This window comes from Xyrauchen texanus, chromosome 9, assembly GCF_025860055.1.
Source record: "Xyrauchen texanus isolate HMW12.3.18 chromosome 9, RBS_HiC_50CHRs, whole genome shotgun sequence".
In the NCBI taxonomy this organism is placed as follows: domain Eukaryota; kingdom Metazoa; phylum Chordata; class Actinopteri; order Cypriniformes; family Catostomidae; genus Xyrauchen; species Xyrauchen texanus.
The window spans coordinates 34940682-35002845 of record NC_068284.1 but is presented as its reverse complement, the minus strand read 5'-3'; the positions used below and the strand labels follow the sequence as shown (position 1 = coordinate 35002845).

Here is a 62164-nt window from a genome sequence, read left to right as displayed (position 1 = left end):
TTTGGGCTAACTGAATTTAAAAGAATATTTTGGATTCAATACAAGTTAAGCTCTATTGACAGCATTTGTGGCATAATGTTGATTACCACAAATATAATTCGACACAACCCTCCTTTTCTTTCAAAAAAATTATGGTTAAAGTGAGGCATTGCAGAAATGCGAAGCTCATAATTTTATAAAAGCACTTATTCATTTTGTTAACTTATGTATTACATGAGATGTAAAGTTGATTAAATGGCCATTTGTAGGATTTGTTTACATTACATCATTATGGAAAAAAATAAGTTGTTAAATAGTGCATAACACAGAAAATGTTAGTAAGCTATTTTATCACACTTGAATCATGTTAACGCTTATGTCTTGTGGCTATACTTTTGAAACGGTGAGTTTTGTAACGTTTACGGATTGGCCCATGTTGTATTGTAAATGCCTTTTTCTTTTTTAAGAAAAGGACGGGCAAGTCAAAATGAGTTTTTATGGTAATCGGTATCATGCCACAAATGCTGTTGATTGAGCTTAACTTGTACTGAACCCTGGCTATTCCATAAATGCATAGCATGACATTTTATAAGGGTGAAATATGTATTTTGTTAACGGAGTATAAAGTGCAGAATAAGGCAAAATAAATGGATGAAATTTACATTTTTTTTGTTGTCATAAAATCAGTAAGAAACTATTGATTGAAACTTGGTTTGATCTGTTTTGAGTGCAGCTTGTTTGATGAAGGGTAGTGAGATTTATTTTATGCATCATAGTTATTCAAAAATAAGACAATTTGATCATACAGTATATTAAGTGTAGATAAAAGTACACTTGCGAAGCTGAATCAGTTTAATTGAATGTCCTTAAGAATAATAATTTTTGTTCTGTAGGTGGCACTGCTAAACAGGACTTGAAGGGTTCAAATTTGATTTAAGCAAAAATCTAATTTGCTGTTTGGTTTCCCTCCTGGTTCAAAGTATTTAAAACATAGTTCATTTGAAGGTTAGCGATTATAGGCAGGGGGAAACAATCAGTGAGGTTTTTGTTTTCAGTTTACTCATGAACACACTCATTAGGAGAGCACAGCCTGTGAACAAAGTAGGTTTCTCCAAGTGTGTTTGCCAAGACATCTTAAACCTATTTGCTGGAATCAAACTGGGAATATTCACAAATAGTCTCACAAGGAAAATTTATTGTGTAGCTCCATTTCTTGCCTGGGTGAGAATCACTGGCTTCAGACAGCTATATTTTTTATTATTTATGCACTTTGCTAAAGACTCTTTCAGAAGCATTAATTTCTTAAGAATTATAGACTTTCCATTGCACATTTCCAAAAGTATAAATATCCTGGAGCTTTACATAGCATTTAATTTTCCACGCCATTGCATCATTGTTTTTGCTATGTGATTTAGTCATTAACCTGCTGGAAAATTATTCTTTGTCCCAAACATTGATCTCCAGCTAACAGCAACGCTTTGCTATCTGGCCAAGAGGCCATTTTTAATGAAAAGATTGTTGTCTTGCCATTTTCTTTCATTTAAACATAGAGCTACCATTCTGCCTGTAGCTGACTTGCTTTTTGAATTTACAAATGATATGGTTGGGGCTGGGCAATATGGCAAAAAATAAAATCTCTCTCTCTCTATATATATATATAATTTAAACTATTAATGATTTTCAATTAGATTTTCCGACATTTAAATGCATTTTTTTTTTTTTTAAAGTAAACCCAACATGATTCAGATAACATCAATCTGGATTTTTTTTTTTATAGAAAACAAAGGTGTGTAACAGAAATGCACAAAAAAGGAGCAACACACAGAAAGTTGCAAGAAGCAAAATGCTCAGTTTAAAATAATGGCGCCAGTCAGTGCTTTGAGCACGCGCCGCCATCTAGCGGTACACGCTGAGCAGAGCAGCAAAATGAAATGATATCGCCACCACAAGTCAATGGTGCCTCTTCAAATGCTGGATGAATTAGACACTCTTATGAGGCATTATCGAATTACTGTAACACTCCGTTGCACAGAGCCTACTGCTGAAAGTTATGGAAGATGTTGTCTATGACAGTCATTAGTTTAGACATTATTATTTCTGCCACAACATCCAGAGGGTCCAGGTCTATCACAATGACGTTACTGATTTTGTATCAAAAATATAAATCTTCACACAAAATTACAAAAATTTAAACTAGGGGTATTATTTGGTTACCATGAACAAGAACAATAATCTTCCAAGTGAAATAAAATGGATTAGGTTATATTAGCAAATATTTGTGCAGGATGGGAACTGTTTCTTCTTCCGTTCATTTTAACGTGCATACTGAAAGACACGTGCAGACAAGCGCTTGCACCGTCACAAGGCTCGTTCAAACAAGAGGGATCCGTGCATTGTAGAGGTAGGCCTAATGAAAATCAGAGAAACAGTTTTGGAGGATATTCTCGCTAAAATAACAACATATCTAAAGGTGACATTTATGTGTTTGTGGGTAATTGGTGTTAATAAATAAATAATTAAAACAGTTAACCATGGTTTTACTAAAGTAATATTGTAGTAGTAGCCATGGTTAATTTTGTATGGGTAAACAAAACAGAAATCTAATAATTTTCTGTTTAGGCTTAAAAATGTAAAAAATAATAATAATAATAATAATAATTACTTGAAATATGACTAAAAAATAATATTTTAAATTACCCGTTTTATCCCAAGAAATCACATAAAAATCTGTTTAATAGAAGTAGTGGTATCGATATCGGCGATATTGGACTTTAAATTATTGGATATGATGTTTAAGCCCCACCCTTTTAGGCGCGAAGCTGTCCAGAATAAATGCGGGCGCGCAAACAGAGTTTCTCAAAATCTTCTTCTTTAAAGACCACAGTTCATCTTTCGTGTAGAAGCCCTCTACTACTTTGCCATTGACATACATGAGTCAGCGGACGGGATCTTCACAAGAAGTTACAGGTATTCAAACTAACACAGAAGACTACAAATTTACAACTCAATCCACAGTGTATAACCGTGCAAAACTAACTTATAAACACCATATTCAGCTGTCATACTGCTTAGCTGCTACACAGAAAGAGACTGGTTAAGCATGTCATTTAGATGTCTAAAACAGCTGCCCGAACAGTCTTTTCAACCACAGGATATGTTTATTGTATTCAAATAAACATAAGTATTAGAATACAAGTTCCCTTTCGAGAGGTCTCTCCTATTGCGTAAGTAGCTTACGCTATGGTAAAACTCCGTTTCTCGAGAAATATTGAAGTCTTTATGTAAAACGCATTGCAGCTGCACAGCAGACAGCAATGAGCGAGGCAGCTTGGTCATTGGCTGTGCTGCGGCAACTTGCTCGAACCAATGACGGGGCAACTCTGAACGCAGCGACCAATGAGCGCCGGATTATTGGAGTCTTTTCGCCCGCCGTCGACAAGCCTACAGCAGGACTGCTACGAGGACGCCTTCAGCCGCCTTCAAAGCCTTCTGCTACGCCATCCGGTGCGCATCACCTTGATATCCTTTTACTAAAAGCTAACTTTGTAAGTGTTCGCCTCTGCGACGCTTTTTGTCCTTTAGTGAAAGAGCAAATTCGAGGCGTTGTTTCAAATGCCTTCGACCTGCGCCTCGTGCAGAGGCCCTCTTCCTGACAGGGACCGTCACATTATCTGCGCTCGCTGCCTGGGACCTGACCACGCAGAAGCTGCTCTCACTCGAGGCGGATGCTCCGAATATGACTCCCTGGGCCTCACCGAGCTGCGCGCTTGCTTTGCCGCCTTCGCCGTGAACGAGCCTGCTACCACCGTGCTGCCATCCCCTCTGTTCGAGCCGCGCAAGAAAGCGCCGCTCACGGAGGCCGCCAGAGGACTCCCTGCCGCCAGTTCAATTCACGCAGACAGACCAGCACCCCTCCAGAGCGGTGGGTCTCGTCTCGTTCGGCGCGTCAGGGGACGACAGTGAAAAGGATGACAGCCTTTCCATTGACGCTGCATCCGACGACTGGCCGGGCTCGGCCTTCGACCCCGTGGCGTCGACATTAGTGGACACGAGCAGGGGCACCAGCATGGACTCAGAGATAGTCCGCATCCTGTCTAAAGCCGTGGAAGACCTCGGGCTCGACTGGTCTTCTCCGGAAGAACCCGCCCGCAGCCGGCTGGACGAGTGGTTCCTGCAAGGGCACTGGCAGGCCCCTCGACAGAGACCCTCCCCTTTCTTCCCCGAAGTTCACGACGAACTCACAAAGTCATGGAAAGCCCCGCACTCTGCTCGCCTGAAGCCTTCTTTCTCTTCCGCGCTCTCCTCGGTGGACGGCGTGAGAGAAAGAGGCTCTGAGGAACCCGCCCCTCGAGGAGGCTATGGCCAACCATCTGTGCCCACCCTCCACCGCTGGATGGAAAGCCAAAGCTTCTCATCCCTCGAAGCCCTGCCGATCTACCTCAGCTCTCGCCGGTCGCGCATATGCCGCCGCCGGCCAAGCTGCGTCAGCGCTTCATTCCGTGGCTGTTCTGCAGGTCTATCAGGCCAAACTTCTCCGCACCATGGACGAGTCTGGACCTGAACCTGAGGCTTTCAAGGACCTGCGCAGCGCCACTGATGTAGCCCTGCGAGCCACAAAGGCCACCGCCCAATCCATCGGCCGGGCCATGGCTAACCTGACTGTCCTTGAGCGCCATCTGTGGCTGACGCTAACAGAAATGAAGGACGCGGATAAGGCGCATTCCTCGACGCGCCTATCGCTCCAAGCGGCCTGTTCGGCCCGGCGGTAAGAGAGTTCGCTGAACGCTTCACTGAAGCCCAGAAGAATTCGCGGGCTATGCGTCACTTCCTGCCCAAGCGCTCCAGCTCATCACAGAGCCGCCAGAGACCGCCTCAGCTGCAGCAGCGAGCCAGGGCGGCGCCTCCCGTCTCCCAGCCCAGACCTGAAACGGACGCTCGACGCCGCTCGCGTTCCGCTAACCGAAAGCAACCGCCTGGCGACGGGGACCTCGGCCCAAGATGCGTGCTGAACCGGAGCCTCGTAAGTCTTCCTAGCCATAGGAAGAAAGAGAGAAGTGCGTGTCTCGCAAAAGCTGGACCACTCTCTCCAAAGCGTGTAAAACATTACCCAGTCCCCTTACAAGCGGCTGGAAATGTCTGTACAGCAGTCAATGGGCCAGTCACAGAACTTCGCTCACCTGCAATCAAAGCGCCGTTTTAGCGGCAACACACAGAAATCACAAAAGAGTCATTTTCTGCCTGTGTCACTAAGGAGTCACGTGTCCACACTAAAGTCGCATTCCCACGTATCAATACTGTCCAAACAGTGCGAATACTCCCCCAGCTCAAGCTGGACGCCCCATAAATGTGGATCGTGTGCCTATTGTCATGTATGCACCACTACACACAAGCACTGTTCCCACAGTTATAAACACTTCCCCAGTAAAAGCGGGAAATACTATAAAGGTAGCGCGCGTGCCTGCTGTCATGCATGCACCCCTACACACAAACACTGTATGCATGCCCAAAACCCCCGCCCATGGCGGAGGCTTTATGAAAATGGCGCGTGTGCCTACTACTGTGTATGCACCCCCACCCATAAGCGCTGCCCATACAGTTTCAAACAGTTCTCTGGCTCATGCCGCGAGCATAGAAACTCCCCGCTAAGAACGGGAAGCTTTATGAAAGTGGCGCGTGTGCCTATTACAATGTATGCACCCCCACCCGTAAACACTGTCTATACAGTTTCAAACATTTCTCCAGCTCATGCTGCGAGCATTACGGAGATAGCGTGCGTGCCTGTAATCTCACACGCACCCCCGCACTCGGCACTCAACAAAGCTGCTCAGCGCACTCCCGCGCCTCTGAGAGCTGTAAGCTCAGTGTTAGCACAAGGCAATTCGCCGGCAGGGCCCATACGTCACTGCGACATGCCCCCAGCCAGCATTCAGCCCATATCTGTGCGAGCAAAAGCCTGGGAAAAAATCCCGACATGCCGAAATGGGTTTTGAACATAATAAAACACGGTTACTCGCTTCAATTCAGCTCGCGAGACCACCCTGCTTTTCAGCGGTGGTCGAGACGAAAGTGAGGAAAGATGTTTCACATGTTCTCACGCGCGAGGTGCTCAAACTGATAGAGAAGGGCTATAGAAACTGTTCCTCTCTCTATGAGCTAGGCGGGTTTTTACAGCCGCTACTTTCTCGTCCCAAAAAGGACGGTGGCCTCCGCCCCATCCTAGATCTCAGACATCTGAACAAAGCTTTAATGATTCAGCTCGTTCAGAATGTTAGCGACCAAACATATCCTCGCGCAAGCTCGCCCGGGGATTGGTTTCTATCAGTGGATTTGAAAGGCGCTTACTTTCACATTCGATGGCGCCTCATCACAGGCCATTTCTGAGATTCAGCTTTGAGGGACAGTCATACCAGTACACAGTACTACCATTCGACCTATCATTGGCCCCCGTACATTCACGAAATGTATGGACGCAGCACTTTCCCCTGAGACAGCGGGAGTCGCGAATACTGAATTACCTCGACGATTGGCTAATCCTAGCACAATCAGAGAGTCAGTTAACGACGCACAGATCTTGGATTATCAGCCATCTAGAATGTCTGGGTCTGAGAATCAATTTTGCAAAGAGCGTGCTATCCCCAGCCAGAATATCTCTTTTCTGGGAATAGTGCTAGACTCAGTGCAGATGACGGCGCCTCTCATCAGAGCGCGCACTTCGCTATTCGGCGCTTGCAACATCATTCAGAGCGGTAGCGCTCGTCAAACGATTTCAAAGGATGCTCGGTCTCATGGCCTTGGCATCAGCTGTACTCCAGCTAGGATTGTTGCACATGCGTCCTCTCCAACGCTGGCTCAAGAGCCGTGTCCCCACTCACGCGTGGCGCTCGGGCCACTTTTTAATCAGAGCGAATCACGGCTGTATAAAAGCCCTGACGCCCTGGAAGGCCGTCGACTGGTATCAAACCGGCGTGAGTCTGGGCGTGAACACACGGAGAAAAATGATCACGACAGATGCCTCCAAAATAGGATGGGGAGCCCTTTACGAGGGCAGGTCTGTCTCTGGTTTTTGGTCAAACCCGGAAATGCTGGAAATGAAAGCGGTCGCCTTGGCTCTCAGAGCCCTGCTTCCGTACCTGAAAAACGAACACGTCCTGGTCCGAACGGACAACATGATAGTAGTATCATATATAAATCGCCAGGGTGGACTCAGGTCGAGCTCCCTGCACTCTATGGCCAGGGAGCTCATCTTATGGTCACAGCACAACCTGCGCTCGCTGAGAGCAGCGCATGTACCAGGCGTCCTGAACCAGGGAGCGGACATGCTGTCCAGAGACAAAGTTCTCCCAGGAGAATGGTCTCTCCACCCCCTGACGGTTCAGTGGTTATGGCAAACCTTTGGCGAGGCAGAGGTCGACCTCTTCAGCCTCCAGGGAAAATGCGACTGCCCTCTTTTCTTCTCAAAGAGCACGGACGCTTCGCCCAAGTCTGGCCGAGCAGCCCCTTGTATGCTTTTCCCCGATCGCGATGCTACCTCAGGTCATCAGTCGGATCAGGGAGGTGAAATGTGCAGTGCTCCTGGTAGCCCCACTCTGGAAGAACCAGGCGTGGTTTCCAGAACTGATGCAGATGATGCAATCTGCCCCATGGCCGATTCCGTTGAGGCTGGACCTCCTCAGGCAGGCCAACAGGATGATTCTTCATCCCGCCCGATCTGTGGGCCCTTCATGCATGGCCCCTCAACGGGTTCCAGAGAACCTCCCCAGCGGAGTGTTGAGAACCATCACTGAGGCGCGCGCCTCTACGAGGTGCTTATATGCCCAAAAGTGGAAAGTGTTCAGTGACTGGTGTGATACCAAGAGCTTGAACCCCAAATCGTGCGAGATACCAAGTGTACTCGCCTTTTTGCAAGAGCTGCTGGAGGTGGGCCGCACACCCTCCACGCTCAAAGTCTATGTGGCTGCCATAGCGGCGTCACACAATCCTGATAAAGGACGCTCATTAGGGAAAAACGACCTAATCATTAGTTTCCTAAGAGGCGCTAGGAGGATGAACCCTCCTCGCCCCCCCTCGGTACCGATCTGGGACCTGGCCACAGTCCTGGACACACTCAAGGGTGCCCCGTTCGAATCTCTCCGAACCGTGCACCTTAAACAGCTCTCGCTCAAAACTGCGCTCTTGCTGGCACTCACCTCAGTCAAGAGAGTGGGCGACCTGCACGCGCTGTCATCAAGCGCTACTTGCTTGGAATTTGGACCTAACGACTGCAGAGTTGTCCTTAGGCCAAAGCACGGGTATATTCCTAAAGTGCTCTCCACACCCTTCAGAGTACAGGTGATATCTCTGGCAGCGCTATCGTCTCCAGCAGGCAAAGCGACGCTAATTTACTCTGCCCGGTCAGGGCTCAGAGTATACTTGGAGCGTTCTGCCCCGTTCAGACAGGCGGAACAATTATTCGTATGCTTTGGCGGCCGCACTAGGTCTCGCAGTTTCAAAGCAAAGAATATCGGCTGGATAGTAGATGCTATAAGCTGGCTTATGAAGCCAAGGGCCTTCAATGCCCCTTAGGCATCAGAGCTCACTCTATGAGGAGCATGGCCTCCTCGTGGGCGTGGTCGAGTGGGATACCCATTGAGGATATTTGTCGCGCGGCAGGCTGGGCCTCGCCTTCGACATTTATCAGGTTTTATAACCTACAGGTCCCCTCATTGCATTCCAACATTCTATCAGCCTGACTGTAGAATGGACTGGAGTACGTATATGCTGAGCATTATCTCCTCCCTTATAAGGTCCGTCTCTGACTGACTTAGAGGGTTTTTATGCATATCAGTAAATAGAGAAATCAGTACATAAGATATGTGCTTGTGTTTTTACAATGAGCGCCCACCATGGGCCACCTTGGGGCAAAGGCTCTGTATTATCCCATTATATAGCTTCGCCGTTGGTCGGCTCGTTGAATAATCACTTTGCTTTAAGGCTCAGGCATCTGCCTCTGGCTTTATAGAGCGAAGTCAGCACGCACGGCGTTTTGCATGGTGTTCCCATAGCGTAAGCTACTTACGCAATAGGAGAGACCTCTCGAAAGGGAACGACTCGGTTACTAACGTAACCTCGTTTCCCTGAGAGGAGGGAACGAGTATTGCGTAAGCTGCCGTGCTTGTGCTTGGTCAGTCGCTTCAGTCGATTGAACCTAAAGAACTCTTATGACGGGGCGCCTAATATATAGCCTTAGCCACGCCCATCTTGGCGGGCTCTGAGCGCGCGGGCACGAAGCGCGCTCATTGGTCGCGCATTCAGAGTCGCCCCGTCATTGGTTCGAGCAAGTAGCCGCAGCACAGCCAATGACTGAGCTGCCTCGCTCATTGCTGTCTGCTGTGCAGCTGCAATGCGTTTTACATAAAGACTTCAATATTTCTCGAGAAACTGAGTTTTCCCATAGCGTAAGCTACTTACGCAATACTCGTTCCCTCCTCTCAGGGAACCGAGGTTACGTTAGTAACCGAGTCGTTTCCAGCGCATATCTACACACACGACTAGTCTAGTTTCCATCCACTTTTCGCGCTATTTTGTTATCGAAGTGAACATGCGTGGTGTGCATGGTGTCGTTATGCATAAAAAAAAAAACACACTGTCACATAAAATTTGGTTTATCGCAAAATAAATCTTAAGCCATTTCCATACAGAAATATGTGTGTGTATGGCTAATTCGCCTCCCAGATGTCCTAAATTTATTTCCTTCGAAGTTTTGGTAAAATGGGTAGAGCATTGAAACAATTCATTGAAATTAGCCACCTTATTGTCATTTTTATTTCACAAATAAAAGCAATCAGAAGATGAGTGTAACACAGTTAATGATGGGCAAGGAGGAGGCGAGCCGCCTCCACTTTTCTGGCAGCAAATGGGGACACTCCTCCACCCCTGGTCGCGGCCCTACCGCTCCAGGCGGTCGGGGTATCTAGTCCCCACTTGCCGCGCGGACGGCGGCTGTTCCCCGCATCCGGGCGGTCGGCCTACTCCGTCACCCGGCAGATGGCAGCGGCGCTCCCCTGGGTGGACGGCGGTGTTGAGGACTCTGCAACGGGCATCCCTCCTCCTTTCTGGGTTTTCGGCACCGATGTAACACAGTTAATGATGGGCAAGGAGGAGGCGAGAACCGGCATGTCAACATATATCATAATTTTATGCAAACTTAAACCAAAAACACATATACAAACACACACATGACGGACATGCCCGTAATTCTCTCTCTCTCTTGAACCATCGCCACCGGCCGCCTTTATTCCTTCAGACCCGGCCCCGCCCCCCTCCGCTCCACAATGAGGAACTGCAATCAAAAAGGAACAGTTCCCCTTATAGGACTGTAATATTGGTCCTAATGTTGCGCATTTCGCAGGTTGTCACCGGATCCGGCCCAAAAGGATGTATATCGTCGACATGATTAACACAGGCTAACGATTGGGGTAAGTTATGTCATGTTACACTACATTTTTGCATTAATGGCAATTTTCTCAACAAAAATTCTCCAACAATGTAATGGAAAACATCAACGACCCCCTGCAAAAAAATCTGAAACATATTCACTGCTTTCACCTCATCCTTTCATCACATCTTTGTGCCCCACAGGGATCTGTGAGTTGCTGATGAAATTCAAGGGTAGGCTGGCATTTCGCCAGTTCATACCAACTAAACGTCACCGATTTGGGGTCAAATATTTTGTCTTATGTGATGTACTCACCGGTTACATGCAAGACATAATCATATACACAGGATTGACCACTGACATCCAGCATTATGAAGGCATTGGATTCTCTGGGTCTGTTTTTCATGACATTACTTGCCCCATACTTGGAAAAAGGGTAACATCCTGTTTGTGGACAAATGGTACAGTAGTCCCACACTGATCCAGCTCCTCCTGTCCCTGGACACAGGAGCTTGTGGGACTGCAGGAAGGGAATGCCAACATTCACCTGCAAAATGACAAAGGGCCAGGTTGAATGTAAAGAAAATGAAACACAACTGGCAGTGAAATGGCATGAGAAGAGGGATGTTCATCTTCTTATCATGGTCCATCCAGCCACCAGAATGGTCGATCATATCACCAGAGAAAAAAGATGAAGCCTCTCTGTGTGCTGGAATATAACAAAAAGATGGGGGCAGAGGACAAGGCTGACATGATGAAAAGCTTCCTTGATTGTACCAGAAAAACCACCAAATGGTACAAGAATGTCTTCGTTCACCTCCTTGACACTGCAGTATTGAACAGCCACATTGTCCACCACCAATTTACGGGTGAGGAATTTGCACATCAGACTGAGATCAACATATAATTTACATATAAATAAAGGGTTTGTTTTAATAATTTTAATCAATTTTCATGTAAAGTAAATGAATGCAGTTAAACTAAAAACAACAGTGGCCATGCTAAATAATGGAAAGATTGCACCAACCATGACACAAGCCCGGATCAGTCTGATTCTTAAAAAGGACAAAGATCCAAGCCAGTGTAAAAGTTACCGTTCAATTTCCCTGATCCAGTTAGATGTAAACATGTTGTCAAAAATTCTGGCTAAACGATTATGTAAAGTTATGATATCACTTATACATATAGATCAGGTGGGATTTATTTAAGGCCGTAGCTCTTCTGATAACATTAAGCTTTTCATCGATAGCATGTGGTCAGTAGCAAATGATCAATCTCCGGTCGCTGCCATCTGACTTGATATGAGTATATGGTAGAATGGGATTTTTTTTTTTAAATTTTTTTTTTTTTTTTACGATTTTGGAAATGTATGGGTTCGTGAGTACTTTTTTTGGTTGGATTAAGTTACTTTATAGACACACTTTAGCAGCGGTACTAACAAACTAATTTCAGATTATTTTACTCTGGATAGGGGCACCCGGCAGGGTTGCCCTCTGTCCCCATTATTGTTCTGTCTTGCCCTGGAACCATTAGCAGCCGCAATAAGAAAGCAGGATGATTTTCCAGGGGTGATGGCTGGAGGTGTGGGGCATACATTTTTGCTTTACGCAGATGATATTTTATTATTCGTCTCCAACCCTACTAGATCTATGCCTTGCCTTCACAGAATTATTAATTCCTTTTCCAAGTTCTAAGGCTACAAAGTCAATTGGTCTAAATCCAAAGCTTTGGCATTGACCGCATACTGTCCAGTAACAGCCTTCCAGTGGCCCAAACAGGGCTTTAAGTATTTGGGAATTTTATTCCCAGCAAACTTGTCTGATTTAGTCAGAGTTCATTTTGATCCCTTAATAAAAAGGGTTTTGAATGATGTAGACAGGTGGGCTTCATTACATTTATCGATGATTGGGAAGGTTTATGTTATTAAAATGAATTGCATTCCAAAGTTCAACTACCTGTTACAGTCTCTCCCTGTAGATATCCCCCTCTCTTATTTCAAGCAATTTGATAGCATAGCGAAGTCCTTCATTTGGAATGGTAGCATCCCAGGTTAAATTTCAATAAGTTACATAGGCCGATTGACAAAGGTGGGTTAGGGCTACCCAAGATTTTGTTTTATTATTATGCATTCGGTCTCTGACATTTGGCTTATTAGTCACTTACACCTGAGAGAGCTCTCCCTGGTTTTGTATTGAAAAGGAAGTTATTGCCACTGCAAAGCCTTTCAATCAAACTAATCGGAGAAGTTAAGTCACACCCCAGTTATCTTGAATTTACATGCACTATGGACAAAAGTGTCCAGAGTGTTTAACTTGGATATTTATTTAACGAAGCCTCGAGCATATGGCTGAACCCTAAACCATGTATTAATAAGTCCCCTTTCTCTTGGTCAGATTGGATTGTGAGGGGGTTAATACACTCGGTAACCTTTATGAGAGTGGAGTACTGAGATCTTTTGAAAATCTGGTTCAACATTTTGGCATTCCCAGATCTCAATTTTAAAGTATTTACAGCTGCGCCACCTACTCTGCACTGTTTTTGGGAGTGGCATGCACCCCCCTAGTGCGGCAGATCCTCTGGGAGTGGTGATTGATGCCTCATGACTCTTCCCAAAAGCAGCAGAGTCTGGGGACGAAGCTTTAAATTTCCTCAAAAGATTATGGGAGAAAGATCTAAACTTGACATTGGAGGGAGGGAGTGTGGGCTAGGATCCTGAAAAACATCATGTCTGCATCTAGAGATGCAAAGGTTCACCTTATGCAATAAGATTTTACATCGATTTTATTGGACATCCTCTAGATTGTATAGGCTTGGTCTTAAAGACACACCCACCTGCGCTGTCAATCAGATGATGGTGACATAATCCATGTCTTTTGGGGGGCTGTTAAGATCCAGGAGTTCTGGTCGGAAGGTCGGGGGTTGGGGAGGGACTAGTTCAGGGGGGGGGGGGGTTGGGAATAATACAGATATAAATGATTCCATGTATTTATGTTCTGTTTGTCCTAATTTTGCATTTATTTTTTATATATGGAATCAATAAAAAATATTAATGACCCTGCAATTCAGGATGAACCTGATGAGAGGACTGCTAGAAGAGCACAGCACACCTCGGTGTCCATCCAAAGCAGGCCGCCCTGCCTTGGACACTCCACTGTGTCTGACAGCTAGGCATTTCCCCTCTGAAGTCCCACAGACAGCTTCCAAGGGCAGCAGGACCAGCCGGCATTACAAGGTCTGCCTATCCAGCACTCGCAGGACAAAGCAGGGGTCCCTCACCAAATTCATGTGTGTGGAATGCAATACTCCCTTGTGTGTTGCCCTATGTTTTGAGGAGTAGCACACTGAAGCATTACTGAGAACTGAAATAAATAAAGCAAATTTCAATAAATAGTTGTTATGACATTTGCATTAGTTATATTTCCATTTAAATTTACGGTAAATTGTGTATTTTTTTTTTCTCGTAATTGGTTTATTATCTATTACATTTGTGCATTGTGGGCTTTTGTTTACCACAAATGCAATGTTATAAATGCTATTTAGAATTTGTTATGGTTATGTTTCTTGTATTTATTGAAGTATTTACATTGTTATTCATTATATTGACATTTTTTTATTATCTTTAAACAAATGCATAGATCAAAAGATACAATTAAATAAAATCTAATTTTAAGAATAATGCTAATACTGAACTTGTCTCACACAGAGCAAAGATACGTTATTATATATATATATATATAAATGTGGCTATTTCTCTATATTCCCTATATGCTCTAGTAACACATTTGTGCATTTAATTGTGATAGAGGGAAACGGTGTGACTATACTGTTTTACAAATGTCAAACATAGTAACTATGCCAACACAAAAAATAAAATGTCTTCAAACATTGAGCCAAAACCATTTGCCACAAGACAGATCATAATTCAAGAGAGCCATAATTCGGGTTCCCCCCTCCAGCGACCATCTCCGACAGGCGTCACAGAGCTGCTGGGCAAACGCAAACGGGTGGCCGTCCTTCCCGAAGCTCAAAGAGCGGAAGAGCTGCCGACTCTGCTCCGGGGTCCGACAGACCCGTTGCTGGATGCCTTCCTCAGTTGTTTATAATCCAGAAGGCTGGCGGCGGGGAATTGTTGTGCCACCAGCTGCGCCTCCCCGGAGATAAACGCTGAACTTAATATATGCAATAATTTTTCAACACATGATGTCAAAAATGTTAGACAACGTTACACAACTCACCATGCTCTCCGCCATGCTTGTCTCATTGTCAATAACTCCGCCCCTCACTTCAGGTTCTGGCGCTGGGTTTCTGAAACTGGTGGTGCTGTGGGTCTGCAGCTGGATATATCTCTCAGATCAGCATGAGAGCTGCCTTCACTGTCTGGGCCGCGCCTACAGACTCCGAGTTCTTTGAGGTGCGAATGATGCGTTCTTGTCCCTCAGTCAGAAAATTCTGAGGAATATGCGTGGACGTCTTTTGTACCGGATAGCTTTGTGCCTAAAAGGGTGGGGCTTAAACATCATAGCCAATTTTAGAATTGCCGTTATTGTAGAAAGGTATCAACTAGGTCCTATAGAAGGACACTCCACATAGAGTCAGCTTTGTGATGCAATGTCATGTTCCCCTCATCTCAGGTAACCGAGGTTACATTCGTTGCCCAGCACACTACAGTTTAGAACAAGGTACTTGTGACAACAGACTTATAGTACATATGAAGCATGTAACTATATACACTCAGGCCACTTTGTTAGGTACACCTGTACACCTACATATTCATTATCTAATTAGCAATCATGTGGCAGCAGTGCAATGCATACAATCATGCAGATACGGGTCAAGACCTTCAGGTAATGTTCACTTCAGTCATCAGAATGGGGAAAAAAATTATCTCAGTGATTTTGAATATGGCATGATTTTTGTTGCCAGATGTCAGGGCTTAATTTGGTTGCACCACCTGTTCTTAAGACAAGACTTAATTAGTAGGTTTTAAGCTCTGTAAAGTAATGTGTAGTCACATAATATGACGTTTACCTGTATTGATCCAATAAACAGCCTCCTAATTTGTGCAGAGAAGTGTTAAAAAGCTGTGAACTTCACTTTGATCTTGTTACGGTTGACATTCAAACGTTGTTTGCTCATGTAACTTTCAGCTGTAATAAATTATATCCTCATTAAAATATGATACATAATAAAAGTAGATTTGATTAATAGTATATTTGCCCTGTGTAAATAACATTAACTAGGAACTGTATCTAAAATAAATAAGGGGTGATAAATAAATACTTATACATGAACTTGATTTGGGAAATACCTCTGGCCCGAGCTCCGCCCTCTCCGCAACTACCGTCGCCAAGGCTACAGGTACCACCTCCCTCCATGGTTTGAGGAGGTTGCGGTGGTTGATTTGACATGCCCGTCTCCTATCTGTTCATCATTTGCCTAACCTCATAATCAAGATCTCCGACTCGTCGTGTGACCTCGAAGGGTCCTTGCCACTTGCAGAGTAATTTGGAGCTCAAGGTGGGCAGTAATACAAGTCAAATCAAATCAAATCACTTTATTGTCACACTACTGTGTACACAAGTGCAACAGTAGGTGAAAGTATTGTGTGCAGTTCCAAATAACATAGCAGTACCAATTACAATAAACAACATATTTACACAACACAATTTACATAACAAATGTACACATACTTACACAACACAATATACAATGTACAGTAAACAATACACACAATATAGAATACACATACAATACAAATAAAAAATAAGGGTAAGGGTATATAAAAATATGTATACAGTCGTTGAATTGGGGAGAATATATTTGACAGTCCAGTGTGTGATACAAGATCATGTAGTCGGCTGGTGCGGGTCCTGATGCTGCGATACCGCCTACCTGATAGTAGCAGTGAGAGCAGCCCATGACTCGGGTGGCTGGAGTCTCTGATAATCCTCCGAGCTTTTTTCACACACCGCCTGTTATAGATATAGGTGATGCAGCCAGTCAGGATGCTCTCTACAGTACTGGTGTAGAACCGTGTGAGGATGTGGTGGTTCATTCCAAACTTCCTCAGCCGTCTCAGGAAGAAGAGGCACTGGTGAGCCTTCTTCACAACGGCCTCAGTGTGGACGGACCATGTGAGTTCCTCAGTGATGTGGACACAGCAGTTCGTCTCCCATTTTTAAAGGGTTAAAATAACATGAAAGAAAAGTACAGCATAATTATTTGTGTGTTTTATTATAAATTGACGATACTGAGCTATAGGCTATCGTTGCTGAAAAATAAAATGAAAAACGAGCAATGTCACGGCCTATTATGTAGCCTAATAAAACAAATGGAAAGCAAGTTCTTGTAGGATACGATAGCTCTTGCCTTTGGGTCTGTTTCACTAATTAAAAAACAAGATTAAACAGGAGAACCATGGGCGTGTTTACCAGCGTACACACATGTAGTTGGGGCGGGAGGATAAAGTGTTTAGGCTCTCAAATTTCACACATGTTCAGCGGGTTGCGCTGCTCTCTGTGAGAATGAGCAGTAATTGTCCAAGGCTCAGGGCTGCTCCAGTACCTGAGACAGGCAAAGAAACAGCAGTGGCCTTGAAGAAAGAGATTGGACTAGTCAGCGCGTGTGGCATTATTGTGGGTAAGTCTACATTAGATTTAATACGTTTCTTTTTTATTTTCATTGCATCATATAGGCTAGTGGGCATGCAACTATAAACTGATGCATAACTAATGCCAGGGAAAGCTGAGATTTTGATGACTGGTAATGACAGCTACAGACATTAACAGGCAACTATTGATGCTCTATTTGTGTCATTTAAATTAAGTGCTTTCCAGATAGCTTGATGTCAATACACAGTAAATGGAAAGTCAATCTTCCTTATACTTGGTGATCTACTCTAAAAAAAAAAATTCTAAAGGTCCATATATGTTTCTTTCTTTTATTGGTATTAATTGTTTTCATGTAATGACTTTAAGAATACTTTGAACACACATGACTCCAATCCATATTTAAAGAGCAAAAGCAGCTGGGTTCCACCAAACAGGTGCTCTGTAAGGATTATGGGACTCATAGGGGATTTGTCTGTGGATATGAGAGAGGAAGTATGGTAATGTTAGGTAGAGTTTAACCTAAACTAGGTCACTCAACAGGATGTAATTTAGATTTAAATGTGAGAAGCACGCCTGTCTCACCAACAGGTCTATGCCAGACTTTGTGCCAGTTACCTCACTGCTGGGTTAATGCATGTTATCTGAAACTGAAGTTGTGCATAGGTGTATGGATTACATTAAGGTCAGGTCACTCTTCCTTTTCTGGCCATTAACAGGTACTATAGTATGGTTGCCTGCTTTCCAGGAACACTGTTTATATCCCTCATCTTGGCACACAAAAACTGGAATGTTGGTTAAAGTTGTGCTAGCAACCCACAACTTGCTGGTTCAGTTTCCGGTGTGGTTGAGCAATGAACTGGATAGATTTTCAAATCCACTATATGCCTTGAGCAAGGCAACCCCAGAGTGCTCCATTGGCACTGATCCTGTCATTTGTGTGCCAGTATTGAAATTAGCCATAATAATTTTCTATCATCTGATGGATATTATATTTTCAATTTGATGGAAGAAAGCAACTAAGACTAGTGGTGGAATGCTATTTCTGATCTTGACCTAAACAGCATTATTACTTCGGGTATTAACAATGAATAATATTTTACAAGACTTGTTGAAACTGGCTCTGAAGGTTACAAAGCAGTAAATATATCATGTACAGGAAGACACACAGACATGCACAAAGAAGAGCAGATTGCAGAGATTGATATGTGTCGGATAAAATGTATGCAGATAATATCATTGTAAAGTTGACAGTATCTTGTCGTTTAAACTTAAAGTCAGTGTCCGTTCTGCCTTATCATTTTAAGTTGTCAACTTAAAAAGTAAAGTTGTTTAAATAAATTTGACTTAAATCAATATAACCTGCTAAATAAGCTTAATGTCATTTTTAAGTAAACTTACATTTATTTACATTTACGCATTTGGCAGTCACTTTTATCCAAAGCGACTTACAGTGCAATTATTACAGGGACAATCCCCCCAGAACAACCTGGAGTTAAGTGCCTTGCTCAAGGACACAATGGTGGTGGACGTGGGGTTAGAACCTGCCACCTTCTGATTAACAGCCCTGTGCTTTAGCCACTACACCACCACCACTCTATACCAATAGTATTAATAACCAAAGACGTAGTCAGGGTTAATCCGATTGTCTGAGGTAAAATAATCTAATAGTTAATGGCCAGTTGATGATCAGAGACCAACCTCTAATCTCTTTATCATATTCAGATTTAAGCTTATCTAAGGGTTACACCTGGGCCTCAACACTTTACACGCAAATAACATAGAGTAAAAAGATGTGCTTTGAATTATGAAAGTGCCAAAAACATAACAACCAACAGCATAAATAAAATAAAAAAACAGAGAGTAAAACTGTAATTTATTCATGCCGCATATAGCTGTATAGTTTGTTCCTCAGTCTCACAGGGCTTGTCTTTTGGATAGGTTTCTTCTTCTGTGCATGCTGGAAATCCAAATACATGAGCATTATGTGCGTAGTTCTCTCATCTTATATTTTTTATTTCAGCTGAATAGTTTTTCTAAGTTCAAAACTTATCACATTCAGCCAACAAAAAAAGCTGGATAATTGAGTTATCTCAACAAGAGTAATCCAGGGAAGTTATTCTAACTCTACATTTTAAGTTGTTATAACTAAAAGGCAAAATCATTGTTTTTGAGAGTGTATATATATAATATACAGTGGTACAGAGAGACAGATTATAGGATATACTGATCAACTCAAATAAAGAAGAAAATGTATAATAAAGCCAAATGGTTGGCTGTTTATTGTTGCCACGTAGAGCATTAATATACAGTACAATGTTTGGTTACATTTGTACATTTATAGTCATTTTACTATGGCTTTGTACATATCTAAAACTATTTAGAATTTAGAGGAACAATCAATTTTATTATTAATCTAATTAATTTCACTTCTGACATCACTAAAGTTATGTCTTTTTATTAAATGCACTTGCCCTGTCCTTACCTTCCCAGGTAACATCATCGGTTCTGGTATTTTTGTAAGTCCAAAGGGTGTTTTGGAAAATTCCAGTTCAGTGGGTCTGGCTCTCATAGTGTGGATTCTTACTGGAGTCATCACTGCCATTAGTGCTCTATGCTATGCAGAATTGGGAGCTACAATCCCCAAGTCTGGAGGAGACTATTCCTATGTTAAGGACATCTTTGGAGGCCTAGCAGGGTAAGGCTGATGTGTTTCTTTTGTGCCCTACTGAAATAATATAAAAAATGTGTTAATATTTTGTGTCTCTGTTTTGTAGATGGAATGTAATTCAAGGCAGTGGTTCTCAACTGGCTTTGCTATTTAAACCCTGCTGCAAAAAGTGGGAGATATTATTTGCACCCCTAATTAAATACTAACATACAGTATCGCTGCATCTTTGCAGCATGTTTATTATGTTTATGTAGAGTCCCACAGACATCCTACAAAAAACCCTGCCCTTAAATGTAACCTTAACCTTAACCTTCCCTTACAAAAACATGATTTAACAACAGTAGCCATAGTATCACCAGGTTTCTTTTGTATTTAAATTCATAGTAACCACAATATTAAACATTGTTACTATATTAACACCATATTACTGTAATAATACCATTGTTAATTGCATTGAAACTATGGCTTTTGCCAAAAAACATGGTTATTACAATATTAATGTAGCAAAACCATGATTAATTTGACCTTGACCAAACTTTTCTCTCAACTCCTCGACTTTCATCTGGACTAAATCACTGGGGGTAACCAACCTTGATACTCATTATTATTAATTATATTAAGTAGTATTAAATATTGAAGGGATAGTTCACCCAAAAAAGAAAATTCACTCATCATTAACTCACCCTCATGCCATTCCAGATGTGTATGACTTTCTTTCTTCTGCTGAACACAAACAAAGACTTTTAGAAGAATATCTCAGCTCTGTAGGTCCATGCAATCCAAGTGAATGGTGACCAGCACTTTGAATCTCCAAAAATTACATAAGCCAGCATAAAAGTAATCCATACATTTCTAGTGGTTAAATCCATACCTTCAGAAGCAATATAATAAGTGTGATTGAGAAACAGATCAATATTTAAATAGTTTTTTAACAGAAAGCTCCACTTTCACTTTCTTCTTCTTTTGTTTTTTGGCAATTCGCATTCTTCGTGCATATTGCCACCTACTGGTCGGGGCTGGTCAATGGTAGAGATTTATTAAAAAAGACTTTAATATTACTCGGTTTCTCACACACACACCTATCATATCACTTCAGAAGGTATTGATTTAATCTATGGAGTTTTAAGGATTACCTTTATTCTGCTTTTATGTGTTTTTTGAACTATCAAAGTTCTGGTAACAGCCACTGTGTGGCAGGGGCTATTTACAATAGTGCAAATAGTCACTCCATTATATTTATATCCAAACTATGAATGATTTTATGGTTAGTTGCATTTTATTTTTATTTCCCCTGCTGTCCGCAACAGTATCAGAACAGATCTGCTACCCACCATTTGAGAACCACTGATGTACAGTTTGTTCCTCAGTCTCACAGGGCTTGTCTTTTGGATAGGTTTCTGAGGCTGTGGACCGCAGTGTTGGTGATCTATCCAACTAGCCAGGCTGTGATTGCTCTTACTTTCGCCAACTATGCATTGCAGCCTCTCTTTCCTGCCTGTTTCCCTCCAGAGAGAGCCCTTAGTGTGCTTGCAGCACTCTGCCTATGTGAGTAATGGCTATTCTTCAATTAAAGAGGGGGTTGTTAAGTGGACTGGACAGAGTTACAACATGCAGTGGGGCTAAAGAACAGTGTGGGTAGAGATAGAATGGACATGTTCAAACCAGTTTCTGAAGACCCAAACCTGACCCACCTGTGTGTAATTCACAAGTGCATCCAGTGATGTTGATGGGTCTTCATATGTGTTTGATTAGATTTGGAAGATGTAACTTAACTTTCATGGAATGAATAGGAATTAAAACCCCTGGCCTAGAACTATTTCTTTAAAACATGCTAGAGGTGAACAGACTAAAATATGTTTTTTTGTGTTATGTGAAAATCCACTATAAAATCAGATTAGAGTACCACATAGGATATGCATTAGATATGGAGATTTGTAAATAAAATGTTGAAAATAGTGTTTTTGAACTAGAATGTTTGTAACATTTTCAGCTATTTTCTCATCCCCAAAAAATACTTTTTATAAGGACTTTATTATGTCATTTCAAACCCATATCGTCTTCTTTGGAACACAAGAGGAGAATTTTGAAGAGTGTTGATGCTTGTCTTGATACAATGAAATTGAATGGAGACTGAGGCTCAGCCACTCTGCCTATATCATTGTGTGTTCCATGGAAGAAAGCCATAGAGGTTTGGAACAACTAGAGGGTGACTAATTGATGAATTTTCATTTTGGGGTGAACAATCCCTTTGAAATATTAACTATCCAATGTCTCACGACTTTGCTTGACTTGAAGTAACATGCTGAGTCATAAAAGTGTTTTTTTTTTTTTTATAACCTTTTCTTTTTAAGGAACACATTAGCCTAGAAATTAATATGTAATTACAGATAATGAACTAAAATATTATGGTTTTGTCACTCAATCATGGGAGGGTTTCTAAAGAGCTTGTTCACACCAGTCTGGAGCCTGCAGGGTGTTTTTCACTTTTAAGAACTAAAATTGTACATATGTAGAGGTGTTACAGTAGATTGCGTGTCCTTGGCAAGTTTCACAGACCTGGAACAATGTTGTCTGGCAACTTTAATCATTCTTGTAGTTTAAACTTCTTTTTCCCCCCCACCCCTTGTTTTTGTTCTTCATGTAAAAAAAGCTGTTTCATTTTTGGGAAAGTGGCAGCAACACATTTTAGTAATTATAAATATTTCTGTGAAATATTCCAATTAAATATTCAAACAGCATTTTGTTCCTCTCCAAGCTTGTCTTAAAGGGGAACTATTATGCAAAATTCACTTTTACATGGTGTTTGTACATAAATGTGAGTCGGCAGAGTGTACACAACCACCCTACAATGTTAAAAGTCCACCCACTCCTCTTTCTTATATTTCTATTAATCAAAAACAGTGTGTCAAAATTAACGGTTTTCGTTTCTGCTCTAAAGTGATGTCACTTTAGAGCAGGCCTCGCCCATGACTGGTGACGGACTCCACCCTCCTCCCCTGAGTGATCTACACACAGTCCGCCATTTTTTTTCCACGCTGGAGCAGATACAGTGAGAAGAATAATGTCTCAGCTTCGTAAGCGTCATAAGTGTTCTGTTGTTGGCTGTAAAATTGAACATACAGTAAGAGTCTTCATGTACTTCCGGCATCAGAGCCTCTGAAGACGCAGTGGACAAGCTGGACTGGTAATCTAGCATACCGGGCATTTTCCATGTGGGCAGACGGACTTTGGGGCCGATCAGGTGCGGACAGGCCATCAGGAGAACCGAGCGGGCCGGTGAGTTGGCCACAAAATGGGCCGAATGGGCTGCAATAAGCTAAAATGAGCTGCCGCGTTATACAGAACGGACCCCAAAACTTGCCACAATATGCAGAAAAGGACAGCGAAACACCCCCCTTTTTGGGCCAGATGCTATGCAAAATCCCGGTCCGATTTCTCTTCCCAGTCCAGCCCTGCCTTAACTCCGGTATTTACGCTGTCAGTCATATAGGTTCTGATTTGTTGTTGTTGTAATAACCGAAGCACGAGCTGTAAAGGCACAGCCCTCTTCTGTAAAGGGGTCTGGGAGCAGCAGTCCATTTGCATTTAAAGAGACACTCACAAAATCAGCATGTTTTTGATTCCACCCAAAAAGAGGCATTTATAACATGGTATAATAAATGATACGTGGGATATTTAGAGCTGAAACTTCAAAGACACTTTGGGGCATAATAGTTCTCCTTTAAGCAGTCTGAATTTGAAATTGGGCGAGGTATAATATATTTACTCACTGTTCTGTCTGTCTAAAAAGAGAGTCTTGTTCAATAAAAGTATATGTTTAATTGTTATAGCAATGACTGATTTGTTATTTGCCTCATAGTGCTGTTAACATGGATTAACTGCTTCAGTGTTCGCTGGGCAACACGTGTCCAGGATGTGTTCACCACAGGCAAACTGTTGGCCCTCGGCCTTATCATCATCATGGGCATTGTGCAGATCTGCAAGGGTAAAACTACATTTTTTTGTCAAGTTCTCCCTCTTACTATCTATAAATACATAAATCATGTAGGGTAGGCCGGGGCTAGTTGTCACATGGGGAAGTTAATACCTCTTTAACTATTAGGATTTGAGTCAAAAGCCCAATTACACATATGTGTTTTCTTTAACAGTGGTTCCCAGGATAAGAGTATTTTTCAGAAATATCAAAAGGTTGAGCAAGTTGTCAAAAACATTTGTATAGGGGCAAGTTGTCACATATGCTTTAAATCTTTAAGTTTATCCAATTTATTAATTACATAATGTTTGGCCAAAATTATGTTTTTTTTTTTTTTGTATGTTACATTTTTGCTGTTTTGTGTTTCATATTTGTTTTACTGTTCACATTTTAATAAAAAGCCTATAATAGGCTGTTTAATGGCAGGTTTCATTGTAACAACTTACCCCATATAGTGTGAAAACATGCCCCAATGTCTTTCCCCCCCTGAGCAATAATGGTGAATAAGTTCAAAACATAATTTTTTTTTTTTTGGTAGCAAAGACTTTAAGATTCGTGCCTATACAGTAATTTACTTAATTTATTTTCTTTGAATTTGTGGATAGGTGCTGCTATGCTTGCACATTTTTAGATGCTTTTCTACTGCCACAAACATATTTACAAAAGTAAAATGCAGTGTGAAACGTGTTAAACCAGGGAAACAAAAGAATCTGTGTTTGGCTTGGTTAAATAACTCATGTGTGAATTATTAGTTGTGAGCATAAAAGGCTTGGAAATAAGAGGCCAGGCATTAGTCTAAGAGTATTACATAGGCATACTTTTCATATTTGACCTATTTTAGCACAATAATCTAAATCCGTTAAGCATGTTATGTTGGGTTGTTTGTATTATGTCTGCTGTGTTTTATATGTCTGATATTCAAAGAACGAAGAAATAACATGTGATGTCTTAATAATTGCTTAAAAGCCTCAAAGAGAAATCAGTTAGTTTTGATGATAGACTATTTGACAATACATGATATGCTTTGCTGCAATACATGAGTCAAAAGAAATGAAATTTATTATGCCTAGGAGCATCAATAGCATCTTGTTCCTTTATGATTATGATTCACATTACATTCTCCAGTCATTAGATGCTCTTACTCACACTATATATTTACTGATATTTTACAAACAAAATGCTGCTCTGTTTGTTTTTAAAGGTCATTTTTATTGGCTGGAGCCAGCACCTGCATTTCACCCAATGAAGCCATATGATATGGGTCGCATCGCACTCGCTTTCCTCCAGGGTTCCTTCGCCTATGGAGGCTGGAACTTCCTTAACTATGTAACAGAAGAGCTTATTGACCCCCACAGGTACACTGTCATTTATAACATACACTATAACAACATGCACAATTGTTGAATTGTTTCTTGATGCCATTAAATGTGTATGTATCTGTTCAATGTGATGAGTACGGAGCCCCTTAGAGGACAGGGCGGGAATTCTTTTTTCTGAAATGGTTTTGTGTGCCCACGCAATACATTTTGCATTCCCTTGGTATTGTAGTACCATGGTATCTGTAGTAAAACTATAGTAACCACAAGATTAACCATGGTTACTCTATATTAAAACTATATGGTTACAGTATAATTAACTAAAACCATGTTTTTTGTCAAAAAACACGGTTACGTAACTTACTTTTCATTGTTACTAAAACATTACTATAGTAAAACCACAATCTTCACCAAAAAACTTTGGTTACTACAGTTTACAATATTACAATAGTTAAACCATAGTTAAACTATGATATTTGTATAGTAAAACCATAATAACCACACAAATTATAATGTTTATTACCATAGTGATATGCAGTGAGGGAATGCAAAACTTATTGTGAGGGAACGAAAAATTATTATTATTCATTATTCTCCCAAGGAAAGGTTTTAGTTCTCAAGACATGAATTGTAATTTGAAACATATGTCTAAAATCATGAACACTCAAATGAGATGAAGACTTCAGTCATATCAGTAACCTTATAAAAGCCATTTTATTCTACATGGAGAGTGTCCCCTCATGGGGGCTGCCATGTTTGAATCACATGACCAGCCGAATACTACCCGCTTAATGTCAGTAACCACCCTGTTATTGGACACTTTCACTCAGGATTTTAATTAAACCTGGCTGGATGTGAATAGTGATTTTCTACAATGGCATTAGTAACTGAAATATATTGAGTTTGAATGGTGCTGCATCCACGCTCCTAGGTGTCATTCCAACGTCAATATAAACTTGTGAAGTTACTGAGTGCACCTTTAAATGAAGATGCAATTGCTGTTGAGGATAGTACACGATTGCCCAGGAATTACAATACAGATTCAACTAATGTTTCAACTCTCTTTTTAACAGGAACCTGCCTTTTGCTATCTTCATCTCAATCCCTCTGGTCACTTTCATCTATGTGTTTGCGAATATTGCTTATGTTACAGCTATGAGCCCTCAGGAGCTGTTGGCCTCTAATGCTGTTGCCGTGGTGAGTTGTTCTGGTCTTGCCTTGCCAACACCAATCTGTTTATTGAGATCTCCATTTAATGGGAAATTAAATGTCCTGTTCATTAGTAGAATATGCCTCAGACTGACCCATCTGCGATTAGTGCTAAATCTATTATCACCTGTATAAACTTTCTCTCCTTCAGACATTTGGTGAAAAGCTGCTTGGGGTTATGTCATGGATTATGCCCATCTCTGTGGCACTGTCCACCTTCGGAGGGGTTAATGGTTCCCTTTTCACCTCATCTAGGTCAGTCATAATGATACCATGTTTTGTGTCATAGTTTTTCTCATTCACTCCTTTTCTTTGTATTACATGTTTTGATGACAGTGGATGGTATATATAAAATAACTGGCCATATTGTGTCTTTTTTTTAGAACTGTTGTATTCAAGCAATGTCACACTTGCAATCGTGCCTGTAGCCTCATGTCTACCGCTGAATCACAGCCTAGCTGATATTCTGTATAACAGCTCTCTTTCTCATGTGATTTTGCATAATTATGTATGCTATGTTTTTTTTTTATCTGGTTGACTGATGGTCTCTTTCAGGTTGTTCTTTGCCGGGGCAAGAGAGGGCCATCTACCCTGTCTATTTGCAATGATTCATGTGAATCGCTGCACACCAATTCCAGCTTTGCTCTTCACTGTGAGCCCTTTATTCTTGTTCTCAATTTAAAAAATATTCTGGATTCAATATGAATTAGGCTCAATCAACAACATTTGTGGCATAATGTTCATTATTATTTTGACTCGCCCCTCCTTTTCTTTAAAATCATTAAGGTTTTTAGGGTTGTCAACATTGTGCCACAAATGCTGTCGATTTGTATTAAACTCAGAAACTCCCCTACATGTTGCATACAAATGTTTTTCTACGCCTACAGTATATGTAAACCTTACTTTTTTTACCAGTGTATATCAACTGTGCTGATGCTGTTTACCAGTGACATATACACCTTGATCAACTATGTTGGCTTCATTAACTACCTGTTTTATGGGGTCACAGTTGCTGGGCAGATTGTGCTTCGCATCAAAGAGCCAGACATTTATCGTCCAATCAAGGTAAGACTGTATCCTAGAGGTTTTGTTATTTTTATGTTTTGACAAATTAGCCTCAAGCGCTTTATGTCAAATCTGAGCATTTGCTGATAATAATGTATGATTACAGATTTTTGTGGTAGAGTGTATTTGCATTACTTAATTGAAATCAACAGGTTTAACTCCACAGGTGAGCTTGGCGTGGCCAGTCATTTTCCTGCTTTTCTGGGCATTTCTGCTGATCTTCTCCCTGTACTCTGAGCCTGTGGTGTGCGTTATAGGCCTGGCCATCATGTTGTCAGGTGTTCCTGTGTATCTTTTCGGTGTCTATTGGGAAAACAAGCCCAAGAGATTCAATTCTTTTGTTGGTATGATAATATCTGAAATCTGCCTTCAAAATAAACATTGGATGAAAATTACCCTGCTGAAAACAAAACAAAACTGGTTTGTTGGTCTCAGCTGGTCTCACAACCTGGTCAGACAGGTCAGTTAGCTGGTTTTAGAGGCCGGTTTAAGTCGTTTTTTTCAGCAGTGTATTTAAAAATGTCACTTATTATCATTATAATTATAAATGGAAGTCCAATTTTCAGTAGAATTATCAGATTTCGAATGGTGTTTACAAAGGGCACTAAAGATCCATCTTATTGTTTGCCCTTACAGCTAAAATGACATACTTGGGGCAGAAGTTGTGCATGGTGGTGTATCCAACTGTGGATGAGGGCAGAGAAGATGGGAGCGAAGAAAAAGAGGAAGCTGGATAGAAGTGCTTTGCTAGTTGTGAAAATCCTTACTATTGGCAAATTTAAGTATATGGGTTCAGCAGAGAAATGCAATAGAGACATACACACTGGGAGGAGATTTAAAGGATTAGTTCACCCAAATATTATACGTCTGTCATCATTTACTAACCTTTATGTTGTTCTAAACCTGTAATTAACAAATGGTTAATTTTTGAAGAATATTCTAGCCTAATTTTTGAAAGAAAGAATGATTCGTCCATGAACTGGACATCACTACTTCTCTCATGTATGTGTCAACAAGAGTTAAAGTCAATGTGAAGATTTTCAATGAATAACTATTTAAATTTCAGTCTGTTCCTCACACAAAACTATCCTATTTATAGCTTCAGACTTGAAATAGTCAATTAGTTGTATGAACCATTATGTGATATTTTGATGTTACTTTTTTGGAGCTCAACAACCCCGGACCTGATTAAATTTCATTACAATAACGTGTCCAACATATTGTTGAAAAATTCACCTTTTGTGTTCTACGGAAGAAAGAAAGCCAAATTTGGAATGCTGCCTTTAAAGGATTAGGTAACCCAAAAATGAAAATTCTCTCATCATTTATTCACCCTCATGCCTTCTAAGATGTATGACTTTCTTTCTTCTGCTGAACACAAACAAAGATTTTTTGAAAAATATCTCAGCTCTGTAGGTCCATACAATGCTAGTGAATGTGGATCAGATCTCTGAAACTTCAAAAAGGAGACCAAGTAAGCATAAAAGTAATCCCCCAGACTCCAGTGGTTTAATCAATGTATTCTAAAGCGATCCAGTTGGTTTTAGGTGAGAACAGACCAAAATGTATCTCTTTTTTCACTGACTTTTGGAGTTTCAAAGGCCTGATCACCATTTACTTGCATTGTATGACCTACAGAGCTGAAATATTCTTCTAAAAATCTAGGTATGTGTTCTGCATAAGAAAGAAAGTCATACACATCTGGAATGGCATGAGGGTGAGTAAATGATGAGTGAATTTTCCGTTTTAGGCAAACTAACCCTTTAATAACCTTCCTTCATGTAATACTGCCATCTACTGGTAAGATTTTAAATGTAATTTAACCTAAACGTTGTTGTTACTTTTACAGAGAATTTTGTACTTTTATATATATATATTTCTTCGTGTTTTTTGGTCAGTTTCTGATTTTTCTTTTACCTAAATTTGTTTCTTACTATTTAAAATGTGTAATTTGCTGTTATAACAGTCATTTTGTTGAATAATTGTAAAGAACATTTTTGATATTATTTCTCTCTCTCTCCATCTATCTATCTGTCTCTATCTATTGCATATTTAAGACTTCTTAAAAAAATAATAAATGGCCCTAAACAACACATAAAGCAAAATAATTAGGTTTTAAACTTACAGTGGGTTTCCAGAAAAGAGCCAAATAGAATTAGGCAGAAAAAATCAATAGCCTTCTGTTTTATACAACCTACACAGCCTAGTCGTGTTGACCCTTGTGCTGGCATTTTTCTACTGTCAGCATTCAAAATGGGAAGGGACTTTGTGGGGAAGGAATCGGGTTTCTACTTTTAGGTTGTTGTTTATTTTTTTTACACGTTCATCTTGGATGTAACCTTTTTCAATGGCCATAATATATATATATATATATATATATATATATATATATATATATATATATATATATATATATATATATATATATATATACAGAAAAAAATAATAATAATAATATATATATATATATATATATATATATATATATATATATATATATATATATATATATATATATTTTATTATTTTTATTTTATTTTTTTTTTCTGTATATATTGTGTGAGTGTTTGTGTCACAGTTAGTAAGGAATGGACCCAAACGCAGAGAGGCAACAATAACAGGGCTTTATTAAAGAAAACATATAGAACGGAAAACTCTCACGATGGAGCAAAATATGAAAAACAGGACCAAACAACAAAACAAAAAAGCAATCTGACTAAGAAACTAACAAGACAGGAACCAACTGACAGGGTAACACACATAAAAACATCTGGCAGAGACATGAGGGAAGAGGACTCAATAAAGAGACAAGAAGGCACATGAGGAGCAGGTGAAACTAACAAGGACTCAACGAGGGAGAGTGATGAAGGAAACGAGGTGGAATCAGGGAAGCATTTACATTTATGCATTTGGCAGACGCTTTTATCCAAAGCGACTTACAGTGCACTTATTACAGGGACAGTCCTCCTGGAGCAACCTGGAGTTAAGTGCCTTGCTCAAGGACACAATGGTGGTGGTTGTGGGGTGGCAGTGAACCAGCAACCTTCTGATTAACAGTTATGTGCTTTAGCCCACTACGCCACCACCACACCACGCCAACACTAAGCAAATAAAAACAGACAGACACAACTAGGGCAGACTAGAAGGCCAGGATGGGACAGATGGTACCAGCCCCTGAACACTTCAGACAGGGAGTGGTATCCGGCAGTCTGGAAGGAGGATCCAGGTGCAGGGCAGGGTCCGGCAGTCTGGGAGGAGGGTGCAGGTAGAGGACGGGGTCCGGTGGCCTGGCTGGAGGATCCACGTGGGGAGGGTCTGGTGTCCAGGGAGGAGGCTTGAGGACAGGTATGAGGTTGGGCAAGACAGTGACCGCTGCACAGAGGTCAGGTACGGGGACATCCACTGGATTGGCTCGTCGGTGGCCACTGAGAACTGGACTGGCAGGGCAGTGATTGCTGGTGAGGGGTCAGGTTGGACGGCAGCCAGAGGGGACTGGAAAGGCTCATCGTGGCCACTGGGACCTGGACCGGCTCATCGATGGGCACTGGAGACTGGATGCGGCTGCTGGTGAGGGGTCAGTCGGTGTGGCGTCCACTGGACAATGGTCAGTCGGTGTGGCGTCCACTGGACAATGGTCAGGTTGGACGATGGCCACTGGACAGGGGTCAGGTTGAACGGTGGTTACTGGACAGGGGACAGGTTGGACGGAGGACACTGGACATTGACCGAAAAGAGCAGGGCGTAGTTAGACTGAGCTGTGGCTGCTGGCGAGGGGTCAGATTGGGCAAAAGCCACTGATGATGGACACACTCATCGACGACCACAGGTGAAGGGACATTAGTGGTCGCCCAGGGACAGTAGTGGACTCAGACCTCTCTTTGCGAGCTGCAGCAGACTCTAACCCCTCATGGCATCCTACTGCGGACACGGACCCCACCTCCTGGCGTTGAGCAACCGTCTCCCCCTCCTCCTGGTGGTCCGCGCCAAGCTTCCTCCTCCTAAGTCGGCGAGAAGCTCGAGAAGAGCCAGGGGAAGGGCAGGGCATGTGCAGAGAGGTGTGCTCAGGTGAGAAAGCTCTGCCACAGAGTAGAGCCTCCATCTTGCCGAGTTGGCAAATATGGCCCACTATGGCCAAAAAATAAAATCTCAACTTCAGCACTGAACAGTTTGTCCAAGCCCAAAAGGAATAGATGTTGTAAACAGGTCTCATCAAAGCACCACCTGTGGGGCTCACTGGCAAGCTCCTTGTTGTACTGGGTGGTGCCATGAGACCAATTCCTTCTGGATGGGAGCTGGGTCGAGAAAAATACCCATGTTGCCTCTGCTGGGTCCTGTACTGGCCAGATTGTTATGTGATAATTAGTAAGGAATGGACCAAATGCAGAGAAGAAACAATAACAGGGCTTTATTAAAGAAAATAAAAACCCAAACAGAACTACAGAAAACTCTCACGATTAAGTAAAACATGAAAAACAGGACCAAAATCTCAGCATAAGAAACTAATTAGCATAACAAGGACTCAACGAGGGAGAGTAATGAGTGAAATAATGCGGAATCGGGGAAGCACATGGCAGAACAAACACAAAGCCATGTGCCATCATACAAGACCAACCAGATACAAGTGCACATGGCAATAAAAAACCAAACACAGCCATGTGCACTCACACAAGACTGACAGAAGAGTGCATGGCAAAAGAACCGAACTGAACCTGAAGCTATGCGCCCACAAAGACAAGACATGGAGCACGAGTGTCCGGATCCGGACTCAGGACAGAAAATGAACTAGGCTAAAGAGTCAGGACCCAGACACCATGCTCTGAACACAAACACAGAACATGGGTGTCAGGATCTTGCCACAAAAATAAACATGACTAACAAAGTAACAGGATCCTGACAGTTGGTTGACATCTCACTAACTTGCAGCTAAATGACATGGTCTCCCTGGTGCTTCAACCCACTATTACTTAATGACCCCGATTTAGTTAAAGATATAAACAGCTGTATTGACCATTTCATTTCTACTAACATTACTCCTGATATCTCAGCAGCAACAATATTTAAGGCTTTTCTTGGAGGGTAAATACTTTTTTTTATCAGCCTATCAAAATAAACTTGCCACAGAGAGGGCCTCTAGAATTCAGTCTACTGTAGATGTGCAATATGTTATATGTAAATATGTTTTTCCATCCCTTAGACATTCCTTGCATTAGTCAAGTAAAGTCAATTTTATTTGTATAGCGCCTTTCATAACACACATTGTTTCAAAGCAGCTTTACAGAAAATCAGGCATTAACAGAAGATAAAACTGTTATGTCTATAATGTCGATGAGTCATCATTGTGTAATTAGATAAAATACGATTTTGACTTGTGTTTAAATATAAATAAATAATAATTGTATTTATAATCCCAGTGAGCAAGCCAAAGGTGACTGTGGCAAGGAACACAAAACTCCATAAGATAATGGTTAATGGGAGAAAAAAAAATTGGGAGAAACCAGGCTCAGTGTGGGGGCCAATTCCCCTCTGGCTAACATCATGAATACAGTGCATCCAGAAAGTATTCACAGCACTTCACTTTTTCCACATTTTGTTATGTTACAGCCTTATTCCAAAATGGATTAAATAAATTATTTTCCTCAAAATTCTACAAACAATACCCCATAATGACCACGTGAAAGAAGTTTTTTTGAAATCTTTGCAAATTTATAAAAAATAAAAATTTTAAATAACATGTACATAAGTATTCACAGCCTTTGCTCAATACTTTGTTGAAGCACCTTTGGCACCAAATACAGCCTGAGTATGATGCTACAAGCTTGGCACACCTATTTTTGGGCAGTTTCTCCCATTCTTCTTTGCAGGACCTCTCAAGCTCCATCAGGTTGGATGGGGAGTGTCGGTGCACAGCCATTTTCAGATATCTTCAGAGCTGTTCAATCGGGTTTAAGTCTGGGCTCTGGCTGGGCCATTCCAGGACATTCACAGAGTTGTCCCATAGCCACTCCTTTGTTATCTTGGCTGTGTGCTTAGGGACGTTGTCCTGTTGGAAGATGAACCCTTCACCCCAGTCTGAGGTCCAGAGTGCTCTGGAGCAGGTTTTCATCAAGGATGTCTCAGTACATTGCTGCATTCATATTTTCCTCGATCCTGACTTGTCTGCCAGTTCCTGCCATTGAAAAACATCCCCACAGCATGATGCTGCCACCACCATGCTTCACTGTAAGGATGGTATAAGAGGTGATGAGATAATTCAGGCTAAAGAGTTCAACCTTTGTTTCATCAGACCAGAGAATTTTGTTTCTCATGATCTGAGAGTCCTTCTGGTGCCTTTTGGCAAACTACAGGTGGGCTGTCATGTGCCTTTTACTGAGGAGTGGCTTCCTTCTGGCCACTCTACCATACAGGCCTGATTGGTGGAGTGCTGCAAAGATGGTTGTTCTTCAGGAAGTTTCTCCTCTCTCCACAGGAAAACGCTGGAGCTCTGTCAGAGTGACCATCAGGTTCTTGGTCACCTCCCTGACTAAGGCCCTTCTCCCCTGATCGCTCAGTTTGGCCAGGTGGCCAGCTCTAGGAAGAGTCCTGGTGGTTTCAAACTTCTTCCATTTACTGATGATGGGGGCCACTGTGCTCATTGGGAACTTCAATGCTGCAGAAATATTTCTGTACCCTTCCCCAGATCTGTGCCTCGATACAATCCTGTCTTGGAGGTCTACAGACAATTCCTTGGACTTCATGGCTTGGTTTGTGCTCTGACATGCACTGTTAACTGTGAGAGCTTATATAGACAGGTATGTTCCCAAAAAAGAAATATTCGATAATAACTTCAATCCATTGGTTAATAATTTAGCTTAAGATTTCAAGCACTGGTCTTTTCTTCCCATCTCTGGCCAGTAGGATTAATTGCATTCAAATTTGTATATCTCTTTCATTGCCTCCCTATTTTAATTCCAAAGCCTTTTTTTTTCACACGCTTGATAGCTCTATTTCTCAGTTCAATGAACCCCACAGATTTGCAAAAAAAAAAACCAAAACAACATGGTGGTCTTGCTCTCTCTATTTTTTATTCTATTATTGGTCAGCAAATATGTGCTCTAAGTTGCTTTGGCGCTATGTTTGCAAGTCTGAGACACCTCTATACTGGCTCCTCATTGAAATGCTTCTTTTAAGCTCTCCTCCCTCTCTGCCCTTCTCTGTCTCCCGACCACGCTCTATGCATTGAAATACTCTGTCATAGAATGTCTTCGTGACAAACAGTCTCAGGATTTGGGCTCAGTTCTTGCACCACTTTGGGCTCCAGGCCATCCCCTTGTCATCTCCCATATACTTCAACCCTTTATTCCCTCCCTCCATTCTGGATAGTGCATTCGCCTCTTGGAAGGAGCGTGGGCTTGTCTCTTTTGCTGACCTGTATATTGATGGTATGTTTGCCTCCTTTGCCCAGATAACCCATTCATTCAACGTTCCTAATAATCACTTCTTTAGATATTTACAGATACAAGATTTTGTGCGCAAACATTTTCCTAATTTTCATGACAAATCTGCATTCTCTGAAGTAGACATTGTCCTTGCAGTCAACCCTGGTTCCAGATGGTCTATTTCGAGATTATATAATGCGATTTTCTCTCTTCAGTCTTCATCTAATGACTCTCTCCGCATTATCTTGTCTCAAGACCTCAGCACAGAAATAGACGAAGAGACTTGGACATAAATTCTTAACCGGGTCCATTCCTCCTCTGTTTGTGCTTGGCACGGTGCGTTGCAAGGTGGTTCATAGAGCACATTGGTCAAAAAGAAGACTGGCTAGTAGTAATCCTGCCATTAATCCCAACTGTACATATGTTCTGGTCCTGCCCTGCTCTCTCCTCATTTTTGTGTTTAGTTTTCGAGTCTCTCTCGGCTATATCCACTTCTAACATCCTGCCCTCACCTATCACTGGCCTGAGTGGTGTCCTGCACACTGGTCACCTGTTACCCCTGTATTTAATTGATTTCATAGCCTTTCACACATTGCTGGCCAGACAACAAAACTTTCTCAATGGATTAAAGATGCCTTGTACTTCATTAGACATTAGAAAATTAAACATTCCTTCAATCTACGCAACACATAATTTTCTAAAATCTGGAAGCCTATTCAAGCATATGTACATGCTCTGAAACTCGATTTGGTTGATTAATCCTTCCCACCCCAGTGGCAGAATATTTTATTTTTTCTTCATTACTTTGACAATTGTGATGTTATATTGAACTTTGGTCATATTCAGCACACCCGCAAGTTTGTTTATCTAATTTTGTACATTTAAACAGCACCTGGTTTTTCAAATATTACCTTTTCATGTAGTGTTCTATAGCTGTTGTGAATGTAAAAAAGTCAGCAAAGCTTCAAAAATCAAAGTGCACGACAAATGGAGTTATTAACTTCCAAAAGAAAGAACTGATTATGAACACCTGAAATTAGTCGTTAGTAATTCCAGACTTACTTCCTGGATTAACCTATGTAATTTGGTAACAAAAAAACCCACCTCTGGTATGTATACGTGTACAGACAGTGCACGCCGTTAGCCTGTTAGCTGTTAACCTCTGCTAACCGGCTAACTCATGTTATTTCCAAACTACATGTAAACTTACCACTGAGAAATGTCCTGTTCTCGTCGTGCTTGCGATGGCGGTTTGGGTTAATCTTCCGATGTATCACTATCGGACCCAGGCTCAAATTGTTAAGGTAAAACAGACAGACAGTTTTTCAGATGGAGCTGAAACTCGGATATGGTAGCAGGAGTTTCCTTTCCGACATGCACTGTAAGTGGTAGACCAATCACAACAGACTGGGACATTTGACCAATCAGAGCAGAGTAGGTTCTCTGAAAGTAATAGTTTAGAATTAATCCTTTAGAATGGATTATTGAACGAGTCGTTTTTGACACTGGGAAAAAAGGTAATGTTGCAATTTCAATTATGAGCAAATTAAAGTGATTTTTGAACTTAGATGCATGTAAATCAATTGTATGAGACCTTTAAAACAAAATTAGGCACGTTTTAAAACCATTTTAGGTACACTTTAAAGGGCACCTATTATGGAATTTTGAAAATTACCTTTCATGTAGTGTGTAACATAGATTTAAGTGAACAAAAACATCCTGCAAAGTTTTATATATGAAAGTTCACCGTAAAAAAAGTTATTGTCTCTTAAATGTAGGAGTCGACTCTTGAGTCAATTTAATGAATCGTTTATCCAATGAGTCATTTTCCTTTTCGTTGTGACGTCAAGACGAAAAATTATCAAATTGGCCGCGCCCACTCATTGCGCGCAGACACCAGGGAAAACTTGAAAACATCATGTCGACAACAAGACGCTGTGTTCTCAAGTGCGTATCAAAAGCGACCCTTTTTTCACTGCCCAGGGACGAGCATGTGAAGAATCAGTGGCTAGAGTTTATATTTACAACTATACCACACAAGTATAGCCCGAACCTTGTGCTGTGTTCGCGTCATTTTAATGACGATTGCTTTACGAACATGAATGCTTTCAAGTGTGGATTCGCGAGCCGGTTGATACTGAAGGAAGGTTCAGTACCAAGTTTATTTGGATCAGCTTCCTCCTCCGAATCACAACCTGTAAGTATTATTAATAATTGTTGCTTTTATGTGTTTTTTAACATGCTTAATAAGTATTTGTGTGTGTTGTGTAAGTTATGCTCAGCGCAGCTTCTAGGTCTCCAATGTCAATTTTTTGGAAATATGTGAAATGTTTGTCGATGTTATTGGAGTTGTCATAAAGAATATAGCAATAACTTGTAGTAATGCAGTGCTTTATCAATACGCAAACAATAACTGATTGGGTGTTTACCACCGAACTTTGGGCTATGATCGCTAACATAAATCAACTCAAATTCCTTCTCTGATTTTGATTTTTTTTACTACAAAGCGGTGATGGGCGTTCCGTTTCCAACAATCTCTGCACAGAGCATACCAATCACAACTGACTGGGTCATCTGACCAATCACCGCAGATTAGCGTCACGCAAAGGAGGGGTTTGGAAAAAGGAGTCGTTGAACAAATCATTTGGGAGTCGGTGAGCAAATCAGGTAAACATAAATGCATATTATAAGACAACAAAAGTGTTTTTTTGTCATTGCATGCATGTAAAACTGTTGTTGGGGACTCCCAAAACAATATTAGGAATATTTTAAATACCATAAAAGGTGCCCTTTCAGTATTATCGTGTACTAAAATGTTTAACTATCTATACTTTTTTATCATTATTATAATTTTGTGTGTGTGTTTCATTTTAGTTTTCTTTGCTTTTTCACTCCGGATGTAACTCAAAAATTATGAATAAATCATAAATCACAAAAAAACACTACACCCTGCATTTAAATGGTTGACAATCAAAACAAATCATGCCCAGAATTCTGTTATACTGGTTAGCATGGTAATAAAATATATATATATATATATTACACTGCCTGGCCAAAAAAAAAAAAAAAAGCTGCAGTTTGGATTTAAGTAGGCAAATACAGCTGGCAGCAATTCTTTTAACCCTAACTGATGTAGTGTGTAGCTTCTCGCTTCTTAAACAACCATGTCGGAATACGTATCCCATGGACATGGAAAAGATGTTACGGTGTTTCAGAAGGGGAAAATTATTGGCCTGTATAAAGCAAAGAAAACAACAGCTTTAAGGGGATTGTTGAAATCACTGGAATTGGGTTAAGAACTGTCCAACGCATTATTCAAACATGAAGGATAATGGTGAACAATCAGCTTCGCGGAAGAAATTTGGTCGAAAAAAATATTGAATGATCTTGATCGGAGATCACTGAAACTTGGTGAAGTCACATCATAAAAAATCAACAGTAGAACTCACTGCTATGTATAATAGTAAAAGTAAGAGCCTTAACACATGCATAATGCGATGAGACCGATGAGTGATAGGGACCAAACAGCTATGTGGCCACAAGAAAGCCACTTGTTAGTGAGGCTAATTGGAAAACAATGTCTTCAATTTGCTAGGGAAAATTGGACTGTGGAGCAATGGCAAAAGGTCATGTGGTCTGATGAGTCCAGATTTACCCTATTCCAAAAGATGGGAGCATCAGGGTAATAAGGGAAGAACATGAAGCGATGCACCCATCACGCACTGTACAAGCCTCTTGAGGCAGTGTTATGATCTGGGGATGCTTCAGTTTGTCAGGTCTAGACTCAGCAGCATTATGCAGCAATAAAAGCTGACTACCTGAATGTACTGAATGACAAGTTTATCCCATCAATAGATTTTTCCTTCCCTGACAGCACAGGCATATTCCTGGACGACAATGCAAAGATTCATCAGGCTCAAATTGTGAAAGAGTGGTTCAGAGGGCATGAGGAATAATTCTCACACATGAATTTTTTTGGCCAGGCATATATATATATAGCCTATATATATATATATATATGATAATCATTCAGTTTATATATCTATATCTATATATCTATATATAGATATAGATATATAGATATATAAACTGAATGATTATCATATTAATGTACTACTGTAATGTCCAAAATTCATTCCAATGTCCAAATTTCTTTGTATTACATTGTCTACAAAAGCCATGTTAGTTTGTTTTTATTACTGTGAGCAGACAATATACTGTACAGGCTGTTAAAAGATGGCTACTGGTACAGTGTGTTCTATTATGTAATGTGCTGCCATTATACTGAGCCCAATTCATTTGACTACAGTCATCTCCATTATTTAAAAAACAAAAAAACGTGGACTGCCCTCCCAATACAAGTAAATCCAGAAATAAGTTTTACTCAGTACTAAGCATTGATGAGGCAATAATCGTCGAGGTTCTGAAAAAGAAACATTACTCTCCAAAAAAAAAAAAATTTAAATGGTAACTTTCAAAGATACATAACTCGTCACTAAAGAATGAGTGGTTCCTTTAAATTCAGCGCAAGCAAGTAAATTTCCAGTTCTATAGCGGCTGGATGGGCAATGAATGGCACACCCGGATGGCGGAAGTTGCGCGGTACTATGAGCCTTATGTGCACATTCACGAATGCAGCGTGAAGTTATTCGTACCGTAAAACACACTGTCTTGTTATCATCAGTTTTACAGCGTAAGGTCAAACAGTTGAGGAGGAGGAACGGATGAATTAGGGACTGAAGAGCGGGCAGGCATCTGCGAGTGGAATATCTGTGCTTCCAAAAGGTAAGACGATGAGTCCGGAATCAGATGCTGGAAACGTCAGCGGTGACAGAGAAGCTAGGGGTTTAAACACTTTACTTTTGACAGCGAAAAGAGGCATAATTTATATTAAATTTAGTTTGCGACAGATGTATTACAGTGAATAATAAAGCAGGAAATGTTTACGTTCCTCAAAGGGGCCGTTCAGGCAGAACACGTTCTTGCGCGGAAAACCGAGCGCTGGTGTCTCGAGACGCGTTTTTAACGTTTGAAGTTCTTTTTAAATCCTGCACGAGAAACTGTAAAACGCGGCGCAACGGTCAAGGCGTCCGTTTAGCTGTAGCTCACGTTTACAAGTTTTATAACATCGCGGACGTACGCAATGAGCGCATTCGGCGTGAACGGCCCCAAATGCTCTTGCAACGAAGAGAGTGACAAGTGAATATCGATTGCAGTTGCCCCATCATTCAGCCTCTATGATCAGTATCACCTGTGTGTCGATATTAGTGTTTTATATCCGTTTTTTGACGTAGACATACGTTGTGTATGAGAACAGATCTAGGAAAGTGACGGGGTATAAACACGTTGGCTGCGCTTTAATAATATATGAAGATGGCCGTATTAGATTTTAAGACGATAATGTGATGTGAACGGCAAGTGTTTAGATTGATGACGTTGTCAGACGAATTCTAAATTAATGCAGTTAGCCTGGGAACTTCCAAAGTGAATGTAGTTGTATCTTCCTCACCTGACACAACTGTAAACAAAGGTGACTGACCCCAATGCTTATTGACCATTCAGACCTGGATTTTAAAGGAGCCAAAACATTGCCCTGCCAAGGCATGAACTCTACAAGACCCCTGAAGGTGTCCTGTGGACAAGTACTGTAAGTTGCGAGGTGGAGCTGCCGTGGATCGAACTTGATGGTCCAGCAGATCCCACAGATGCTCAGTTGGATTGAGATCCTTTATGTTTCTCAATCCATTCCCGAACAATGTGTGCATTATGGCATGGAGCATTATCCTACTGAAAGAAGCCACTGCCATCAGAAAATAAAATTGCCATGAAGGGGTGTACCTGGTCTGCAATGATATTTAGGTAGGTGGCACATGTCAAAATGACATCCACATTAATAGAAGAACATTGCCGATTCTGACAGTTCCGATGCTGGCATGCCCATTGTTTACACTTTCGATGATGGACAGGACATCATGGGCACTCTTACCAGTCAGCAGCTATGCAGCCCCTTACGCAGCAGGGTGCGATGTACTGTGTTGTGACTCATTCCTCCCGTTACTATCATTAACATTTTTCATTAAATAGCCTTCATTTTTAGGAGATGGTCAACGTTACTTGCTTCACCTGTGAGTGGTCATAATGTTTTGGCTCACCTGTGTACTGTATATTACTGTAAATCATTGTCGAGTGGTTAAAACAGCATCTTTTACTCATCTAGTGTGAATTCTACTCATATATTGAGGCATTAAGTCATTGATAACACATTTTATTATCACATTAGTTAAGGTTTTACTGTGCGTCCTCATATTTAAATGTACTTCTAAACGCCTCCCACAGTGGTGTGACGGGTGTCTGAATGTTCGCCGTTGCTCGGCAGTTTCAAATAATGAAGAACACCTTCCTGATATTATTTCCACAATAATATCAGGGCCTTTAGGTGAGGAACAGACTAAAATGTAAGTTATTTACTGCAGTAGCTTTTTGAATCTCATTTGTGCTTCTGCATATATACACTTTCCATGCTGTGATCAATTTGAGACACACACAAACAAATGTCACAGACATCAAATCTGGGGCGACTATTATGAAATCTGTTCTAAAGTGTGGCTGATCCCTCTATGAAGTATAATCAGGATTAGTTTTTCGACTTATTGTACAAATATGCAACATACTTTAACAAACTACCAATGTAAAGTCTTCTATGACCTGTGCCTCTCCATCTCTTACAGATACAGTTATGACTCCATCAGTGCGTTTGCAGGAAATGATCCGGGTGATCCGGAGTGCACGAACCCAGTGTGAAGAGAGGGGCATCATACAAAGAGAGTGCGCGGATATCCGGGCGCAGTTTCGCCAGAGTGACAATGGGGAGCGTTCGCACAGCCTGGCCAAACTACTTTATGTGCACATGCTGGGCTACCCTGCACACTTTGGCCAGGTAACGGACTGATTGTTAGTCATGTTTCGAATATCTTTTTATAGTCGCATCTTGCTTCCTCATTTATGTCTTACCGGTGCAACTTTCTTTTACCTCAAATAGGCACTTTGCCTTCACTGTACCTTCTCGTTTTTACTCATGTTTTATCTGTTATGTTTTTATACATGCTAGTAGCATTAGTATTGGCTCTTACAGATGGAGTGTGTTCGCCTGATTGCGAGCACCAGGTACAATGAGAAGCGGATTGGTTACCTGGGAGCCATGATGCTCCTGGATGAAAAGCAGGATGCTAGCTTACTGATTACCAACTCAATCAAGAAGTAAGTGCTATGTACTAAGTACTATAAAAGAAAGTGTATTGTGGACAATTATGTAAACTTCCTCCTATAATAAACAGTAGTTTTTAATTGTTAATCTGAATGGTTCTTTATCTCTGTTGTAGTGACCTTTCCCACAGCAGCCAGTATGTCCAGTCTCTGGCTCTATGCACTCTGGCCTGTATGGGTTCAGGTGAGATGTGTCGAGATCTGGCACCGGAGATCGAACGGCTGCTCAGGGCCTCTAACTCTTACATAAAAAAAAAGGTACATTCATGATATTGTATGTAAATAGGCTGCTTTCTTTAAACTTTTTAAATCGTGCCATGTCCACATCCAAACCTCAAATTTTACCTTCCTACTATCCATCCATCCATCTTCAACCGCTTATCTGAAGTCGGGTCGCGGGGGCAGCTGCCCCAGCAGGAGGTTAAAAACACCCTTCCTACTAGGGTGGGTAAAAATATTGATTTTCCGATGCATCACGATCTTCATTTGAACGATCTTGATATCGATTCCTAAATCCCAAGATCGATCTTTTACTCTATGCCCAACCCTCCACTGCAATGAGAGGAAATCATTCGCATTTGCCACCAAATTTGAATTTTTCAGCTGCAAAATCCTTCCACTGCGTTTTGAGAATTTTTTTCTGTGTAAATGTGTCCAAATACTAGATCCACGTGACCCATTTGTTATTGAATTTCTCTATTAGAAAAAACTACAAAAATGAAAATGTTATTCTAATCGTGCATGGCACAAATTAGATAAAGACTTTTGAGTTCTCTCTCATTATTATGCGCTCATTTACAGGCTCTCTTTACAGAAATGCCTGTTTTGTTAAAGAGACCGTACCGGTTTTAGCAAATGTTCAACAAATCAATGTAAATACTTGTAAATAGTATCTGATATGCAATTAAACAATAAACGTGCCAAAAAAAGAAAAGAATAATAGCTTATTAATTGATTGTTAATAATAATACATTTTTAAAGGGTAACTAAACACCTGCTCAGAGTCTGACTCCACCCACTAGAAATATTTGAAAATGCAGGAAAAGTGGGCAGACCCCGGCAGGGATAGAGGGAACGAACCGAGTGCGGGGGGGGGGGCACCTGAGACTCGTAGTGACGGATTAATTGACAGCTGCTGTCAGACTCTATGTTATTATTATTCCTCACACGGTCGCAAGACGACATGTACATGAATCTGGCGTGGTGAGCTGGAACCTGCTTACGTCAGCTGTCACCGCTTACGTCGCGAAGTACCGCAACAGCCAATAGGAAAATTCAACTGCAGTAGCCACCGTTCAACCTGAAGAGGGCAGCACTCAGACGTTTTTACACCATATATTGTAGAATTAAAACACTTTATACACAAATGTCAAAAAAATTACTTGAATCAATGACCAGTACTAATATAGCCCCATGCTTACAGATCATTAACTAAAAAAAGTTGGTTTAGGGTTTAGTTACCCTTTAAAAGCAAAAATGTGACAAATGATAAAAAAAACCGAATAAAATATCATTAGTAAAATTTATATTTTCATAATGTACTTCGTTAGAAGGTCCCATGTATAATTAACAGCATTAACTGGGAGATAATTTTTGAAATATACCTATATGAATCAATATCGAATCAGGAAATCTGTATCAATACCCAGCCATTCTTCCTATATATTTAGTCTACATGCTAACATTGTATTCATTCTTTAGGCCACCTTGTGTGCTGTCCACATAATACGAAAAGTTCCAGAGCTTGGAGAGCTGTTCACTCCTTCAGCAAGGTCTCTACTCTCTGAGAAGAACCATGGTTAGACACTTTGCTACTTTTTAATTATTTCTTTTTAAATACTTTTTTCTTCACAAAAACTGTTATATGTCCAGTGTAAATGATAATTGATTTATTCCTGTGACCTAAATGATTTGCGGTGTTCACAGGGGTTTTGCATGGTGCTGTAGTTCTTATCACTGAATTGTGTGAGCGGAATCGTGATACTCTTGGTCAGTTTCGCAAGGTAATTTAAGTTAATTTGTATTAAAACGTTTACCTCAACTCTTACTCTACATAAAGGACACTTACCATGTATGTTTGGGTTCTTGCATTTGCATTAGGCTGTTCCTGAACTGGTCCAGATTATGAGAAGTCTTGTAACTTCCAGTTATTCTCCAGAGCATAACGTAGCTGGTATCTGTGACCCCTTTCTACAGGTCAGTCGGCTGCCATATGCAACTAATTTGACTCATTGTAACGTATTTGTTCCTGCACATTATGCTTAACTCTCACCCCGTGAAAATATGTAGGATGTTCTGTAGATCCACAGATAAGAATGGTAATGAATTACCAGGTCCCTGAAAAGTTAATTAGATTCATCAGGATCTTTCTTTCATTTAGGTGCGCATTCTTAGGTTGTTAAGGATTCTTGGTCACAATAATGACACCGCTAGTGATGCCATGAATGATTTGCTGGCACAGGTATAGTAGGACAAACACTCTGTCTAATGCACAGTTATGCATATACAGTAGTTTATATATATGCATAAGCAGAGCTCATAATGTGTATGATTGAGTCTGTTGTTGTTCTGGGTTTTGATGCACAGGTGGCAACAAATACTGACAGCAGTAAGACTGCAGGTAGTGCTGTGCTGTATGAAACAGTCCTAACTATCATGGACATAAACTCGGAGAGTGGGCTAAGGGTTGGTAAAACTTTCATACAGTATTTTTTAGAGACAGTTTTATCATGGTGACTGATTTAAGAATAGAAAATATTGTTTTAGTTTGTTTCATGTCATTAAATGGCTCTTAAAATTGTATATAATGAATGTATGTCTTCTTTTAAGGTGCTAGCTGTAAACATTCTGGGGAGGTTTCTTCTTAATAATGACAGGAATATTCGGTATGCTTTATTTGTCTTTTTTTTACATATTTAAAAACACTGGTCATTTATCAAATCTGGTGTTTTAGCCACCACAAACGTATTGTGCTGTCTGTGTCACTGTTACCACCTCAGTGAGATCTGATAACAATCAGAATACCTTATACAGAAACGGTCAGGGTTAGCCAGTTTTTCTGGCTGCAAATGCTAGGGGTTTTAACAACTTTAGAACCTGTCCTAATAAGCTATTCTTTTGATTTTTGTTTGATTGGTTTAGAGTCAATGAGATGATGCATGGTTTGAAGTGTAATTACATTTGCTGATCATGTTCAGTCACATTCATCACATCAAGTGCAGATCAATTTCAGAATGTTTAACTAATGTGTAAGTAATATTTGGATATAACTCACCAAATAGATATGACTACATATATGTGAAATGCATTACTAGATAATATAGAGAACTTGCACTTTGTTTCTGTTCATTCAGTTTCTCACTCCTACTCAAGCTGTTTTGTAGCCGCTCTTTCGATCTCCTCTCTTATGCATTACAGCTATATATCAATGACTTCACTCCAGAAGATAGTGCAGACGGATCATAATGCAGTGCAGCGGCACAGAGGCACCATTGTGGACTGCCTGAAAGATCAAGATGCCTCTGTGAAACGGTATCCAGAAGTTATAGACAATTTATACTTTTAGAAAATATAGGTTGGATATACAAACTCAAAGCAAGATGCAGTTCTAGTTATTCATAGTGCCGTTTGTTTTTGTTTTTTTTAGTCGTGCTTTGGAACTCTCACTTGCCCTTGTGTCGGCTGTGAACATTCGTTCCATGATGAAAGAGCTTCTTATTTTTCTTTCAACCTGCCCCCCAGAGCTGCGATCTCAAACCGCTTCTGGCATCTTCAACGCTGCTGAAAGGTATTGTTTTTTTCATCACTTTTGGTCTTTTCGTACTTCTTATATACCTGTTATATAATCCATTAAATGTTCACGTCTATGTTAGCACCTTGCTCTCTTGGCTCTCACACATATATACTTTATATTATACATTTTATAATTAATCATTTAGTCACCCTCATACCATTCCAGATGTGTATGACTTTCTTTTTTCTGCAGAACACAAAGATTTTTAGAAGAATATTTCAGTTATGTTGGTCCATACAATGCAAGTGAATGGTGACCAGACATTTGAAGCTTAAAATATCACAGTAAGGCCATATAAAAGTAATTCATAAGACTCCAGTGGTTAAATCCATATTTTCTGAAGCGATACTATAAGTGTGGGTGAGAAACATATCAATAGGCAAGTCCTTTTTTTTGCTATAAACCTCCACTTTCACATTCTTTCACATTTTTATTTAGAGATTTACATATCATGGTGGCGCCGCGGATGGCAGCCTCGGTGTGGAGCGGTCCTATTCTTGTTGTTTTTGTTTGTTTGTTCTGTGTTTAGTAATCTTTATCCAATCAGTTTTACCGGGGACGAACTGCTGAACATTCGGCAGCATATACCAGAAAGTCTTTCCCCGGTTTTTGAATATTCGGACGCTTTGCTTGACATTTTAGTCGGAGGCGCTGCTGTGCTGTTCAAGAGACGCAGGCGAGGGAGACGAGCTGGCACACTAGTCAGGCTCCGTCAGCACAGCTGTGCTGTTCAAGAGACGGAGACGAGCTGGCGCACTGTTCAAGCTCCGTTCGCACGGCTTTCGAACAGCGCTGCCAAGAATTCATTTAGCGGATCTCTGCTCTCTGCCTAACAAAATGGATGCACTACATCTCCTCACCTCTACAAACAAGGACTTTTCAACCTCTGCTGCCTTGTGCTTCACAGAAACCTGTCTGTGTGAAGCCATTCCGGACAGCGCGTTACATCTGATTCTGCCGGGCTTTCAGCTGTTCAGATTGGATCGCATCACTGATTTAACGGGGGAAAAAAGAGGTGGTGGAACATGCTTTTACGTCAATGAAAGTTGGTGTACAGATGTAACAACTTTAAAGAAGATGTGCTGTTCTAATTTGGAAGCGCTCTTTATTAACTAACTTTCTACTCGCTGCGGGAGATTTCCTTGTTTATTCTGGTGAGTGTTTATATCGCACCAAATACGTGTGTGAATGCAGCGCTGCAACATTGTTTTTTGAGGTTTGAGGTTTGCTTTGATTTTAACAAAGCAAACCTCACACGTGAACTGCCCAAATACAAACAACACATTACATGCCCAACTAGAGACAGAAATATACTGCATCATTGCTACACAACAATAAAGGATGCATATCGCTCTGTCCCAGCAGCTTTGGGACTCCCTGATCACTGTCTAGTTTATCTTCTTTAAACCTACAGACAGAAACTAAAATCTGCTAAGACTGTAGTAAAGACTGTAAAGACATGGACCAATAAAGCAGAGCTGGAACTACAAGCCTGCTTTGACTGCACTGATTGGAGTGTTTTTAAGGCTGCAGGCACCAACCTGGATGAGCTCACAGATACTGTGACATCATATATCGGTTTCTGTGAGGATACATGCATTCCTACTAGGACTTACTTAACATTCAACAACAACAAACCATGGTTCACAGCAGAACTCGGGCAGCTTCGTCAGGCCAAAGAGGATTCATACAGAGGTGGGGATAAAGTCTTGTACAAACAGGACAGGAACACTGTGAATAAGGAAATCAGAGTGGCTAAAATATACTTAGATACTCTGAGAAGCTGCATCAGTGTGGAGTGGCATGAAACAACATGCAAATTACCGGACTCCTGTCCCCAACCCTGTGGTGGACCAACAAATGGTTGACGACCTGAATGTGTTCTACTGTAGATTTGAAATGCCCAATCTCACACCCCACACCCGCTCTGACTTTCAATTCTCAAAAACACAAACACCTCCTGTCTTAGATCCTGTGCTAACCAGCTGGCCCCCATCTTCACACTGATTTTCAATAGATCACTGGAGCAGTGTGAAGTCCCATACTGCTTAAAACACTTAATCATCATTAATCATGTCCCATAGAAACCAAAAATCACAGGACTTAATGACTACAGACCTGTCGCCCTAATGTCTGTGGTCATGAAATCATTTGAGAGACTGGTGTTGGCCCACCTGAAGGACATCACTGGACACTTTCTAGATCCCCTTTAATTTGCTTATCGGGTAAACAGGTCTGTGGAGGATGCAGTCAACATGGGTTTGCAACATATCCTGCAAAATCTGGACAGACCAGGGACATATGCAAGGATACTTTTTGTGGACTTCAGTTCGTCTTTCAACACCATCATTCCAGCTATACTCCAGACTAAATTACACCAACTCTGTTCTCACGCCTATCTGTCAGTGTATTACCAGCTTTCTGACAAACAGGCAGCAGCTTTAGAGACAGGGAAGTTCACTTCCATCACATGTACAATCAGCACTGGTGCCCCCCCCCCAGAGATGTGTGCTCTTCCCACCACTGTTCTCCCTCTACACCAATGACTGCATCGCCAAGGACCCATCTGTTAAGCTTCTGAAGATTGCAGACGACACCACTGCCTCATCTGAGATGACGTTGAGTCTGCATGCAGAAAGGAGGTTAAACAGCTGGCTGTCTGTTGCAGTCAAAACAACCTGGAGCTGAACACACTAAAAATGGTGGAGATTATTGTGGACTTTAGGAGGAACACCCCAACACTGACCCCCCTCACCATTCTAAAGAGCACTGTGTCAGCAGTGGAGTCTTTCAGGTACCTGGGCACTACCATCTCACAGGACCTGAAGTCGGAGACCCACATTGACTCCATTGTGAAAAAGGCCCAGTATAGGTTGTACTTCCTTCACCAGCTGAGGAAGTTCACCCTGCCACAGGCGCTGATAATCCAGTTCTACTCAGCAGTCATTGAGTCTGTCCTCTGCATTTCAATATCTGTCTGGTTTGGTGCAGCTACAAAATCAGATATCAGAAGACTGCAAAGGACAGTTCAGACTGCTGAGAGGATTATTGGTTGCCCCCTGCCATCCCTTAAATATTTATAATATATATTGGTCTTATTGTGTATTCTATATATACTTCCTTTTCTATTAAATTTGTTTAAAAAAAATTTTATAAAATGTTTTATTTTTATTATTGTCTATGTCTTGTTGCTGTTTTGTATTGTTGTGCACTGGAAACTCCTGTCACCAAGACAAATTCCATGTATGTGTAAGCATACTTGGCAATAAAGCTGATTTTGAAAGTGAAAGTGGAGATTTATGGAGTCACATGGGTTACTTTAATGTGGCCTTTATGCGATTTTTAGAGCTTCAAATGTCTGGTCACCATTCAATTGCATTGTAAGGACCAACAGAGCTGAAATATTCTACTAAAAATCTTTGTGTTCTAAAGAAGAATGTCATACAACAATGTAATCTGGGTGAGTAAATGGGTTTGGGTGAACTATCCCATTAAGTAACCCTATAGTAAGTCTTAACTCAATTTGTTGCCGTATTCTGTGCTTTGTGTCTAACTGTGGGTATATGGTAAATCATAGGCACTGAACAGCTCTTTGTCTCGGTCAGGTATTCCCCTTCTAAGCGCTGGCACATTGATACCATCCTGCATGTGCTCACTACGGTAAATACCCATCGCTACACAACAACTGGTTTGCCAGTTTTATCCCATTCACAAATAAACAGTGGTGTTCATCTTGATGTTGTTTATTTTGATAGTTGCTTGTAAACCACAAGTTGTAAATATTGTACCCACTCTCTCAGGCAGGGGGTGATGTAAGAGATGAGACCGTTCCGAACCTAATCCAACTTATCACTACTGCGTCTGAACTCCACAGTTACACTGTTCACAAGCTCTATAGAGCACTAGTAAAAGATATTTCACAGGTAATGATATGGTTTGCATTTATAGTTCTGGAAAGAAAAGTAGTTATTACACATAAATAACTAATTATTATCTCAAATTGTTTGAAGATGTTTTTGGTCATACATGCTTTGTCTATTACAAACATGCATTTAGAAAGTCTACCTGTATCTTTGTAGCAATCCTTGGTTCAGGTAGCATGCTGGTGCATAGGAGAATATGGAGACCTGCTGCTGAAGGGAGAGTGTGAGGAGATGGAACCTGTACAGGTAAAGAGACATGAAAGAGAAGAATTTGTGGAGTATTGATCAGCAGCAATACAGTATCAGTTTGACAATTTTGTTTATTTGTAGCATGTTCGACAGATAAATTGAAACATGGTGTATTTTGTCATGTAAGTTGCTAACTAAGAAGTACCATGTTTTTTTTGGTACTATGATAGTACCAAGGTGTTCTTTGAAGTACCATGTAAATATCCTGGTACATGAATATGCTAAATATAAAGTATTAGATAGAAACTTAACTTCTCTGAGAAGGTTTTAGCGTGCTTACAGCATGTTTAGTAACTGGCAGTATGGTAAAACAGCACTTTTGTTCAAATTCATTGCTTTTTGCATATTCTGTAGCTCTTCTTTTTTGTGAAACAAATATGATTTTTGAGTCTTGTGAAATAAAAGGTTCGTGTTATTTGGTGCATATATCTGGCAGTCATTCTACCGAAGGGCTTTGATTAGCATCACTATATCAATAAGAAACTCATCAGATTGATGTCAGGTGGACAACAACCAACCTAATTATTCAAGCTTTTTTTTAAACCTACTTGTTGATTTTTTGTATGGGGAGAGTTTATTGAGCTTCCCTGAAACTTTTCTGTCAATAGGTTAAGGAGGAGGATGTCCTGGATGCCTTGGAAACAGTTCTTCAGTCTCACATGTCATCGCCAACAACCAGAGGCTTCGCACTCACTGCTACCATGAAGCTGAGCACTCGCATCACAGAAAATGTAGAGTAAGAACAAACTATTTAAATATTGTCAAAAATACATGTCATGCAATATAGCAAATATTGATTAGATATGTGAATTGACGACAGTGAAAAGTTGCCAGCTCTCACACAAACAATACTTTCTTCATACTTTCTATAGATTATCTCAGTGTATTTGCTGTCTGTTTTTCTTCTACATCTTTTTCATTTCTCTCTGTTTTTTTATAAGCCGAATCAGAAGTATTGTCAGCATCTATGGCAGCTGCATTGACTTAGAACTTCAGCAGAGGGCAGTGGAATATAATGCCCTCTTCAAGAAATATGACCATATGAGGTACCACAGAAGTACTTTTGTTCTCAACTCAATTTATAGAGTTCCCAAAGTTATGGAAAACCTATAAATATCAGGCCTGGAAAGACTTTTAAAAGTCTTACAATTCTACAGTGTTGTTCTAGTTATTCTCAATTTTTAAATATTTAATTGTTAATAGTTCAAATATTTAACTTCTATCTCTATAAGGATTTTTCCAGAAAAAATATTTTATACAGTAATCATAAATGACTGGAAAATTCAAAAGGAATGGGAACCCTGAATTTAAAATAAAACCAGAGATCATTATTGGTACTTATGTTTAGCAGTAATTAAAATTGATCAAGTTCACCATCATCTTCTCAGAGCTGCAGTGTTGGAGAGAATGCCCGTGATGGATAAAAACTCACCTGACCACACCAATGGAGACACAGCTGTAGAGACTATTAAGGAGCCTGACGCACCCAAACCTACAGTTTTGCCCTCTGAACCAGCAAGCCAGGTAATTATAGAAAATTATGTTTAAGCACAAGTTGTTATTAAATATGTACAGTATGTAACAGATTGTTATTTCCTTTTGCTGGTACTCTGTTAAAGGTGTGTGACCTTCTGGGTCTTCTGTGTGAGACTGATATAACTCTTCAGTCCAGCCCAGCCCCAATCAGCACTCCACCAACATCTACCTCTAATGCTGGAGATATTCTTGACCTGCTTGGAGAACTGGAGCTTACAGCAGGTGACAAAATGCAGAAACCTGGAGCACTAACCACTGCTTTGTTTTTCCACTCACATACTTCCCTATTGCAAAGTGGATCTGTAAATGGATACACACTGTCTGTGTTTCACATGGGTCAACTTGATGACATCACTGTTCTGCACAATTTGTGTGTAGTTGAAAATGGCAAGTGCCAAGTGGAGAAAAAGAGCTGCTGGTAGAGAAGCCCCTGCTTTAATCAAGTCTCCTGTCTGGGTACATTTACCATTAATTTTTTCAGTCAATTACAACAGCGATGGTCAAAAAAGTTTACAAAACAGGCACTGTTTGCAGACATTGCTCGACGCGAGTGCCATATACTGGTAATACATCAATATATGTTCATGTATATACTATACATTCACATACTATATCGGCATAGACGCATTACATGGAGATTGAGGGGCTTGCGAGGCACGTGCCGGCACGAGGTCCACCTTAAATTCATCCTGCTTGACCTCTCGGCCCCGCCGTGCCTCCTTGTGGGATCCCTCGGGTGTCACAGAAGAGGTGGGTGGGAGGGTGCATGAGGCTGAATCGTCCCTCAGAGTGAAGGTGATTCACGAGCGAAGACTTGAGTCTCTATGAGAGCTGTCTCTGCGTGGGCGCGGCCCAGACAGTTTATGCAGCACTCGGATGAGTAAATGTTCACTGGAACACTGCAGGGGAGTAGTCTCTTTGCTGTGAAGATCCTGTCTGCTGAATCGTGTATGTCGACGTCGAAATAGTAGAGGGCTTCTAGACGAGAGATGAATCACTGGAATGTTGTAACCATGACTGTATCCATGCTTATTTTGTGGTTACTATGATTTTACTACAAATACCATGATTAATATATGGTTACTGTTGTAAAACCATGATTTTTATTAAGGGCAAACCTGTTGAAGTGTTTGTTAACAAATACAGCATTCATTCTTTGGATTTGGGAGTCATATATATTTTCTTTTCTGAACATGGCTAATACCGAATCGAAATCGTGACCCTAAAACCATGATACAAACCGAACCGTGAGAAATTTGAACTGTTACACGCCTAGTGTCTCAATGCTGGTAAAGTATCTTTTTGTATGTGCATGTATTGTAGTTCCTGCTGTGACTGTATATGAGAAGAACGGAGTGAGTCTGAAACTACAATGTGACAAACAAATGGACACGGATGTCACTGTCACCTTTATTGCTTCCAATTCCTCACTGAGTGACATCACCAACTTTACCCTCCAAGCAGCAGTACCTAAGGTCTTTATCACTCTCCCTTGCATATATACCATCTTTATTTAAATTTATAAGCCGTTCTGCAAACTTGCATTAATGTTATGATGTTTGTAATCGCTATCAAATGGCGCTTTTCTCTTTTCAAGTGACTGTGATAATCGTTTGCCTCAATTCTGATTTACAGTCTGCATTTACTGCATAATGTTATTTAACAATTTCTTTTACAAAAAAGCATCAGATAAATATGTCTTACAATGTCACTCTTTATTCCAGCCCACATACTATTATCCATTCCATTTATGAGAATATTAAGCCAAGAAACGCGCTGTTCATGGCAATCTCATATTCATTCCTATAAAGAGTTCTGCAGAGCTTGTCAGAGCGAGCAACCGTAACCAAGGTGGGCGGAGCTCAGCCAAGGGTCAATTTTGTTTGCCAGGGATTGATTTTTGTTCAGACTAAATGATTACAACTTTATTCTTTTTGTTATATGAGGGTCGTATTGCAACTTTTGACCAGGTCTTTAACATTTATTTTTGGTATTTTTCAATGCCTTTATTTTTATGAAATGTAAGGGTGTGTTCACACTTGTAGTTTGGTCTTCTTGGTCCAGACCAAAAAAGAAAATTATACATTTAGTCCTGGTTTGCTTAACGTTCTCACTGGCATTTTTAACACCAAACCTAATGATACAAAACCAAAGGCCTCAGGAAAAAGTCACAACCTGATTGGACAGCTTTTATGACGTATATTTTTGACTGCACTTGCTGAGCATCCAAAACATTGCTGGCTGCTGGGCGAAATGCGCTCGTTTTATTTATATATTTGTATATATGATGGTATTTTTACCTGCTGAGAACAAAAGAAGAGCTAATAAAAGGTGTAAAGGAGTCAAAACAGCACCAGGATGCACATACAACGAAGAAATGCTGCAAGGACGGCTCAGTAATAGGCAAATTACTTCCTGTTTTTGGTCCGTTTAGACGTCTTTAGTCCATATTGCATTCATATATCAATCAAACCGCACCAGAGTTCATTTGGAAGCGGACCAGACCCACTATTCAGGCGGTCTCTGCCCTCTTGTTTGGTGCACACCAAGGATCGGGTGGCAGTGTTCAAACTTGTTCAAATGAACCGCACTAACAGAGCAATCACACCAACATTCCAAAACAGTTCGTTTTAATCTAACCAAACCTGCCAAGTGTGAAAACACCCTAGGGTACTTGTTAATCAAGTCGACAAAAGTTTCAGTCAAGAACATGATTGAGATATTTGAAAAATATTAGATAAGTGATGTTTGAAGACAACAAAGGAAAAATCAAGGTAAAAATGACAAGTGAGCAGAATATTTATTATTGGCTGTAATTTTGCCAAATTATGCAAAATTGTGAAAATATGATTTAATCGTGTGTATTTCGGAAACATAAAATAATAATAATTCTTTACATTTTATAAAGCACTTTTCTAGACACTCAAATTGCTCTACGTAGTATAGGGGGAATCTCCTCAACCACCACCAATGTGCAGCATCCACCTGGATGATGCGACAGCAGCCATAGTGCACCAAAACACCCACCACACACCAGCTGTTGGTGAAGAGGAGAGTACAGTGATGTAGCCAGTTCATATATATTGGGGATTATTAGGAAGCTGTGATGGATCGAGGCCAATGGGCAGATTGGCCAGGAAACTGGGGTTCCACCCCTACTCTTTTTATGAGAAGTGCTCTGGGATTTTTATTGACCACAGAGAGTCAGGACCTCGGTTTAACATTTCATCTGAAAGACATTTGCTTTTTTACAGTATGGTGTCCCCATCACTATACTGGGGCATTAGGACTCACACAGACTGCAGGGTGAGCACCCCTTGCTGGTCTCACTAACACCTCTTCCAGCAACAACCATAGTTTTCCCCAGGAGGTCTCCCACCCAGGTGCTGACCAGGTTTCAGTGGGTAACCAGGCGAGAGTTGCAGGGTGATATGTTGCTGGAAAATATTAGCTTTAAAATTTAATCATTTAATAATCACACATTATTTGGCCATTTTATTTCAAAAAGGTTACAAATTTAATTTCCATCACGGAATTCTATTAAACAATACAGAATTAGAGATGTTCTGGAAATTACATGTGGTGGGTAGGGCTGGGTATTGATATAGATTTCCCAACTCGATTCCGAACTCCAATTTGGTATCTATTCATATAGGTACATTTCAATATTGCTTGCATATAAAAGAAATTCTCAGCAAATGCTCTTTGTTATAGAGGAACCTTCTAGGCAACCATTCTTGGTACAATTTGGAATGAATCATTTTACTAAATTATATTTTATCATTTAGTTTGTCATCAAATTGGTTACATTTAAGCTTTTGAAAAATGTTCAAATTCAGTCTATTCCATCAATTAATGTATTGAAATTGCATATATTATATTGCATATATAGTTTGTATAATTTGTACTATTTACATTGATATGTAGGACGCACACATAATCGGTACTGTCTCTTTAAGACCAGTGGCATCAACCAGTTAGCACATATAACGAGAGAAGTCATGTATAATTTAGCGCATCCACGTGTGATTAAATTAAATATAAATTGTTTGTTGTTTTCAATCAATAACTGACTGTAAAAGCAGAAAGGTTATTAAAAGAGATTTGTTTGCACATGTGAGTGATTTACTTGCATTATAGAGGGTTGCCACATAGAGGGAAAGATTAATCTTAGGATTCAAAAATCTTTATTGAGATCGTTCATATGAAGATTGCGATGCATCAGAAAATCTAAATTTTTAGTCTTTTCTAAAAAAAAAATAAAAAAAAGATACAAATTACATAAATCTCCTGTGGTGCATGTATGTACGTACACCTTTGGACATTGTCAGTAGACAAAAAACTATTGAGAGTTTACAATTTTTTTTAACAAGACTTTATAGAAGAGTAAAGTGCTAAAAGTGCTCGACGTTGAAGAAACACCCATACATGACGCATGTTGTATTTCTCAGTCTTTTAAAGTGAGACATAATATATTTTACACAACTACTCATTGAAACTTTGCTTATGAAATTATTTATTTTTCAGAAGCTACAGTTGGAAGCTGTTATCACTCAATCACATGTGTGTTACATGTTTTCTCATTAGAGTGTTAAGCTGCAAATGAAAGCTCCAAGTGGTAATGTGATTCCAGCACGAGGCCTTGGTCAAGTCACACAGACTGTGTTACTCAACAACCCTAACAAGGCAAGTCTTGACCCATCCTGTTTCAGTTTCCTCTTTTAATTTTTAAATATTAATTGTTTAATAAATATATCAGCATTTTGCATGCACATGCTTCAGTGTTCACATATATCATGGATATTTTTTTAAATGTTGAAAATTTAAAGGGCTAAATGTCAGGCCTGGAAAGTAATGGAAATTAATCCGATTTTTAAAAGTCATTGTAAAGTAGTGGTGTATATACTTTTATAATGTGAATATACATACTAAGTACTATACTAATACAGTATTTGATTTGGCTGGAAATTGATGTTTGAGCACAATGTGTAAATTTATGGAAATTCATTTTGATTCAATTTTTAATATCTCCCCATTCAGGTGAGCCTAAAGATGCGGGTTCGAATGTCTTACTCTAATCAGGGCATGATGTGTCAGGACACAGTACAGATTGACTCCTTTCCAAGCCCTGCCTGGAACTGTCAGCCATCAATCAGTCCCTTGTGACAGACCTACATGAGTCTAGTCTACCCTGGGGACAATCTCCATGACAGTCTCTCCCATTTAGAAGGAAATTTACACAGTCTGGCAGCTGTCTATCATCCTCTTTATTATTACACCTTTGGCAAATGTGACGTTAGTTATTTGTTTTATTAGTCAAAGACTTTTATTGCAGTGGATGAGAGATCTATGAACTGCCGACTGTCCCAGTACAGATTTGACAAAACAGATTTATATGTGTATGAAGTGTTATCTTGGTTTGAATTGTGGAGAACAAAGTGTGATTTTTATGTGCTTTTTTGTTATTGCACAAGAGTAAACACATAAACTAATGTACTCTATCTTTAGATAAGCTCCTTTATGCTAACGCTAAATGGTAACTATACCAACACTTATATTTCAATGGCTTAGGCCATCTTGCAATGGCTAAAATGATCAACCTACGCTGCGTTTCCACTGACGCGTTAGAAATCCGCTCATTGCCACTCACAACACTAGGGAACAGCTTGCTCTGCGCCGCTGTCAATCCCACAATCCACCTTACAAGCGTGGCACTCAGCTTCCATAGGAATGCATTGAAACAGACCTTCGTTCGCAACACGCCGGTGGGTAGGTACTGTTATTGGGATAGTTCAACCAAAATTTTTAATTCTGTTCAGTGGAATTCTTTCGGTTTCATTCCATCTTTTGTCCGTTCCATAAAAGTGAAGAAAGGAAGCCATTCAGGTTTGGAATAACATGAGGGTGAGTAACTCATGACAGAAAAAATGTATGTGAATTATCCCTTTAATCCCTTTGCAAGCAGATATGTGTGTATATAACATGAGTTGTGATCACAGCTCATCTCCAAATGCCTTACTGTTACAATCATGTCTTTCTCGACTCTGTCACATCTCAGGATAATGACCGTGAATGTGGACTCAACAAATTCACATTACCATCTCATGTACTTATAATGTTCTAATGATACCCCTTAAAGAGCCCCCGAAATCAAAATTGGACTTTTGTGACTTTGTCTAAGCATATTGGCTTTAATGCCTTTAACTACTTAAAGTGGACAACATTTTATTTCTCTAAAAATTATTGATAATTCGTCTTGCATTATGTTTTCCATTATGATTTATTTATCTTTCTGACAAACACTATACAATATTGTGTGTGTGTCACACTGTACATCCCATATAAGGTATTGCAATTAACAGAAAGATGATATTCAGTTTCATTAGTCTCTAAGGGAATAAAATTATTTATATTTGAGAACTAGATGGAGAAGTTTCTCCATTAAGTTCTGAGAGCCAGAATATTAATGATATGACACAGGTGAACTTTACATTTATTTTCCACTATAAATGAGTCTTTGCTGTTGGGATGGAATACCCTCATTTTCTTCCTCCCTATCTTTGATTCTCACCTTGTATGGAAAAAGAGGAAAACAATATCCAGTAATATCACAGATACAAAAATATGTGTAATATTTTATTTGCAGTATTCATAGCTTGTCTGTGGGCTCCATGTAATTTAAAAAAAAATATTTTGCTTGTGAGTGACTGACACAAAAGGGAGAACCAGCTATCAGTACAAATCAACAAATGTAAAAATATATTCTGGATTTTTTTTTTTGGCAGGATTTTAAACCTTTAAGAAGTGTCTGGCTTTTATATGTATCCTCATACAGAAATAAATGGTGTTGACTTTGGCATGTACTAATTTGGAGGAATGCTTGGGATCATTGTCCATAATGAAGACCCATTTGCGACTGGGCTTTAACTTCCTGGCTGGTGTCTTGTGGTGTTGCTTTAATATATCCACATAATTTTCTTTCCTCATGATGTCATCTATTTTGTGGAGTGCACCAGTCCCTCCTGCAGCAAAGCACCCCCACAACATGATGTTGCCACTATGCTTCACGGTTGGAATGGTTCAGGCATTTGGAAATTCCTCCCAAGGATGGAGGTCCACAATTTTCTTTTCTGATGTCTTGGCTGATTTCTTTTGATTTTCACATGATGTCAAGCAAAGAGGTACTGAGTTTGAAGGTAGACCTCCAATTGACAAAAATTATTCTATCAGAAACTAAATTAGAATTGACATCGTTTCTGGAATTTTCCAAGCTGCTTAAAAGCATAGTTAGTGTATGTAAACTTCTGACAGGCTGGAATTGTGATATAGTCAATCATAGGTGGAAATCTTGGGGGGGTCAGGAGCCCCCTACCTAAAATATCATTAAAATATGTGTACTGTAAATAATATAATGATATATTCTTAAAATAATTGTTTAACAAATAAAATAAAACAAATGCAAATGGGGCAACAACAAAAAAAAACTTGGTGTCCCCTTCAAAAATTGCTCTTGAGAATTGTTATGTTTGTTGTCCCCCCCAACATTTTGTTGACATTTTCGCCCCTGTAGTCAATTAAAAGTGAAACCATCTGTCTGTAAACAATTGTTGGAAAAAATGACTTGTGTCTTGCACAAAGTGGATGTCCTAAACGACTTGACAAAAGAACTATAGTTTGCTAATACAAAATCTGTGGAGTTGTTAAAAAAATATTTATTTATAGTGATTTGTGCCTTCCAGCTAACTTCTACAGCAACTTCCGCTACTGTAGCTGTGAGCATACATTCAAATTAGTAGCAAATAATGCATTTTCCCCTCCTTTTCCTCTGCCAGGTGCCAATTGTTGAATCACTGTTTAGGTTAAGCAAGGGCGTAGATTTGGCTTGAACGTTGGGGGGTTGCAGTGTGAAGCTTTTACTTTCCAATAATCATAGTATAAATACCCCTGAAGGGAAGTAACATGACACCGCTGCACATACTAGAGCCTTTCACCAAGGTCTGCCCTAGTAGTTATCTGATCATGAATTACCTATGGCAATGTTTTTTTTTACTTTTTAAAGTTGCCACAGCACTTGGGATACCTGAAGATGGTAAAGAGTTGTGTTTTATTGTTCTAACTTGAGAACAAAACAATTATGTATTATAAATTCCTTACTAGTTAACTAATATATTTATTTTAAGATTCTTTAGTTCTGAGCAAATAAAGTACATTTTCACTCTCTTTTTTTGTATTATCTATAGATATCGATGTTGTGTTTGAGGAACGTTCTGTTCCATTTTCCTTCGCTGTTAAATGTCACAGATGATGGAGCAGTTGCAATTGTAGTAATTGCTGAATCTTGAATATGTGGAGAAGAATATGTGTTTCTTTTTTCTCCCTCTAAATCAGGCAGAATGGAAAAACTTGGTATACGAGAACAAGCTAACCTACAGGCCAACGCCAAAGCCCTACCCTCCCTCGTTCACCTATCCTGTTAGATGTGTTTGACAGGTCACACCCAGACTTACAGATCATCTCCAGCCTCCGTTCCAGAGCTATTCTAATGATGTAATACAAAGTCAGGGAGAACTGGCCTTTCACATGGCAATTCTCAATTGTAAGTAGCCACAATGTGAGTGGTTGAAGTCTACTCTTTGATTATCATTCTAACAATAACTGATTTCAGTGGCCCTGCAGAGTCCAATGTCTTTCCACTGGGTTATTTTGTTCCTATTTGGGCTGGAACAGCAAGCCCATCAGCCATTGGTGCTGCTCCTAGAAGAATGTGTAGCCTTCACAACACTGGAGCTCTATCCAGACACCCTTACGTTGATCTATCTTTGCCATCTTTTCAGGTGTACATCCATTGCAAATTATGGGATTTGGGCCCCTTACGATTTTAATGAATTGAGGAAGGCCTGCAATTATAATAAAGACACAGGAGAGTACGTTTATTTTATTTCAAAAATCTGTGCTTCAATTAAATTTCTATAGCACACTAATCTATGTTGACATGTGTTTATGGGAAAACATCCAACTTATTAACAGGTGGGAGCTTATAGATGACGCATCCCAGAATACTCTTTGTCAATGTTGTGATTCCACTTGTACGCCATGCAAAGAGGAGCACTGTAAATCGAGACATATATTGTCCACTACAGTAATAGTAATAATGTTAATCATTGCAATTTTTTAACATGGGTTTAAATTCACATGCAAAGTTTTTGAACCACCACACATCAAGGGATGGTTCTAAACTCCATTTTAGGACCTCTGATAATTACTGAAAATGTACCATGATGTTACCCCAATGTGCCAGCCTTTTACTGGAAGCATAGGTTTGTTCCCACAATCCCATTATTATAATCATATATTATTTAGCATATTTTTGAGTTACATTTCAATCCATTTTGTCATGTTTTTGCTTTTTTTCCTTGTTGGTAGACTGAATGGTGGTTTGGTGATGGAGCAGATAGTAGTTGACGGGTCCATGGCAGTGGTGGTCTATACATTGTATTCTTTAGAGATGAAAGACCCATGTGTAAAGTAAAATCATCCTCCTATCAGGTGCAGTATTCCCAATTGGAGGGAGTCATAAGGAGTCCACTGCATCTTTAACACCTTTTCTTTTTGTCCAATAGAAGACTGAAAAATCTTTGAGACTATTATTTGAAATTGGTTGCTCCTGCTCTGATATTTTTTTCACTTTATGTACCCCAGCACAGCACCCGCTCTGCCTTACTTAACAAACCTGCTTCAACAAATCATCATATCAGTAAAGGCTCCAAAACATTAACTGGGTGTGTCAGATAAGGGAGATTTTAAAACTGTAAAGGACCAGGATTGAGAACTACTGCTTGTAGGTGTCACACCAGTTATTTTCTCTGTGGAATACAAAATTAGATGTTAAGCAGAGTGTTAGCTTCAGTCAGCATTCAATTTCATTGTTTGAAAAAAAAAACTTTTCACTTGGTCTTCAATATTGCTTAAAATTTGGACAAGTTCCCAGACAATTCAGATCAATGCAAACAGCATAAACTAACCCACTCGATTTGTTAGTGAAATCTAATATATCCATTGTTTTCCCCAACGTTTTTCATTTTAAATTGGTAAGCATTGCACTACATGCAATTTTAAAGGTGCATTCAGGTCTTTGTGTCATATTGGACTTGAGAACACTGGACACTGACACCTTTAAAATCAGTAGTTATCAGTTTCAGATGCCATTGTAGAAATTTTGTATTACTTTAATCAATGAGTGAAAGTGTCAAATAACAAGACAGATACTGAGATTAAGGCAGTAGTATTCGGCTGGTTATGTGATTCTAACATGGCAGCCCCCATGTGTGGAACCTCTCCATGTAGAATAAATATAAGGTGACTGACATGACTGGCGTCTTGATTAGACTTGATTGAATAGTCACAATTTCCTACATATATTGCAAATTAAAATTCATGTCTTTAGGAGTTAAACTTTTTTAATGAGGAATAAATGACTGAATGAGCAGTGAATGCCACAGTGATCAGAGCCACACCAATAACAGCTGATGGCCATTAAGCTCATCAGGACACTTCAGTTCAGAGGTGAATCCTTTAATAAGCTTAGCTATCAATCAAAGTGCATAAGTATGTCCTAGAACTAACTGACAATACATTGTCAGAATGCCTTCCATTTTGATATTTGTTTTTTTTAATTTGGCTGTTTTCTTAGTGGCTGAAGCAGGTAACTGGATATGACTTGTAACTATATGAAGCCTTTTAACACCAAGCT

General features: G+C 40.3%; 2 protein-coding genes and 1 long non-coding RNA gene across 3 annotated transcripts; all 3 read left to right on the top strand.

The window, feature by feature from the left end:
* The first annotated feature begins 9677 nt into the window (after nt 1-9677).
* Nucleotides 9678-13760, top strand: LOC127649664 (uncharacterized). The gene is made up of 3 exons (XR_007971315.1): nt 9678-10433; nt 10597-11262; nt 13460-13760. It is a non-coding gene; the product is annotated as an uncharacterized LOC127649664 (long non-coding RNA).
* A 3157-nt stretch (nt 13761-16917) lies between these two features.
* LOC127649101 (large neutral amino acids transporter small subunit 2-like) lies at nt 16918-28872 on the top strand. Its single transcript, XM_052134029.1, has 11 exons — nt 16918-17032; nt 19495-19699; nt 21066-21217; nt 23532-23657; nt 24847-25000; nt 26035-26158; nt 26322-26425; nt 26726-26822; nt 27086-27235; nt 27402-27579; nt 27872-28872. The coding sequence occupies exons 1-11, from the start codon at nt 16918-16920 to the stop codon at nt 27970-27972; spliced, it is 1506 nt and encodes a 501-aa protein (XP_051989989.1). The 3' UTR covers nt 27973-28872.
* Nucleotides 28873-39175: 10303 nt separating this feature from the next.
* On the top strand, nt 39176-58492 carry LOC127649819 (AP-1 complex subunit gamma-1-like). The gene is made up of 22 exons (XM_052135086.1): nt 39176-39435; nt 41379-41587; nt 41783-41907; nt 42030-42171; nt 43615-43711; nt 43840-43916; nt 44014-44109; nt 44294-44374; nt 44500-44598; nt 44743-44798; nt 45331-45444; nt 45560-45700; nt 49312-49366; nt 49507-49629; nt 49786-49875; nt 50487-50614; nt 50820-50924; nt 51267-51402; nt 51498-51636; nt 52738-52889; nt 56002-56100; nt 56455-58492. The coding sequence occupies exons 2-22, from the start codon at nt 41387-41389 to the stop codon at nt 56578-56580; spliced, it is 2382 nt and encodes a 793-aa protein (XP_051991046.1). The 5' UTR covers nt 39176-39435; nt 41379-41386; the 3' UTR covers nt 56581-58492.
* Nucleotides 58493-62164: the final 3672 nt, after the last annotated feature.

What these genes read in the sequence shown, in the direction of transcription:
- LOC127649101 (XM_052134029.1), top strand. Translation starts at nt 16,918, where the DNA reads ATGAGCAGTAATTGTCCAAGGCTCAGGGCTGCTCCAGTACCTGAGACA. An exon ending in ATCTTTGGAGGCCTAGCAGG is followed by an intron (nt 19,700 to 21,065) that starts GTAAGGCTGATG and finishes TCTTTTGGATAG; the next exon opens with GTTTCTGAGGCTGTGGACCG. An exon ending in GAGATTCAATTCTTTTGTTG is followed by an intron (nt 27,580 to 27,871) that starts GTATGATAATAT and finishes TTGCCCTTACAG; the next exon opens with CTAAAATGACATACTTGGGG.
- LOC127649819 (XM_052135086.1), top strand. Translation starts at nt 41,387, where the DNA reads ATGACTCCATCAGTGCGTTTGCAGGAAATGATCCGGGTGATCCGGAGT. An exon ending in ACTCGGAGAGTGGGCTAAGG is followed by an intron (nt 44,599 to 44,742) that starts GTTGGTAAAACT and finishes TCTTCTTTTAAG; the next exon opens with GTGCTAGCTGTAAACATTCT. An exon ending in TCCAAGCAGCAGTACCTAAG is followed by an intron (nt 52,890 to 56,001) that starts GTCTTTATCACT and finishes TTTTCTCATTAG; the next exon opens with AGTGTTAAGCTGCAAATGAA.